Genomic DNA, 72,089 nt, shown 5'->3' on the forward strand with positions numbered 1-72,089 from the left:
TCTTTTAATTTGCTAGTTTATTTAGAAAAAGAATTGAAAATCGAGAAAAAAATTTAGGTAGAAATAATTTTCCTTGGTTTTCTTATGGTTATGGTTCTTTTCCAACAGATGACTTTTGAACCGAGTAGTAGTTTTTTCTTGTAGGTAGAATTTCCAAAAATTTTGGACTTTTTTCGATGATAGATTTCTTAGACTGTTTTCTTGAGGGAGTAAAGTCCAAAGAAAAAAATACAAAAAGATTTTCCTTTTATTTTTAGAAACAATAATGGAATGAGAAAAACTTGAGTATATGTACTTTTTGACATGTTTTATGCTAGGACTTAGAGATGTAGCATTTGAATTTATTATCTTTGTTAGTTTATATGAGTCCACCAAACTATAGAGTACTTGGTCTTCTATGAGTTTACACAGAGAATACTAATGAAACAGTAAGTAAATGAGACACGAGATTTTTACGTGGAAAAATCCCACTCAAGGTGACAAAAATCACGACCTACACTTGCAGGCTTTCAACTTCACTAACTTGTAAACACTCTATTACAAGCCACTTTGTAATGACTCTATTACAAAGACTTCAACTCAACTAACTTGTGATACACTTATCACAAGCCACTTTGTCACTCACTAGTTACAAAGACTTTAACTCAACTAACTTGTGATACATTTATCACAAGCCACTTTGTCACTCACTAGTTATAAAGACTTTAACTTATGACTAACTCTAGTCACAACACGAACTCAGAAAGTTTACGGTTTTACAAAGGGGTTCCTAAGCAATGCTTCTAGCTAAGAAATTTAGGAATTACAATAAGAACAATCACAAAGTTACAACTCAACTAAGGATAACAAAATACTAGATTTAGGAGCTGGTCCGTAGTAGCGTTTAACTTTGTTCTTCAAGCTCTTGAGAATTGAGTTCACTGTTTCCAGAAAGCTTGAATGCTTGAAGTGAATACTCAAGTGTTCAAGTGATGTTTTGATATAATCTCCTTATTAATACACCTTGATGACATCACTTGAATGATGTAAGCACTTTATTTGGTCAAAGGACAAGTGACCGCTGGAAACAGTACAGTGCAGGCAGAAATAGTGTAGGCAGTCACGTCGCTTCCAGCTGTGTCCAATTGACTTCGTACTGATGTGAGGGAACCACAAGGGTATCAGGTCCTTGTTTGGTTTTCTATCTCTTAAAGCTATAGCAGTTCACATTTAGCTGAAATCCGTTGATTTGCAATATAGCTCAAGTGTGTCAGGTTCCCTATCTGGATCTTGACAGTAAGTTTGTTAGATCATCAAACATAAGGCAAAGATATTGAAAAACCCATCAATCTTCTTCGTGTTCTATGTGCCACATGCCTTGAGAATATATGTGGCTTTATTTTGACACATAGGCTCATCTTTTGACTTCTGTGGTTACTTCCATGTGATGAGTTAATATGATGACTATGCTTAGTTGTTTAACTTGAGTGTCGGGCCTGAACCTTCCGGGTTGAATCATGTGCATTGTGTGATGTGAGGCTTGATTACATTCTGTGCTATCTTGTATTAGTCTAGAACTTGCCCCGTGTGTTAGTCGAAGCGAAATAAGTAAGGTTTGTTAGTCTAGGAGATGATGTAGGCGTTCTTTGATGGTCCATTGAGCTAGTATGCCACCATAAAATTATCATTAGATAGCCTATTTGAGCCTATAAACCTTTTCTTTGGCACCCACATTACAAGTGAATTCTCTTGTTATTCTTAATTAGATATTTTTGAACCTTTACCTCCAAAAGCACTTAAGTCACTAGAAGAGTAAGGTGAGAGTTGGGCCAGCTTTTAAGTGGAACCACAGAAAGGCCAAAAGGTACACGTATATTTTGAAAAATTATTAGTTGAGCAACCTAAGTCACAAAGAATGTGTATTCGAATGTTAAGTGTAGTATATTGAAGTGCTTAAGAGGGTTAGTCATTATACCCATACCCCTTAGCCTACATTACAACCCATAAAGACCTAATTGATCCTAGACTTCGCAAGCTTAGATTAGTAGACACATACACTACGGACAAGCCTATGGTATGACCTCGGGATGCACATGAATTTCTTTGTGAGTGTGAGTGAATTCTTTCGATTTGTAAGTCCTTAAATCATACTTGAATGCATATTCGAGTGCGTGGACTAATTTCTCTCTTTGATTTGTGGTGAGAGCACATGATTTACAAAGGATTAGTGAAGTCCGAGAATTTTGAGTTGACAAAAAGAAATGAGTCATAGTAGGGAATGTATTGGAGTCATCATTTGAGGTTATGATGTTAAAAGAAGTCGCACAAATATTTTAAATAGTCTTGGCATGGGTAGAATTTTGAAGAAAGATGTTAATAGTTCTTATATTGAGTTCTAAGTGTTGGTATAAACCATTGTCACTGGTGTGATATTTGAGTAATTTTTGTTGAAATGTGTTTCTTGCTAGTGTACTTAATTTTGAAAGATGCTCGAGGATGAGCAAGAGTTTAAGTGTAGGGTGTTGATAAACGGTGAAAAATACATATTTTTGGGTGTACTTTCATCTCATAACTTGTGTGAATGTGGAGGTTACATGAATTTTTGTAGTGAATTATGCTCATTACGTGCATTCTTATGTGTAGGAGAAAGTTGGATAAAAGGTAAGCAAAAGAAGTTGATTCGGTACCAAAAGGCAAAAGAAGAACTTTGATCGTTTACTCTCGCGAGCACACGAGAGAGTGAACGAGATAGCTGAGGAAAGCTTGAAAAAATAGCGGATTATGGCAAAAAGGCATGGAAGTGAACGTGTCACGACCCAATTTCTCCTCCGTTGGGTTTCATGATGGCACCTAGTCTTAGGTACTAGGTAAGCCTAATATTTACTGAATATTAACCACAATAAAGAAAGTCTAACAATTTCAACATAGAAATCTTTATGAAATTTACATTTTCCCAAAACTGGCGGTACAAGTCATAAGCTCTACAGAGTTTCGCTACAACTTCTAAACACAACTGTATGGAAATAAGTACAACAGTGTGAATACAAAATAGGAAAGTGACTCTGAAACCTGCGTATGCAGCAACAGGTTTATCTCGGTCTCCACAACAACGGCCCACACAACTACTAACGAACAAAACCTGGATCTGCACAAAACAAAATGTACAGAAGTGTAGTATGAGCACACCACATCGGTGCCCAGTAAGTATCAAGACTAACCTCGGTGGAATAGTGACGAGGAACAGTCAAGACACCTACTGGTCTAATAAACAGAACAAGTATAATTATAGGAACAACAGAACATGATATTTATATAGAGACTATGCGATACGGCTAACAATACAGTAATTGAAATAAGGAAAAAAAACAGCAAGAACTCAGCGGAACACCATAAGGAAAACACGAAAAGGTAAATGGGAGTATAACCCAAATCTGAAATCACAAATACAGTAAAGACAAGTCATAACTCAACAACTCCAATAGTTTTCATCTTAAGTCTTAACCAGAAAACGTCAATCAAATGGTCAAACCTTTCAAGTGATAAAAAAATGTTTCGAAATATACTTCCTTCAAATAAATGTTCTTTTCAAAAATAGTTCTTCCAAAATAGATACTTTTCGAATATAATCCTTTTCAAACAAATATTCATCGAATATAAGTCATCCTGTGACATTTTAAAATAATTAATTCAAAATAAGTACCTTCGAATATAATCTTTTCAAATAGATAACCTTCGAATATAAGTCACCCTGAGACACCTCGTCTCATATTCATACAATACGGGTCTCAGTACTGGAACCTTAAAACTTGGCATTCTGTGCCCTCATCACACCTCATAATTATACTAACAACTCATGTGCCAAATGGACCCACTCTCACATGGAAGGCCAATAAACAAAGGTGTTCGTCTATACTCAACAATACCAATAAGCCTCCTATCTGATTAGGGTGTTTAGCCACATGTATGCTTGTGCAAGTGTCCTAACATAGTTTATACTAGCTAGTAAGTATAAAGAATAAAGCAGACAGCACATATAATGTTTACACAAGGATAGGATCAATGAAAACAATAGCTCAAAATACAATGATTTTTAACAGGGGATCTCCCAGAATACCGCTCCGTAGTCCCAAACGTAAATATGTAGAGGATCTCCCGGGATATCGTCCCGTAGTCCAAATCATAAATATGTAGTGGAATCTCTCGGAATACCGATCCGTAGTCCCAAAGTAAATATCCAGTACAGAGGGATCTCCCGGGATATCGTCCCGTAGTCCCAATTATAAATGTGCAGGGGGATCTCCTAGAATATCGATCCGTAGTTCCAAAGTAAACATGCAGGGGGATCTCCCGAAATACTGTTCCGTAGTCCCAAAGTAAATATCCAGTACAGGGGGATCTCCCGAGATATCGTCCCGTAGTCCCAATTATAAATGCGCAGGGGGATCTCTCGGAATACCGATCCGTAGTCCCAAAGTAAACATGTAGGGGATCTCCCGGAATACCGTTCCGTAGTCCCAAAGTAAATACGCAACGCAACCAACAGAAATAATAGTTACAGCACAAGGGAAAGCTCGTATATCACCACAATACATATAACAACAACACTGACAATAATACAAGTTAAGACAAGTAAATCAACTCAAGGACTGTAAATCACAAGGAAACGGTAGAACCAGCTCACAAGGAATAACCACAGAAAAGAATGCTGACATAAAGGGAACGGTTCAACAACGGGAAAAACAAACATGTAGCAACGATCCCACAATATACAAGTCAACAACAAGGAAATCAACACGATTCAAGTAGTCCCAAATAAAAGCAAGTCAACAAGACGTGGGTTATCTAAACTCCTTTTTAAGGTTGAACAAACACGAGGATATCCGACAATTCAATTAAGGAAAGATGAGCTTAGCTTCACTTAAGACTAAACAATTATAGGAAGGATGTTAATAAATCTCAAATAACACATGCAGTTATGAAAAGATAACATGACAATAGGAGAGACGAAATTCTTCAGTTAAATCAAATAGGATGTCAATTAGGCAATAAGAGTGAATCATGAAGCAATTAATTCCAATTAAGCATGTAGAGGCGAAACTAATAAGCATGAACTCAGTCATATCAAGAATAACTTCATACATAGTGAATATAAGGAACTAAGAACCCTAAAAGGCTAATTTCCCACAAATAAGTCCAAGTACACACTCATCACTTCGCGTACACGAACTACAATCAATATAGAGGACTCAAATCCTAAGGGGAATTTCCCCACACAAGGTTAGGAAAGATACTTACCTCAAAGACGACAAACCGATACTCTAAAATACACTTCTCGGGTGAAAAGTCCTTCGGACGGCTCAAATCCAACCAAAATAACTTCAAAGCACAAATAAAACACATAAGAAACTATTCCGGATCATAAAGTCTCAATCTTTAACAAAAATTCAAAAATCGGTCCAAAAGTCGACCCCCGGGCCCACACCTCGGAACCCCGGCAAATTTTACAAAAATGGAATACCCATTCTGCTACGAGTTCAACCATACAAAATCTATCAAATTCCGATACCATTTGGTCGCTCAAATCATGATTTTTTATTTTAGAAACTTTCTTCAAAAACTCACAATTTCCTCAACCCAAAACACAATTTAAATGATAAAAACAAAGATAAAATCATGGAATATATTAAATTCTAGGTGAAGAACACTTACCCAATCGATTTGTGTGAAAACCCCTCAAAGAATCGCTCAAAACCGAGTTCCACTAGTCAAGATATGAATAAAATGGTCTAACCCTCGATTTTAAAATATATTCTGTCTGCCCAGGCATTTGTGCATCACGAACGCGGAGGAAGGATCGTGTTCGCGAAGAAAAAAAATGCAGGCAACCCAGGTTTCTCATCGCGAACGCGATAATGAGCTCGCGAACGCAGAGAAGAAGAGATAGGAACCTACGTGAACGCGTAGGGAAGGACGTGAACACGAAGAGGGAAAAATGCAGGGCTTCGCGAACACGAAGAAGGATTCGAGGTAGTCAGCAACAACACATCACGAACGTGAAAGGTTGTTCGCGATCGCGAAGGAGAACACCAGAAGCAGAAAACAGCAGTTCCAACAATGGAAAAATGACTCGTAGCCCCCACCCGGAACACACCCGAGGCCCCGTCTAAACACACAAACAAGTCATATAACCTAACACGGACTCACTTGAGGGCTCAAATCACATCAAACAATGCCAGAAATGCAAATCGCGCCATGAATCGGACTATGAACTTACAATTCTTCCAACTTCAAAAACTTGTGCCGAAACCAATCAAATCAACCCGGAATGATGCCAAATTTTGCAGACCAGTCCCAAATGACAAGACGGATTTGTTCCAACTCTCGGAATTGCATCCCATCTCCAATATCGCAAAAGTAAACTATGGGTCTTCTCCATTTTCCAAACTTCAACTTTTCCAACTTTCGCCGTTTTGCCTCAACTTACTCTATGGGCCTCCAAATCCAAATCCAGATGCGGCCTAATTCCAAAATCACCATACAAATCTTTTGAGATCACCCAAAACCCATTCCGGGGCCTTTTTCTCAAAAGTCAAATCCCGATCAAATTCTCACAACTTAAGCTTCCAAAATTAGATTCCTTCTCCCAATTCAACTATGAATCATTCGGTAATTGAATTCAACCATGCACGTAAATAGATAAACATAATACGAAGCTTCTCAAGACCTTATGCTACTAAATGAAGCTTAAATTCTCAAAACGACCGACCAGGTCATTACAGAACGAGAGACCTAGGAGGAAAAGAAAAAGAGAAGAACTTTGCTCATTCATCTCGCGTACGCTGAGGAAAGGTTGAAAAAATAGTGTATTATGGAAAAAAGACATGGAAGTGCACAAGAAACCTAAGAGGAAAAGAAAAAGAGAAGAACTTCGCTAATTCACTCTCGCTTGCGCACGAGAGAATGAACGAGCTAACCTAAGAAGGCTGTTCTAAAATGGGCTTGTATTATTTCGCCCTATGCAACCACTATCACATATAAATAGTCCTATAACTCATTTTAGGAGGGGAGAATCGACTGAAGTAGGAAAGAACACACAAGGAGCAAGACAGAGAATTCTTCTACGAGTTTTTCACTCTCTTCTTCCTATTTCCATGATTATTTATGAATTATAGTATTGTAGTTCTGCATACTATTATGAATAGATAATTTGTTATCTAGGGTTTTGATGAATTCTTTTGTAGGATGAACTTGATACATTTTGATATAATTGAGTCTTTGAATTTTTCTATTTGTTCAACTATGTACTTAGTTTAGTTAATTGAAGAGCTCTCAACTAACGGTACCTATTTATTATGTATTGCTTGAAAAAGAGTATATATTTAGGTGGTTGTTGAATAACGTCACTCCTAACAGATATGAGAGATTAGTACGGCGGGTTTAAAGGCGGGATAAGAGATAACGAAATCTTGGTGCAATCGTAGTGAGCAGTAAATTAGTGCTAGCTAGCGTAGCTCGCGAGAATATATCTAGTAAATTGTGGTAGTTGCTCGAGAGAGAACTACGACGCCCGAAGTAGTCACAATCTGTAGAGAATAATTACGTGAAATTATAGAAGACGTAGCGGGAAGAATTCCAACAATTGGGAAAATCATAACTCTAGACCTCCTTAAACTGTTTTCCAATCCTTAGTATCTTTAATTGTTAATTACTACTTTAATTTGTTAGTTAATTAGCTAGACATAAGAATCTTTATATTTACAACTTAGGAATTGTTCGAGCTTGTCTTCTTATTGATGGTGAATAGTTGTAGCTAAAGCTTAGTTCTTTGTGGGATTCGACTCCGGACTCTTAGACCAGATTATATTTGCAGAGACCGCTTGTCCTTTTTAGGACTAGAGTTGGGCGTGATCACTTCTCTCATACCAATCTTTGATTTTCAGATGTATTCAGTTTTAATGTGAACAAGATCACAAATTTCAGATTTTTAATCGCCCAACGAACTTACACCTAAAAGTTAGATTAGAAAACAAACCCCAAAGCTTCGTTTGTGCTAATTTTGCTAGTGACGATGAGTCGAAGAAGATAGGTGTCTTTGGGAGTTGACTATATGTTGTATATATTTGTATATGTTTGGGTCATTTTTTTCTTCTTCTTTTGTATGTATCTTCGCTGTATTTTTTGTATGCGAGAGAGAAAAACATAGATCTCGGTCATCTTTTTCTTCTTTAATGAATGTATATTTTATATATCTTCAATGGTGGTCGGCTATATGTTGTATGTATAGATATGATCCATCTTCTTCTTCATTTTCTTTATATGTATCTGTTTGACCAAAAAATATAGATCTTTGTTCAAATAATTAAATTTATACAAGTAAGGGTTAATCTTAGATGGAGTTCTTAAAGAATCAACAAATACTATGTAAATCTGGTCGGACAGTGACGTTGATATACAATAAATAATCTAGAAATCAGAGGCAATAATGTAGCATTCAATATCAATGAATAGCAATAAATGAAATTTAATTAAAAAGAATGAATGAGTCATCTAAGAAAAGATGGAATAAGTGGATGTTCTTTCTGAAAATGATTATAGACAACCCCTTGAATATTTGAGTTATTCTCGAATTTTGTGAAAAATTATAGACAAGAATCTCAGTGAAAAGGTGATGTTTGTATCTTAGCAAATGAGATCTGATCCTCTTTCTCTAGTCAAAGTGTGTTTCTTACCAATGAATATCACATGTCCCTTATCATAGTGTCTTTTTCTATTTATAGGGAACATGCTCCTAAAAATCCTAATAGTACAAGTGTAAATAATATCCACTAGAATATTCTTCGTAATATCCTATCTAGAAACTAGCCGTTATTACTCCGTCAAAGGTACTCGACCCCGGCCTCGACCCTTGTTGACTCCTCGACTCCGTCCCTTGTTGACTCTTCGACCACATACTTCGTTGCTTCTTGGGCCATCTCGACAAACGATGACTTAGAAACTCTTCCCCTAGTACTATCTTGGCTTAAATATTCTAAATATAGATTTTGACCCATATAGTTAGTCCCTCCGCTTATTGAGGCCGACTTCATTTAGATTTGTTGAGCGGATCTTGTTCTTTGTGGTCGATACAATCGAGCGAGCTATGCAGGTCGTAATGGTTACGGCGAATTGGAAGCATGGCTTTACGTGGGTCACACATTTCAAACGCTTCGATTTTCCCGAGAAATTTGCTGGAACTATGCTATCCACGAGTTAGGATGATGTCATGACATCATGTGTCATTATGGAGCATATTCCCGATTTATTACATTATTTTGCATATAACCTCTGATTGAACCCGCCGCTTCAGTTCCTGGGCCAGTAATGATGAGTCGTTTTCTGTTCTGGTGCCAAGACCTTTATAAATAGAGGTATTTGGATGTGATTTTGAGGTTTAAGTTTTTGTTGTTTCTAAATCCCTTATTTTTCTCTTGCTTTCTTCTTGCTTCGAACTTCTCTTCTCTGTTCCAGGGATTTATATTGTTCTCAGCTCTTCCTTGTTTGATACCTCTCTTTCCTATATCAAACTATGTCTAACATGCCTTCTGAGTCTGGCGAGTGAAATCATGTGGACCCTTGGCAGTGGTGTTTCCCTCCCATTAGGAGTGTTCCTGCCACTGTTGAGGATGGAACCTTTCCGCCAGTGGAGGAGATAATTCCACACAACCCTGATTCCAGATCCGATTTTACCATATCACCTGATGTTGATCCTGGATCCTTTCGGTCAGTGATGACGGTAAAGGAATTGGAAGAGCTTAAGGCTAAGTTCGGCCTTCCCAATCACATTAGTGGATGCAGTTCTACCACTTCCCTCGCACCTGTGAACCGTGCATATGTGCATCTTCATCGCATATGCGATCTACCTGTCATTTTCCTATTTTCGCTTATTCGGACAAAATCTTGCACATGCGGCTCCGCAGGTGCGACCCACATGGACAGAGGTGCGGTGCACCAGAAGTCAGCTAAAAACCAGAAATGTCATACCACACCATTCTATCCCGAAATCAATCCAAAAAACTCCCAAGGCCCCCAAGACCCCCTCCAAACATGCCAAGAAGTCCCAAACCTTATTCAAACTTGTCCAAATTCTCAAAACACTATGTATAACTTCAAAACCAAGAATCGACGATCAAATTAATCTCTTAAGTTCAACAACTTTCAATTTGAAACCAAATGTCTGATTCAAGCCTAACCAATCTTGATTCTAGCTAAACTTTGTGCACAAGTTTCAAATGATATAACAGTCCTATTACATGTTCCAAAATAAGAATCCAACTCTGATATCACTAAAGTCAACCCCGGTCGAACCTATGAACTTTCTAAACTTTTAAATTGCCAACTTCTGGCAGATAGTGCCAAAACATCCTTAGAACTTTGTAATTTAATTTCGAACATTCGCATAAGTCCAAAATCACCACACGAACCTAATGGAACCATCAAAACACAAATTTGAGGTCGTTTACTCAAAAGTCAAATCTAGATCAACTCTTTGATCAACAACCTACAAACCTCCCCAAGCTCAAACCAACCAATCTGAGAACGACATCGTCTCCTATATAAGGCCTCATATGGGGCCATATGGATACTCGACTGGTAGGTGTTATTGTAGGCGAATTGATAATGGTAGAAACTAGTCTTAGTGGCCTCCGAAATCAATGACGTAAGGTCTCAACATGTCCTCCAATATCTAAATAGTATGCTCAGACAGCCCATCCGTCTGAGGATGAAATATCGTACTCAACTCAACCTGCATGCCTAACTCACGTTGTACTGCTCTCCAAAAATATGATGTAAACTGAGTTCCTTGATTCTAGATGATAGATACGGTCATACCATGTAGTGAATAATCTCTCTAAGATAAATCTGAGCTAACTGCTCAAAAGTATAGGAAGTCATGACCGAGTTGAAATATGCAGACTTGGCCAATCTATCCATAATAACCCACACATCATGAAATCTTCTCAAGGTCCATGGCAACCCAACCACAAAATCCATAGTGATATGCTCTCACTTCCACTTTGGTATATCTAACCTGAAGAAAACCACTCGGTCTTTGATGCTCATACTTGGCCTGCTGACAGTTCAAACACCGTGCAACATGGTCAACTATGTCCTTCTTCATCCTTCTCCACCAATAACCTTATGTCAAATTGCGATACATCTTCGTAGCACCTGGGTGAATAAAATACTTTGAACTATGAGTCTCCTTAAGGAACAACTCCCTCAAACTATCCACTTTTGGAACACAGACGTGACACTGAAGCCTCAATACACACTCAAGACCAACCCTTAAAATATCATAATAGACCATGTATAATCTCGATCCTGAAGGAAAAACCAACACTAGAGCCATAGTTAATGTCGTCTTGAGCTTTTAAAAGCTCTCCTCACACTCATATGACCATTTGAATGGAGCGCCCTTCTGAATCAACTAAGTCAATGGGGTTGCAATAGATGAAAACCCCTCTACAAAGTAGCGATAATACCCAGCCAAGTCTAAGAAACTCCAGATCTGAGTAGCGGTAGAAGGATTGGGCCAACTCTAAACTGCTTCAATCTTCTTTGGATCCACCTTGATCCCATCATTAGATACCACGTGAGCCAAGAACGTCACCGAGACTAGCCAAAAATCTCACTTGTAGAGCATATCATATATCTTCTTCTCCATCAAAATCTGAAGCATAGTCTTTAAATGTTGCTCGTGTTCCTCAGCATTACGAGAATACACCAAGATATCACCAATGAACACAATTAAAAAAGAACCTAAATACCTTTGCAACACATTATTCATCAAATGCATGAAGGCTACTGGGGCATTAGTCAGCCCAAAAAACCTCACCAAAAACTCATAGTGACCATAGCGAGTCCTGAAAGACATCTTAGGAATGTATGAGGCCTTGATCTTCAACTGGTGATATCCTGATCTCAAATCAATCTTCGAGAACATCCTAGCACCTTGAGCTGGTCAAATAAATCATCAATGCGAGGTAATAGATACTTGTTCTTGATGGTAACCTTTTTCAATTGCATGTAGTCAATACACATTCTCATGGAACCATTATTTTTCTTCACGAACAATAATAGCGCACCCCACGGTGATACACTAGGACTGATGAACCCCTTATCTGACAACTCTTGCAACTATTCTTTCAAATCTTCTAGAGCCATGCAATACGGAGGAATAGATATGGGCTGAGTGATCGGCATCATATTAATACCAAAATCAATATCCCTATCGGGTAGCATTCCTGATAGGTATGCTGAAAACAATCTGTATTCTCCCTTACAACCGGAACTGACTCAACAGTAGGGGTATCAGCACTAACATCTCTCAGAAAGCCTAAGTACTCCAAATACATCTTCTCAATCATTCGTTGAGCCTTTAGAAATGTTACCACTCTGCTAGAAGTATACCCCGGTGAACCTTTTCGTCCAAACCATGGCAACCCCGGCATAGCCAATGTCATGCAATCAAGAATAGCATGATACAGAGATAACCAATCCATACCCAAAATCACATCAAAATCTACAATACTAAGCAACACCAGGTCAACAGTGGTCGCAAAGCCCCCAATAGTAATCAAATAAGATCGATATACATGATCCACCAAAATAGAGTCACCAACCAGTGTAGATACATGAACAAGAATATCAAGAGAAACATTTTTTTTGTCATTGTGGACAGTTACTGTAATTCATTTAGGAAATGGAACAAAATTCCAAACAAAGATATGGTAAAAACATTAAAATTATGTAATTAGTTAAAGCATTCATTTGCACAAATTAATTGTGAATAGTCTCTAAAAGGGTTTATAATTTCTGGATACTCCACTAGCCTTGAGATTTTGAATTAGACTCATATTCTTTCACGTGGTATCGTGCAACAAGCAAAAGTCCTAGACTCAGCTCTCACCGCTAATCATAAGCCCGGCTGGGTGGGATACAGTACTGGTCCACCGTCTTGGGTATTGCGCCTTTTGCGCCTACCCCTTCTAAGTCGGCTACTCTCTCCATCTCCTTCCGCTTGAGGAGGAATTCTATCGTTATTACGGCATTTTCCCAGCTCAGCTCACGTCGTACGTTTATAAACTTATAAAGATTCTTACCAAATTTGCCAAGCTAGCTTGGATCGAGTTGAAACTTTGGTACTTAATACATATGTTTGCCCCTAGCTTTTATAGCGGAACAATGTTGAATTTTCACCACCGAGGGGTCAAATGCTTGGTGGTGAAAATGGACGACAAAGTTAACCACCAATTCTTGTTCAACTTCTTTTTTGTCAGAACCGAGGACATGGTGGCCAATGTCGATGGTTTTCCTAAGACTTGGAATTATGCTCGTAAGTACCTAATTTCCTTGTTTGTAGGTATATGATTTTTCTCTTGTGCTTGGTCATGGACTTTGACCTCTTGTCGTCTTATCATGCAACCAAGACCTCGCCTCCTCCTTCGGTCGCTGACATTTATGACTGGGTCAATCGGCTCCTCCTTCACATCATAGGGATTCGTAAAGGGCTTCATGAAGTTTGGGCCCGCTCTCCCATTGACTGGTTTGTTCCTTTTATTACCGGTGTCTTAGTTCTTTTTGTTTTTACCTTTGTTGACCTTTCCCTTTCCTTGTGTTTTCTTAGCTTTGTCCAGAGGATCTTCGAGGAGGTTGAGAGCTCCCACGCCCTCGACTCCCGCCTCTTATTCAATTACGGCTGATTCTGCTTTTGTCCCGATCCTTCCTATTGCTGCATCTGAATATGTCCCTTCTTCAGTCGTGGAGACTTTGACCGTAGAGATCTCGGCTTCTCCCTTGTATGCTCTTATAGATGAGGATGATGAACCTTTTCCTGGTGATGGAGATTTGATGCCTCGTAAGAGGAGGGTCATGGAGGTCGAGGGAGAGTGGTCAGCAGTTGTCGATGTAAGAGACTACGGTTTTGTCCTTCAGGAGATGGCCATAGTACATATCGGGGAGAGCCCAGAGGCTAGTCTCGAGGCCATTTGTTTGGAGGATATGAATGTATGACCTGTGAGGGATACAGTTGAAAGCGTGGTGGGCAGTGGTGGTCCTGTTCTTCTAAGACGCGAAGAGGCATCATCTTCTGGGGTTGTGGCGGACGTACCTCATTCGAGTGATGATAGAAGTAAGGTTGTTGCTGAGGAGGATATTGGATCCGATTATGACATGGATGTAGATGAGCTGAGGATGATCGACGAGGGGCTTACTCAGCTTGAAGTGAGGTTAGAGCGGGGTTCGAGGACTATTACGATCCCGATGGACCGTAATCTTCTCGTGGAAATCGAGAAGATTATGCCCTCCCTTATCCCTATTAGTTCTAAAGATGGGGGTACAACCTTCAAGACTATGAACGACAGCGACCTGTCGAATAATATTGTCGGCATCTCCCTTCGGGTAAGTACATTCGTTGTTATTTGTTTTCCTTTGTTTTTTCTTTCACAGACTCTAACTTCTTTTGTTTGTTTTGTAGACAGTCATCTTAGAAATTGAGAGTGTTCGTAGGGAGCAGAGGCGTAAAGATATCTATGTGAAGTTGAAGGACAAGTACTTTATAGTCCTTGAGAAGTACCGGGAGCTTTGGTGTCAGCTTCGTGAGAGAGTCAATGTGCGCCAACTAAGTGAGGACTTGAAGGCAAGAGACAAGGATCTAGTGCGGATGGTGGGGAAGTACAGTGTCCTGGAGGGGACGTTTAAGAGCAAAGATGAAGAGTTCAAGCTCATCAAGGGGGTCGAACCCCAATGCAGCAATCTCCAAGATCAGGTGGTTTTGCTGCGAGCCCAGCTTGAGGAGTGTCAAATAAGGGCAGAGACACTTAGTAGCGAGGTCGCCGAGAAGACAGAGGATCTAGAAAAGGCGGAGTCCGCTTGGTCGGAGGCTTTGAGGAAGATGGAGTCTCTTGAGATGGTGATCTGGAATCTCCATTCCAAGCGAGAGGATGACTTAACAACAGTAAGGCTTAAAGAAGAGCGGCTTGATGAGAGGATTGGAGAGTTGGAGAAAGAGACTTCTGGCCTCTACGATTGAGTTGCTGCTCTGGAGGTCGAGAAGGCCCGATTACTAGAACAACCGCCCTCTTCCCGTTCTTCAGATTTTCCTAATGTTCCTCGGGAGTTATATGAGTAGTAGATTCACGCTGAGGCCCAGTTAGATTTCTTTCAAGATTTGCATGCGGCGAGATTCCTTTATGAGGCTGCCCTCGAAGATGTTTGTGTTAAGGCTCATGAAGCTCGATTTGCTTGTAGGTATGATCCCGCTACGCCTGAGGCCGGTGAGGACGAGGGCGATGAGGGTGTAGACTGGCTCGAGGAGAATGCCTGGTATGATGTCGCATATCCTGAGAGCAAATGTGGCGTGATGAGGGTATTGATGGTTAGGGTGGTGACGTTGTTGAGGGCCAAGTTGTCGAGAATGTTGAAGGACATAATTGTGGTAACCAGTAGTTTTCTCTTTCATTTTTTTGTGTATTTTTTGCCGGAGTCTTCACGAGCCTATTGTAAACAGTTTTAAGTATGTGAAAAATATCAAAGTTGTTCTTCGCATCTTCTTCTCTTTCTGTGGTTTGTTTTTTGTACCTGTGTATATTTTGTTTCTTTGTTGGGATGTGGCCGAGGGCCGATGGGTGTTTGTTTGAGCGAGGTCGAACATAACTGTTACACCCGGTAAGTTTAACAACCTTGGTACCGTTATATATATTGATATGGTATTTTGAGTGGAACTTATTTTTAGTAAAACAATTTTAAAAATGATTTTATATAGTTATTAATATTACTACTTTCAATTACACACATAATATGAGAAAATTTATGAGATTTTCTTTATTGTAAAGATAGAAATTATTTTCTCATAAGAAAAGAAGGTTATCTTTTTACCATTTTAAGAATTAAGCGTACAAAATTTTTACTCTTTATATGAGATTAGGAAAATTATAAGTTGAGAAAATATATGTATTTTTACATGCATATTTTAATGAAATAATAGTGTATGTATTTATTTATATGGTACCACATGACCATGATAGTAAGTTATATAAAGTGTGTTAAAAGTAAGCAGTATTCTAAGTGGTTTGAGATAATTCCTAATTATGTGGATAATTGGATAATTAATATACCCGTAGTGTTATCTCATATATGAAGGCTCGACGTATGGTCGAGAAGGGGTGTTTGTCCTATTTGGCATATGTTCGTGATTCTAGTGCCGAGGTACCTTTTATTGATTCTATGCCTGTTGTTCGTGAGTTTCTGAGGTATTTCCTTCAGACTTGCCGGGTATGAGACCGATAGGGATATTTTCACGCCCCAAAAACCATGGAATGCGACCGACGCTCAATCGAGTAAACCCGATTGAGCAAACCTATTAGATTTCATTCTACCCAAGCTAGTTCATGAATAAAGAGGGAATGTTCTCCCATTTATCAAAACAATAGGCAATCTTCCGTTAGCAACTTTCATTTCATTTCCGTTAATGACTTCATCATAGTTTACAAAATATTACAAGTTTATAAATTTAATGAAAAACGTGCTTATCAAGTACCAACTTTTCTAGTCTGGATTCCCAACATCAACCACCACTCACAAATAGTCCACGGAGCCTCTAAATACAATAGAAGAGTAATAGGAAAATGCCGGCAACAAGGCTCCGGCTATACCTCAAAACGTGATGAGAAAATGAACAAAAGATGCATGACATGACCCCGGGATAAAGTGGGGCTCACCAAGACTGCTGGGAAGAGAGTACCCCTATCGCTGGCCATTGTCGCCTGCTGTGGAACCACCTGTATCATTAAATGATACAATGCCCCCGGCAAAAGAGACGTTAGCGCGTCGAATAACACTAGTATGTAAAGCTAAAAGTTCTCTTTCAGAACAGAATAACCATAGAAGCAAAGAAACCACAAAACAGTAAGTCAAAATCAACAATGTACTAGCATCCAATTTGAAACATGTGAGTCTTCTAGTTTACGAAAATAATATATATATATAATTTTTGGTTGGGATATCATTATCACTGATATGAGTTATACCACCGTCTTTGTTAGCACAAAGTCCGATCACGACCCGATCGGCTAGGTCGTCCCTTTTGATACATGTACCACAATCACAATTTCCAGTTTTTGATTCCCAGCACAATACCTCCATGTGTGCGGCATGGTGTCCGATCACGGCCCGATCATCTAGGCTGCCTTCCCACATATGCCGTGTGGGTTGGCGTTACCAATTTACAAATGTTACCAAGTTCATCAATTAAGGGGAATAACCATGACCCATCCCTACACCAGCACGTGTAGTTTTAGGTGTGAGCCTTATGACCCACCCTTCCTCGGTTTTGCTAATGATACTCCCAAAAATATTTTTGATTTGATTTGATATTGCACATAATTGTACTATAAATACAAGTATACAAATATAGCATAAAAACAACCATGCCTACCTCAATACCTTTCACATTTTATAGTTTTTATTAAGGTTATCAATCTCTCTCGATAACAGTATTTCTTTGGCCCTTTAGGCCTTTCACAAGTTTCATTTTTTATGGCACGAAGGCCGCATTTGGTTTTTCACATTTTCCATCTCCTTTATTTCCAAGGATCACCAACCAATATCAATGTACCGAATATTCCGAGAATCATATATTTTCAAATCAATAGTAATAAAATCATCAAATACACAGGAGTCTTCCCAAAGGGAAACATGCCAACCAACAATTGAAATACACATTGAAGTTATAAGAAAGCAATCACCTCAATTATCCTTGAATTACTCCTTTTTCCATTATGACAAATGCACAATTCCAACATCGAAATGTGTAAGGACTAGCATTACATTGAATGTATTTATAAGGCAAAGCATTATCTAAAACAACCACTTATGGGCATAGTTCAGGTACAAGGCCTTTAGGCCATTCTATTTTTGAAGTTAGTTCGTAAGAGTTGAGTCGAGGCTTATTTCATAATTTGTTTCACATTTTCTCATTCGATTCATTTCCAAACATCTTTACAGTTTATCAACAAGTAGACATATTCAATCAAGGCATTTAGTACACATAAGATCAACTAGGAGCATTAAACAGATCGAATTCTTCTCACCTAATTAGTATACTAACCTTCATTTAAAATGTGACTCAGGCTATACCATTTTGGTAGACAAACCACACTTAAACTTACAAAAAAATATGGAATTCACTTCTGATAGAGAAAGTTTAGCCTACATACCTCGACTGAGCTTTCCTTAAGTCCTACTATACTTCGGGACTCTTAGCAACGTCAATCTCTTAGCAACATGACAAATCGAACCACAAATTATAGAGGTGATCATAGTCCTAGCTCATTTGAGCATATTTTCAAATACTAAGTGGGCGTTAGGCTTTTAAAACTATTTGTGAAAGATCCTACCATCCCTCATCCCATCCTTAGCTCAAAAACCTCACCAAATACTTTAAGAACTCATGCTGCAAGATATCCACTCCCATCCTCATGGATTACCCTTCTAATGGTCTATCCTAGTTATATCTAGTAATTAAGAGCTTGGGTTATAGAACCTTACCTTTCAGGAAGAAGACCTAGGTGCCTTTCTTGACAAATCTTCAAGGTTTAACCAAGATTTTAGGAAGAATGTTGATGAAGAACCCCCTTCTCCCTCTAGGACCCCCTCTCTCTCTCTCTAAATGTATCAGAAAATAGGCCTAAAATGAAGGGTAGCATATAGTATATCGACATGGAGTCGGGTCAGAAAATTAGAAATTAGGAGCCCCGACACAAATCTGTGATCGCATAATTGACATGCGGCCCGCAAAAGGGACCGCAAAAATGGCCCTCGAAACCTGAATAAACTGCCCAGGTATGCAACAAGAATGCGGTCCGCATACCTGTTTTGCGTTCGCTTAATGCACCGCAGAACTGCCACTCGCAAAATTCCAAGGAGATTATGCGATAACTATGCGGCCCGCATATTGATTATGTGATTGCATAATTGGTCGCATAGCTGACCTCAAAATTAACCAACATACTATCTCACTCTACGGCAGATATGCTTATGCGGTCACATAATGGGTCGCAGAAATGCGCCCTTCTGAAAAACACTTTCCTTAACTTTTAATGCACCGACCAGTCCAAAGGGTCCAAATTTTACGAATTTCTAACCCATATTCCTAACTTGTCACTACGAGATCTCGGGTTTTGAGCAAAAATTTTCACGGGGCCTTACAGATATTGACTTCTGCATTAATTTGGCTCTGGGCACTTAGCCCATTTCTATCCTGCCATATCGTATGGCCCCGCCTGAGTTGAAAGAGTTGAAGGAGCAGTTGCAAGACTTGCTTGAAAAAGGCTTCATTAGACCTAGCATTTCGCCTTGGGGTGCACCGGTGTTGTTTGTTAAGAAGAAGGATGGATCGATGAGAATGTGTATAGATTACCGACAATTGAACAAGGTTACAATCAAGAATAAGTATCCATTGCCAAGGATTGATGATTTGTTTGATCAACTTCAGGGTGCCAAGGTATTTTCGAAGATTGACTTGAGATTTGGCTACCATCAGTTAATGATTAGGGCATCTGATGTCCCTAAGACAGCTTTTCGCACTCGGTACGGGCATTATGAGTTCTTGGTGATGTCATTCGGGTTGACAAATGCCCCAACAACATTTATGGATTTGATGAACCGAGTGTTCAGGACTTACTTGGATTCGTTCATGATAGTTTCCATTGATGATATTTTGATCTATTCACGCAGCCAGGAGGAGCATGAGCAACATATGAGAGTGGTCCTCCAGACTTTCAGAGATAGTCAGTTGTATGTGAAGTTTTCGAAGTGTGAGTTCTGGTTGAGTTCAGTTGCATTCTTGGGTGATGTTGTATCAGCATAGGGTATTCAGGTAGATCCGAAGAAGATTGAGGCAGTCAAGAACTGGCCTAGACCAGTATCAGCTATAGAGATTCGGAGTTTCTTGGGATTGGCAGGCTATTATCGTCGGTTTATGGAGGGGTTTTCATCTATTTCAGCCCCGATGACCAGGTTGACCCAGAAGGGTGCCCAGTTCAGGTGGTCGGACGAGTGTGAGGCGAGCTTTCAGAAGCTCAAGACAGCTTTGACTACGGCGCCAATGTTGGTTTTGCCCACAGGTTCAGGGCCATATACAGTTTATTGTGATGCATCTCATATTGGACTTGGTACGGTGTTGATGCAGGATGACAAGGTCATTGCCTACGCTTTGCGGCAGTTGGAAATTCATGAGAAGAACTATCCAGTTCATGATTTGGAGTTAGTAGCCATTGTTCACGCATTGAAGATTTGGAGGCATTATCTATATGGCATGTCACATGAGGTGTTCACGGATCACAAGAGTCTGTAGTACTTGTCCAAGCAAAAGGAGCTAAATTTGAGGCAGATAAGGTGGTTGGAACTATTAAAGGACTATGATATCACCATCTTATATCATCCGGGGAAGGCGAATGTGGTGGCCGATGCTTTGAGTAGGAAATCAGCCAGTATGGGCAGCCTTGCGTATATTCCGGTCGGTGAGAGACCGCTTGCTTTGGATGTTCAGGCTTTGGCCAATCAGTCCGTGAGGTTGGATATTTCTGAGCCCAGCCGTGTGTTAGCTTGCACGGTCGCTCATTCTTCTTTATTGGAGCGTATCCGAGATTGACAGTATGATGATCCTCATTTGTGTGTCCTTAGGGACACAGTGCAGCACGCAGGTGCCAAGCAAGTTACCTTAGGAGATGATAGAGTTTTGAGGCTGCAGGGTCGAGTTTGTGTGCCTAATGTGGATGGGCTCCGAAAGTTGATTTTAGAAGAGGCCCATAGTTCCCGGTACTCTATTCATCCGGGCGCCACTAAGATGTATCAGGATTTGCGACGACATTATTGGTAGAGGAGAATGAAGAAGGACATCATTGCATATGTGGCTCGGTGTTTGAATTGTCAGTAGGTTAAGTACGAGCATCAGAGGCCTAGAGGTTTGTTCCAGAAGATTGAGATTCCTGAGTGGAAGTGGGAGCGTATCACCATGGACTTCGTTGTTGGACTCCCACGGACTTAGAGGAAGTTCTATGCAATGTAGGTAATTGTTGATAGGCTGACCAAGTCAGCACATTTCATTCTGGTAGCAGTCTCCTATTTTTCCGAGAGGTTAGCTGAGATCTATATCCGAGAGATTGTTTGTCTTCATGGTGTGCCCATGTCTATCATTTTGGACCGAGGTACGCAGTTTACCTCACATTTCTAGAGAGCAGTTCAGCGGGAGTTGGGCACACGGGTTGAGTTGAGCACAACGTTCCATCCTCAGATGGACGGGCAGTCCGAGTGGACTATTCAGATTTTGGAGGATATGCTCCGAGCTTGTGTCATTGACTTTGGAGACTCATGGGATTAGTTCTTGCCTCTAGCAGAGTTTACCTACAACAACAACTACCAGTTGAGTATCCAGATGGCTCCTTATTAGGCTTTATATGGTAGGCGGTGTCGGTTACCGGTTGGATGGTTTGAGCCTGGAGAGGCTCGGTTATTGGGTACAGATCTAGTACAGGATGTCTTGGACAAGGTCAGGATCATTCAGGATAGGCTTTGTACAGCTCAGTCCAGGCAAAAGAGTTATGCCGACCGTAAGGTTCGTGATTTGGCATTCATGGTCGGTGAGCGGGTGTTGCTTCGGGTGTCGCCTATGAAGGGCGTAATAAGATTTAGGAAGAAGGGCAAGCTTAACCCTAGGTTCATTGGCCCGTTTGAGATTCTTGATCGAGTGGGAGAGATGGCAGACTTGTGTTGCCATCGATAGGGGTGGGCATAAAATCCAAAAAATCGAATTTCGAACCGGACCGAATTAATTCGGTATTTTGGTTTCGGTTTTTTCGGTATTTCGGTCTAATTCGGTATTGCAATTCGGTATTTCGGTACGGTCATCGGTATTGGAATTTTTAAATTTCGATATACCAAAATACCGATTTTTTAAAGACATTTTCTTACTGCCCAGTCCACTGCCCAGCCCCAATGCCCAGCCCACTGCCCAGCCCAGTCCACTGCCCAGCCCCGAAATACCGATTTTTTAGAAGACTTTAGTTGGACAGTTCATCCATTTTCACCTAGCAAAATATTATAAAAAAATCACCAACATCCCCTTAATCACCACTAATAACACAAAAAGTAATTCCATTTCATGATATATCTATAATACTAAAGTATAGTACTTAATGACATCTTAATCATATCCCACAAATATATGAAACCTCATTTTTTCCCCTTTGACCATTCACGAAGAACACATGAAACACGAAATATAAAAGTCTTGTACTTATTTTTTTAAAATAATAATTATATACTTCAAAGAGAAGTATATAAAGCAGCCACATTCAAAAAGATGACTCTTCTTAGAAACATAGCCATTGTTTCTGAAAAACAAACATAGGCCATTGTTTTAACTAAGTATAGAATAGTGAAAATATGTCAATGTCGCGCCCCCTTTTTCCCTCTTCATATCGAAAAATCGGGTTTATGACATTTTTGGTATAGGACAACTCATTCCTTTTGGGAACTGGGTTTTGCCTTTGAAGAGTCGCCACCTAATGATTTAAGGTGCATTAGGACACTTATATGGTTCATTTCTACGTTTGCTTGATAACCAGAGATAGGGTAAGGACTTGAAATTATCCCAAGGAGAAGGTATTATGCACCCCTCAGGATCCACTAGTGTGATTCCCGGCCAGACAGTTTTGTGAATTTTGTACAATTAGAAGATAGTAAGTATAGGCTCAAGTGGTAGGGGATTTGAGTTTGAACACATAAGAGTTTGAAAACAATTAAAAGGCGAATTTTGGAAAAAATGAGTTATAGTTCTACAAATACTTGAGAATATAAAAGAAAAGGGGGGGGGGGGTCCTAGGTTTATTTATAATATGGATCACATCAGTGCAATATCCGGTATGACACTCCTCAGAAGAGGGGATACATGCCGTATTAGCACACCAGTCATCATATCCATATCTACCCTTCCTATCCCGTTAAGGTATTAAAGCGCGAATTGGTCTCAACCTCTATTGTATGCTATTACCCGTCCCATTCCTATCAGTCCTCGAGGGATTTAGGACTACTATTCATATAAAAGGGAGGATTTTAGGCTGACTCTTGAGTTTTTAAAGGTAAAAAGACTAAGGCGACATTCAAAACACATAGGACTGCATATTAGGGTAAACATATAAACAACTAAGAGGCTCATATATGCCTCCTCAAGTAAAGCATATAAATAGCATGACTTAAACACATTTAGGGTCTGAATTTAAAGTACTAAGGCAGGGGCATTTTAATTGTTGAAGTAGACCAATTTATACATAACTCAGATAAGAAGTCCGAATTAGGCCTGCCTGCTGGTTGTAGCAGTTGCTAATTAAACAAAGGCGGATTCAGTTTTATCATTATTACCTAAGGCTTGCCTGAGTGTGTATTGGTGATGTCCTATAAGCATGATGTCTATTACTGATTAGGAATGCAGTAAAGCAGTTAATTTTAAACAGGCGATTTTGATCCTATAGGCATGATATCTAAACCGTATTAACAAAAGGAGTAGGTTGTTTAAACTGATTCAAAATAGTACGAGTCAAACTGATTTTAATTAAACTAAAATGGTCTCAGATTCTATAGACATGCTCTCTATTATTGTTGATTTTAATTCCTATAGACATGGTATCTACGTATTAAAAGCTGACTTTGGTCCTATAGGCATGGTATCTAATTGAGCATGCAGTGAACTATGGCAGGATTTATTTAATTAAAGCGAAATTCCTATAGGCATGATTTCTATTAAAAATACCGATTTTAATTTTATAGACATGATGTCTGATTATAGCCATTTAGATCCTATAGGCATGGTATCTAAGTGTGGAAGTGAAATATGAAGAATTTATTAAACAGATCCTATAGGCATGATATCTGAGTGTTCAAAGCCTTTCTCATAGTCAAATTCCACTTGTTCAAAGCCTTTCTCATACCTGAGTGTGTCAAAGTTCCCTAAGGGTGCCAAGAGACCTCGGGCAGTGCTTACACCCGGGTTGCATAACCAGACAGAGATGAGTGCAGTGTGGAAGGGCCAGCCCTTATGTGTTCAAGTTCAGAGGGAGCTCAAGGGTCTCAACGCAAGGCTCACACAAGAGGGGTAGAACCTAGGTTCTAAGAATATAGTGGAAGTGCAGAATACAGAGATTTATTTAAAACTGAGTTAAGAATAGTAAGGGGTAAGGGTGATTTGAAAATAGTAGTAGTAAAACTTAAGCTACATAGAATCAGTAATTGCACAAAAAAGGTCAGGGGTTTTAGGAATACATTGCATAAAACATATGACCCCAGCAAGGGTCAGGTTTGGACATACACAACAATAGATGATGTTGGCATGCCCACAAACCAGCTAGAAAACACAAACACATAGGGGGATATGGGGGTTTGGGATTCATAATTCAGCATATCACATAACAAATGACTGACAGAGTAATAACATAAGGGAAAACATTAATTTAGAAGGGGAAGGAGCAGATTACAGCATGCTTAGTAATGTAACTTGATTGCATAAACATAAGCAGAAACAGGCAAGAGTGAAGGAAACTGAAACAGCTAAAGAAACATGTTGTTGCTGATGCTTGAAGATTAACTAGGACATACCAGTAGAGAAGCAAAGTGCAGAAAGAAAGAAATAAGCAAGATTCCACAGTCTAGCTTTAGCTTTCAGCCGGCTAGACAAAGCAGTAGCACAAGTAGTAATAGAAAAGAGAGAGTTTTGAGTGAAGTGTATGTTCTGAACTCAGATGGTTCGTGTCTTTGAAAGAAAAGAGGGTGGGTATTTATAGTTTTGAAAACAGGTGAAGAATACGGTAATAGGTAAAGTCTTAACACAAACATGGAAATAATCACAAGTCATAATCAATTACCACAAGTGATTCACTTTAATTAAGGAATCACTGTTTAACGGGTAGTAGCAGGTCTAATTAAGGAAAGAAAATCAGTTTGGGGACAGATTGACTATTTCCATAAAAGGGGTAGTAAAGCATGAAGCAAACAATCAAGTCTAAGTACGAAATATATGCTTATTTTGGAAAAGATTCAGCAAGGTAAAACATCACAGTAAAGGGAAAGGAATCAATTAATTTAAACAAACGATTGAATTTTGGGCTCATAAAAGAGAAGCTTTTGCAATCAGTCACAAGATCAAAATCAATCAAGGAAGAAACATGATTCTGCATTTCAGTATATAAATAGAGTGTAGAGAAGCATCATACATGCGAGGCCAAACATTTTGGCAAAAGAGATAACACAATCATACAATTGTGGTAGAAACAAGCTAGGATTCAGTAGTAAGAAAGAGATTCGAAGCACAATAGTCAAGTATGTCAAGTAGTCACATAGAATCAACAGTGAAGAAAACATAGCAACAGGTAAAGAGAACCAGAAACAAGTAAAGGTCTCACAGTATCAAGTGAGGAAAACCTTTTAAGAAATTAGGGCTTTGACAGTAGTCGAGTTTTTAGAGATGATAAGAACTCAAAATCAAACAAGTCAAACAAAGAAAAGAGAGTCAGAAACAAAGAACAAGTATACATTTAGGCAAACAATTTCAGAACTTGGATAGGACCAAAAGGGGACTAGGGTTTTAACATGCTGAAATAGATAGAAGAACGACATGAGCAAAACATAGCAAAATCACAAACACATTAAAATCAGAGAAGAGATATTTTGAAATAACTTAAAGAAAAACCCTAATCGTCGAAAAAAATGAAGAGTCGTTTTAAAAGAAAAGTTGAAGAACCTTCGAGAAAACACTTAAGAAATTCATAGTAAGCACAGATCTATGGCATATCTGAAAGAAAACCAAAAGATCTTAAAGATTAGGGTTTTGAAAGACCCAGAAAAGGTGAGAAAGACCTTGAAAGTTACCGATCTAACCAGGAGAGTCAAGGATCTGACTCGAACGGCCATGGCTAGTCGGAGAAAGGTCATGGATGACCGAAGAAAGGCCATGAACAGAAGTCGAGCAAGGACTGGACCAGATTCCCTCGAGGTCTGGCCATGAAACCACAGAAACAAACACCCAGGATCCATATGAGGCCACTACACATCTCCAATGGCCATGGGAGGCCATGGATTAGGCAGGGTTTAGGGTGGGATTAGATGGCGGCGGCTAGGGTTCATGAGGGTTTCAGAGAGAATTGAGAGGGAAAGGGAATTCAAGGGCGGCGTTTGGTGAAGGATGATGTAGGGTAAGGGGCCGTTTAAGGTTAAAAAATGTAAGGAGGAACGGTGGCCGTTGATCTAAATGATCAACGACCTAGATTTAAAAGGGTAGGTGGGGAATCCGGGTTTGGGTCGGTTTAATTGGGTTGGGGTCAGGTTTAAAAGGGATTGGGGTAGGAAATTGGGGTCAGATTTAGGCTATAATTGAAATGTAATTGGGTTGTTATTTAAATAGTCAATTTTTCCTTTTAAATTTATAAAAATAGTAAATTAATTTCTGGAAATAAATTGAAAGTATTAAAATGATTTATAATATATAGTTAACAATTTAAAAATACAGGACTCAATTTTATGAGTATAAAATACAATTGAGTCTTAAAAGGGCTAATATTGCAACTATATGCAATTTAGCTTAAAAAATACTAAATAAATTTGTAAAAATATGCAAAAATTAAATTAGTTATATTTTAGCATAAATATAAAAGTCCAACAAATTAATTACCAAAATAATGATTTGAAAATAATTATTGGTGTTTTTTATGGATAAAAGGGGGAAATAAATTGATTTAAAAATCTTTAATAATTATGAAAAAATAATAAAACATTTGGACATGATTATATATGCATATATATGCCATTTTGAATATATTTTGCATATTGAAAAATACATAGGGAAAAATTGGGTATCAACAGTCAAGAGGATCGGACTGGAGATAGGCCATTGGTTCTGATAACTCCTTGTGTTTTTGAATTCATTGTGAATTCTTTAGTACTACAGTTTCCTCTGTTTTTGAATGCCAAATATCCAATGTTGTGAATTCATTGAATTAGTGAATTGTGAATTCATTGAAGAATTGTGCACGAAGAGAGGCAGAGAGATGTCAAGCACATAAGTTTATTTAGCGATTATTAAACTGAAACCGTACCGAACCAAAATAAAAAATACCGAAATAATTTGGTACGGTATTTCGTATAAACAATTGATAAACCAAATACCGAAATACCAAACCGAAATTCTTAAATACCGAACCAAAATACCGAATGCCCACCCCTAGCCGCCGAGCTTATCAGTCGTGCATCCAGTGTTTCATGTGTCCATGCTTCAGCAGTATCATGGCGATCCATCACACGTGTTAGATTTCAGCACTGTCCAGTTGGACAAGGACTTGTCCTATGAGGAGGAGCCAGTAACTATTCTAGACCGGCAGGTTCATCAGTTGAGATCGAAGAGTTTCCCTTTTGTTCGTGTTCAGTGGAGAGGTCAGCCTGCTGAGGCATCGACTTGGGAGTCCGAGTCTGATATGCGGAGCCATTATCCCCATCTTTTCCCCGGTCTGTTAAACGTCTAGTCAATCAGTGACGAAGCTAGTAATTTATCCAAGGGTATTTAAATTTGAAAGTGAAAAAATAATTCCGACAAAAAGCGTTCAATATATGTTATATTTTTTTTGCTAATAATATATGTTATATTTTATCTATATATACAGTGTAATTTTTCGGCGCCTTATAATCATGTGGCTTCGACAGTGCATTCTAAGTCTGAATAAAATTGGAAAGTTTTGTTTCCCTTTATTTTTTTTTGTCTACGGAGTAATTACCAGACAGCAGTAACGGAAGGAAAATTGTCAGTGTGGCCATGACGCATAGAGCAACAACAGCAAATACGAACTACGAGAAACGCAATAAAAGGCCACCGATCATGCCAGGCATGCCTTGTACATCCTTCATCCTCACTCTCGGCACGTTGTTAGCCTGCGCCTCCGTTCGTAGGGGCGGCGGCGCTACGACGCTAAACGGATGCACTGAGGCGTGACTAACATTCATCTCTATTTATCAGTCCGACTGTCCTACCACCACCAGCAACTTCACAATTATCTTTAGAGCATCGCAATTACTATGTCCCCAAGCGTTAATCACGTCAAACGATCTATATAGTCAATCTGATGATGCTGAATTGCTAAGTTACAGAATTCTCCGGTTAGTGTTTCCGGCGGGAAAATGGAACACTAAGTCCGGCACGGATAGGCCCAATGGGAAGTCGGACCGCAGGGAAGTATGGGAGAGGGATGGTTGTCACTTGAGAAGTGAAGAAGAATTAATTGGTTAGAATACTTTCTTCCTCAATTTTTCGGCAGGTGAATAACTATTATACACCTATAACCGTAGTTGACATGTAAATATATTTTAACTGTTATAGACAAAAATTATTCAAAAACTAATTATTTTTCTTTTTTAATATTATATATAAAACATTAATAAAATATTTAGATTCAAAATCTCAAAAGGCATAAATATTTCACAAATTAAATGCTAAAGAAATTTAATACATTATTAAAAATTTCGTAACTAAACGCACAAATATTTGAACTCTAAGGCACACAATTAAAAAATAAGAATAGATTACGTTTATATATTAGTGGTAATTGTCCAATATAAGATATATCATGTGTACATTTTCAAATAAAAAAGAATGATATACATATCTTCAAAAAGTATAAATAGATCTTTTAAGTATCTTTTGGCATTTTTCTAATGCAAAATATATCATTTGTAGATCTTTAGTTATAAAATATTTGATGTGCATATGTTCATGGAACATACTGCTATCCTTAAGATAATATATATAGCTATTATAAGTTGTACATTAAAGTTATAAAATATTTGCTTAAATATTTAGAATTATTATAGTAATAATCTGAGAAAATCTGCATGGCTGTTATAGAGGGGTAATTTTACAAAGAGCATACTGTCATAAAAATAGTTGTTGATGTTATAGGAAGAATGCTGTTATAAAGAGGTAAAATATAATATAAAAAATCAGTTCTGAGAAAAACTAGGCTTTTATAGTGAATGACTATTATATAAGGATGTTGTTATAGAAAGGTCTGACTGTATTGGGAGGTGGGAGTCTGATTTTCCACGGAGTCGTCAACTGTATCTCATTTTCATTTGAACATAAATTTTTTAAACTTTTTTATATAAAATTTACATATCTAAAAATTACATAAAAGAATACTATAAATTACAATAATTACAACAACTTACTTAATATAATTTCAGGGAATTAATTAATATTTAAAATATTAATAAAAAATATGATTCATAAAAATCTTAATAATAGTGTCACATAAATAAAAAGGAAGTACTTATTTTGCTTCTCTTTCTGTTTTATGAAAGAGGGCTTACATAAAGAACGCATAACAGTTTACAGAATAAGAGCGCCCATGGCCTAATGGATAAGGCGCTTGACTTCTAATCAAGCGATTGTGGGTTCGAGTCCCACTGGGCGTGTATTGTTCTTTTTATGTTTTATAAATTTTTAGCAAGTACATGGGAGTTATAATTATAATATTAGAAATTGCGAAAGGAAGACTCATATATTTGTTTTAAAAAGCTTATTTAGCTTATGATTCTGTAGGTATTGGTAATAAAAATTAAAAAGGACGAGAATGAAATTTTAATATAGGTTAATGTCTTAGATTTAAAGGAGTTATATTAGAATACAAAAGGACACAATTTGTGAACAACACCTAATTAGGTGTGCGGGGCATTAAAAAGTGCTAATCACTTTGACTATCATAGATTTGTTTTAAAAGCTTATTTAGCTTATGATTTAGTAGGTTATGGTAATAAAAATTACAAAAGGAAGACAATCAAATTTTAATATAGGTTGATGTCTTAAATTTAAAAGAGTTCGAATAAAAAAGGACACAATTTGTGAGTGCCGGGCATTAAAAAGTACTAATGACTTTGCATTTAAAAAAAAAAGGAATATTTATGGGAGAAAAGATCTTGGAACCTCACATTAGAAAAAGTAGCAGCTGAAGTATTATCTTATGCCTAACACTTGTTGAAAATTGTCTTTAATATATTTTACAAGGTTTAAATGCAAAGGAGTTAGAATAAGAAAGGAGACATGTGTGGCTCAACAGATCTCGTGGTCTAAGGCGGAGCCATATTAAGAAGCTCTTAAATTTATTTTATAAAATATTTACACTAACAATAAAACAACAAAATAGGAAGAAGAGCACACAAAATAAATCGGTGGATTATCGGATGTTGAGGTCCACAAATTTTGATTTGGCTATCATCACAAACAAGAAAAAGAAATAAACGTACATAACGTAATAGCTTAAATTCTGAGCATTAACGGTGTCAAAAATATTTACTTCTTCTGATCAATTTATGCGATAATTATAGTTCATTCTATTAAGTAGCACCTATTGGCGCATATCTATATTACGCCCTGCAATATTATGTCGATATTACGTCCCGCGGTATTATATTGCGATGATGTTACGCCTTGTAGTACTACATGACAATGATGTTATGTTTCGCAGTATTAAATTACGACGATGTTGCACCCTGTAGTATGGTACGTTGAATTTGTCGTAAGGCAATTGACATCAATCCAAGGAAAAGATTATTTGGAGATTATAAGGATTATACTATTTCAAACAAGTGATGAGTAAATTCGTGAAGGTGAGAGGGAAAGCAAGTCAAAGAAAATGAATTTTCGTCCAAGTTTGGCATGTTGGGAGTGCAATTCGGGCCGAGCGTTAATACCAGAGGTGTAAGTATTATAATATAGCTTCAAGTTATGGATGTGAATTATACGTATGTGGAAGGGAAGTCATGAGAGAGATAGAAGGCGTGATGCAAGATTATAAGATAATTAAAGTAAAGGTGAACACCGTACGAGATACTCAAATGCAGAAGGTTGTGAATAGTCCATACTGCAGATAAAAGGCTAAAAGCGCGGGGATTTAGTATCCAAGAATGATAGCAGCGCCAGTGGCATACCTTCCAGCCTATGGGATCTGAGTACCGAAAGGTCTAATTAGAGAGTGAAAGAAGAGTTAGAGACGATGTGATGTCTCACTTGTTGTTCCATAAAAGCATAAAGAAATCAGTCGCAAGCTAAAGTATGATAGAACGACAAGGTTTTAGAAAGACCAGTAAGGACAAGAAAAGGGCAAGGGATAAGGTGACGAAAATGGACAAGTCCTTGGGATTAAGCCCGTGAAAACAAAGGAGCTGATGGTTCCTCTAAGTTATAGAAAGCTCAATATAGCCTGAATGAACTCAAAGGAAAATTTTAATTTGTGTCTCATACAACTGACATTAGTTGTATGAGGCAACTTTTTTGTCTCATAGTTTTGTGGACCAAGATTTCTGTGGACCCAGAAGTGTAAGATTGGGGTCCACAAATTTGTGAGACAAAAAAGAGTCTCATACAACTAGTGTAAGTTGTATGAGACACAAAATAAAACTTCTCGAACTCAAAGAAGTCTAAGACTAGTAGCATTTAGAAAAGATGGGATGCTGCCCTAGTAGTAGAAAGACGGTGTGATTGTAATAGATAAAGGATGATGTTTGGGCCTTCGAGTGAGTAATGACTTGAAGAGGATTTCATGAATTGTAAGTGTTGACATGTGATTTTTGTCCCTCCCCAAATCTTTCACATTTTTAGCACGTAAATATTTAATTTAGCCTTAATGTAGCTATTTCAGCTTATTTTGACTCTTTTTACTTTATTTTCGTCAAAAAAATGAAAAATTACAAAAAAAAAGATATATAAATTTTAGTTTATTTATTTCTCATAAATTTTGAAAAAATACAAAAATAGTACTTTATTTTTATTTTTATATAAATTTAAAAATACAAAAAAAAAAATATATTTTTGTTTTAATTGTCAGTTTGTTTTAATAATTATTCTGCTTACGTAGGATTAATTAAATAAGGTCGTGTTTTTATTCTCGGTTGCGAGGAAAGAATAATATTTGGGTTCAAACGACTCATTTTAGGCCTAATTTTCGGACCTAGCCCAAAATATTGTCAGCCAAGACGCACATGACAACACATAACTCACACATGCTAGCACATGAACACAACACATAACTCACACATGCTAGCACATGAACACAACACACAACTCACACATGCTAGCGCATGAACACAACACACAACTTACACATGCTAGCACATGCACACAACCCACACATGGTCTTCAATATTCTCCATTAAAACCCAAACAAAAACACACACGGGCAGAACACCTTAGACACCAGCCCCCTCTCCTCTCTTCATCTTCTTCAAACCACCCAACCACTACCCATTTTTCTGGCAAAAGAACACCCCTCCTCCCAAAAACGCGGACAGGGTATACCTTCGATATACACTCGATATACCGCGGATATACACGGGCAGAACACCCCCTCCCCAACGTATCTCCTTCTTTCTTTCTTCTCAAACCAGAAAACAACGAACTTTTCACCATCAAAACCAGCCTTGAAGCTCCAGTATTTCAGCCATCAAAATCAGTTCAAAACACATCAAAACAAGCTTGAAAATAGCTCCGTTTCTTCAGTCAAAACGACCTCTAAAATAGCAGCAAAAACCTGTTGCAAACAACCATAAAATCCACCCCTAACACCACCAAAAATGAGCCAAAAGATCTGCTGAAATCGACTAAAAGAAATCGGAACAGATGCGTTTGGATTTTCGTCGCCGGTCAAAGTCGCTAGTCCGGGTTTCCGTTTGAGTCTCCTTCTAGTCCGTATGGTTTTTCTTGGCTTTATTTCGTTTTGGAGTAACGATTGTTGAGCTGTATCCATTTCATGAAGAAGGTTGTCTTCTCAGTCTATTAATAGAATATTCATATCAAAGGTTCATTTCCTCTAATTTCTTGTTTGCATTAGATGAATGTTTCAGTTTTGATTTAGATCTGTTTAAATGTTTTTCTATTGTTTCTTTTGTTTCTGTTTTGATTTATGTGTGTTTGATTAGAATTATTTTCTCAAGTCACTAAATGAAAGCTAGATTTGTTTGAATTGGTAGATGTTATTAATCAAGTTTCGTTGATTAGGTGCAATTAATAAATCATTGTGATTATGGGTACGGTTCCCGTGACGTAGTTGTGATGCTTAATTTCTAAATTTCGGGGGTGCATCTCATGTAAACCGATTATAATGGCTCTAGATAATCTTAGTGAATAAATTAGGATTTTTTTTGATAGAGACAAAACAAAAAATAAAAATCATAGTTGTTTTTAGGCTTGCCCTTTTAAAAATAAAATGAGTCGAGCCTCGCCCAATAAAATGCACAAACTGCGGGGCCCTCATAAATGTATATACTAAAAATACTCAGAATTTGGGATGGGTTGTTCAGCGAATTTCGCAGCCTTTCTCAAAGATAATAACGCGTTAGACTCTTTAGGCGCGATTTTAATTAAATTACATTCTTAAATTCGGGTGCACATTTATGTGACCTAAATCCAAATCTCAATGGAGTCAGAATGTATTAACAACCACGGGTGCATTGATTGCAACGTGGTTCGAGATGCATTTTCACGACGTTGCAATTCTATTAAAAAATAATAATAAAAGCGGTTTAAACTTAATAAAAGCACACAAGTTATAACATGTATTAAAATCAAATATTTAGCCATTATAACAATTTAAGCGACCGTGCTAGAACCACGGGATCTGTGGGTGACTAACACCTTCCCTCGGGTCAACAGAATTCCTTACTTAGAATTTCTGGTTCGCAGACTTCATTTGGAAAGTCAAAAATTTCCTCGATTTGGGATTCAAGATAAACCGGTGACTTGGGACACCAAAAGCCAAACATTTCCCAAGTGGCGACTCTGAATTAAATAAATAATCCCATTTCGAATATTGTCACTTAAATTGAAAAAACTCCCTCGCGCATTTATCCTTCGGGGCGGGCGCGCAAAAAGGAGGTGTGACAGCTCTGGCGACTCTGCTGGGGATTTCGAACCCAGAACCTTTGGTTCAGGGTTCAAGAATTCGAGCTTAGAATAATTGTTATATTTGGCTTTATCACCTGATTTTTACATGTTTGAGCCTAATGTGCTAAATGGTGTTTTTACCGCTTTGATATTATTTGACTGTATATATAAACTGTGCCGAACCCTTCTCTCTTCACCTCCGGGGATGTGCTTATTGGTTGAGACTCCCTATTCTGTTAGTATCATACCCTGAAATAAAAAAGAGGCTCGGACAAGTTACGAAGCCGGATGGCCTTTTGGTTCCCGGTAAGTTGCCCCCTCCTCGACTCGAGTTGTCCGCTCGGGTACACAATCTAGAACACCGACTCAGGATTTGAACATAAAATAACATGACCTCATGCCGGATCCCTAGTAGGAACGCTTATCTGCATCATGTTGCATTGGACATAGGGGACTCAACGCAGGGGTTGGGTTCGTCTAGGACAGGCAACCTGAATTGAAAAGACCATCCTGCTGCATCCCGTTTGTTTTGCGCATTTATTTGCTTCAGTTCTGCATGCCGACCGGTTTCTAAAAAAAAAAGAAATAGCTGCGTAGGGAGATAATTACTTATTTTTGGAAAATAAAACCAATGTCCAAGTAGTGTCAAAACCTCGCCGGAATTTTCAAAAAAATGAAAACAAAATTTGTCTTTTAGTTTGATTTATTAAAAAAAAAACATATATATATATATAAAAAATTCCTTTTAATCACATCAATTTAAAAAAAGATATATATATATATATATATATATATATATATATATATATATATATATATATATAAGTAAAAAAAAGGAAAAATTCAAAATTCAAAAAAAAATGTTGTTTCTTTTGTAGTATCTCTTTTATAAATTCAGACTAACAGTCCAAATACTTCCTTAAAAGATTTTTCGAAATTTCAAAAAAAGGTAAAAAAAAAAAGTTCAAAGAAAAAATATTTCTTTAGTCTTCATCTCTTTTCAAAAAAAAAAAATATAAAAATCCAGAAAAAATATTTTCTCCTTTTCTTTAAGAGATTGTATTCAGAAGGGGTTTAGTTTATTTCCTCTACACCTGATCGGACCGAACTACGCGGGTCTGATTCTCACCGGATGTGAGATACGTAGGCAAACCTCATCGGTTCCGACCCCAATTTTCAAAAAATCCAAAAAAATATTTTTCATTAGTTCCTTCTTTAGAAATCTTTCCTTAGAAAATTAAAAAAAAAGGGGTAGTTTCCTTCTTTCTGAAGTATTTCATACGGAAAAAGAGATAAAAGAAAAAAATAAATAATAAAAGAAATAAAAAAATCAAAATCCAAAATACGGGTTTCCTTTATTTTGAAGTATTTTTCCAAAAAAATAAAATAAAAATCAGAAAAAAGAGAATCAATATATATATATTCGTTCTTTTAAAGACTTTCCTTCTTTAAAAGTTTTTCTTTCATAAATGTCATAGATTTAAAAATAAAAAGTCTAAAAATATTTTCATTTTTTCTTTAGAAATACTTTTGTAAATTTTTTTAAAAAAAACTCGAAAATTCAAAATATTTTCTTAAAAGTGCCTCTTTCGAAAATTCAGAGGCGCCAGCCAAAATCCAAAGAAAATATTTTCTTTTTTATTTAGAAAAAGAGAGAACAAATGAAAATTCAAACAAAAATATTTTCTTTTTTTTCTTCTAAAATTCTCGAAGTTCCAATCAAAAGAAAAGGAATTTTTAGAAGTCTATCTTTCAAAAATAAAAATAGAGTCAAATTCAAAAATCCAAAAAAATAAATATCCTTTTCTTCTTTTAAAGCATTTTTTTAGAAAAATCCAAAAGAAACAAAAATCCAAAAAAAAAAACCTTTTAAAGCATTTTTAAGCATTTTAAAAAAAAAAAATTATTCCAAAAAAGTTAGTTTACTTACTCTATTCACGATCGACCGAATTACGTCGGTTTGATTCTCACAGGGTATGAGATACGTAGGCAACCCTCATCGGGTCCAACCTCCCCTTTTTCAGAAATAGCCAAAATGTCAGAATTTTAATTTATGAGTCAGGTGATGCCGTTTTGTCAAGAATAGCCGAATGTTCCCGAAAGGGACGCCGGAAGGCTGATTTTGCATAAACAGCCATTTTTTGTCTTTTTTTTACCAAATTGCCCAATGGCCTTAGGATCCTCGTCCCCGAGGCTCTGTGAGGCCATGTTCCCAATGCCGGGTCACCATTCTGAAAAAAAGAGTCATAAATAAATCAAGTGATGCTGTTTTTGTCAAAAACAGCCAAATGTTCCCGAAAGGGACGGCGTAAGGCTGATTTTGCATAAACAGCCACTTTCAAATCATCTTTTAAAGTTTTGATCGATTGACCCTCACAGCCTTAAAATCTTCATCCCCGAAGTGCTGAAAGGCCGTGTTCGAAAATCGGATCTTTCTTTCTAAAATATAGTCAAATCATTTTTGAGTCAAATCATTTTTGCTTAAATCACCTTAATAAATGTGCAGGATAAGCACAATGCAAAATGAACACTTGTTTCTTTATTTTTGCACTTGTTAATCCCGAACTACGCAAGGTCTGATTCATGCGGGGTCATGATATGTAGGCAATCTCCATCGGATTCGATCATAGCTATAAAATAAATTGAATAAAAAATAAACTGAATGAAAAGGAGAAAGAAAATTGAGTGAAAAGAAAAAAAAATAGTGAAAAAAGGGAAAAAAGAGTGACAAAATAAATAAATAAATAAAAAGTGCAAAAAAAAAGAGCGACGAAAACAAGATCAAGAGTGGTTAAAGAGAGGTAGGAATAAAAGAAAAGAGGTACATAGTGAAGAGGGTTAGTTTAAGGCCGGGATGAAACATGCAACCCGTTCAAACACATGGTAAAAGCGTTTAACTGTTTAGGTGCATTGCATCCCATCGTGCGATTTCCTATATGTTAAATGCCTCAAAACTTACAAAGTTGTGTGTGTGAGTAAATTAGCCAGGTTCTGTTCAGGTGATTGGTTTTGTTGGTATGCGGTGATAAACATGCAGCCTTGCACGCGGCCACAACATTATACACAAAACTGAGCTCCACCTCCCAGAAATGTCCATCCTTACCAAGCTCCATATAGTCCCCAATCAAATGTTCCTCAATACAATCCTCACCCAAGAGAGTCTTTCAAAAGGAATCAGTTCACCCCTATTGGTGAATCATACTAAAGCTTGTTCCAAAAGCTAGTCAGGCGAAGTCTACTGCAGCCAGTGGCCCCAAATTGGCAAACACCGAGTCCCCCCTCCCCGCATCGAGCTGATACTAGATGTGAATACCACTCCGGAGCAGAGGGACACGGTACAAAGGACTGTTGGTCATTGGACCCTCAAAATAGCAGTTGAAGACTTGATTGAAGCTGAAAGAATCGTTCTCCGGGACGAAAAGGTTCCTAATATGATGAACATTCCCATGCCTACTCTCACAAACGGGCCAATAGACAGAATGATCTGTGAAGCTGAGGAATTTGATCCGGCACTGAAGGCTATTGCAGCCATTGCCGAGACAGAAGAAAAGCAAAAGAAAAAAACGATTGCCAAGCCTGAAAGTTCCCCATCAGATGGGAGTCTCGATAACCAGTCTTGCTATCCTATTTGCATCTGGATTGTCTTAGGGTGTGATCCAGATGTTTTACTTTATTGTCTTACTTTCCGATGTAAACCCTTCTATCTTCAAAGATTAAAAAAAAAAATCAAAAATCAATTTCCCGGAATGTCTCTTTTCTTAAATCTTGTCAATTTTCTCATTCTTTTTTAGTTCTGTTAAATGCAGATTTCAATAATATGACATGCTTGCGGACTTCATGCCCGGATCTTAAAACTCTGTCAGACCTCGACATAATGAATCAAGAATTGGGTCGCAATGAAGATACGTTTAAGAAAATAAAATAAAGAGTTGGAAAAGCTGAAAGAAAATTGGGTCCAGATTGGAAAGGTACATACATTGCAACAAGAGTACTGCCAAGAGAGTGCGTTGTACTTGGGACACATCGAAGGAAATGCCCTTGAAATAACTGTCAATGCAAATACAGTCAAAAGGTACTATGTTGGATCCTACATATAGTTCTAATATTTTCCGGTTGAGATGACGAAGGCTTTCATTCTCGCTACCCAAACACTATCAACCCTTTCAAACCCATTTGAGCTGGTTACTCTTCTTTGATTACCCTCTTTGGAACCTGAAAGTATTATTGAAAATAAAATGAAAGAAAAAGAGAATTTGAAATGAAAAAAAAGACAAATAATAAAAAAGGGGAAGAAGAAGAAAGAATTAGAAAAAATAAGAAAATATATATACAAAAAAAAAGAAAAGAAAAAAGAGACAATGAAAATGAGAAAAAAAGGGAAAGGAAGTGAAAAACAAAGCAAATCAGAAAAACAAAAGAAAATAAAAAAAACTAAACAAAAATTATTGCCTGAACTACGTTTGACTTGATTCCGAAAGGATACGTAGGCAACCTCTCCTTGGGGTTCAGTCACACCAAAACAAAAATCCAAGAAGTCTCCCAAAAGTGAAACTGGGGCAGAAGTTATAATGGTTCGGCAATGATCCAGCCCAAAAGATTCCAAAGTTGTAGTTCAATCCAAATTCTTTTTACCCCAAACCTTGTTCAAGTCATTCTGATCAATCGGCAAAGCGGTTCAAAATGGGAGGATGGAGTTATTTGGACCTGATACAACAAAATGAGAAGAATAAAATTAGAGAGTCTTATTGGTGAAAACCCACACGGGCACCGTAAGGAGACGGTAAGCTGAGAAAATCAAAATGAGAAGTTTTGTTAGTGAACGCCCATACGGGCACTATAAGGAGATGGCAAGAAATAAAATGAAAAATGCCAGCTCGTGAAAACCCACAAAGGGCGCCCATGATCAAAAATAAGATCCTCACAGCCATCGGCATCAACAGAGTCCTGGCAAGGTTCCTCGGTATTCAAGGCAAAGTTGCGATGAATTTTTGAGAGTCAGACAGTTTACACAGATCAGGCATCCAGTCCAAAAGGCATGTCATGTTCATTGAAGTCCGCATGTACTCCAGATAAGTCCTTCTCTCCTTTGCCCGAAAGGGATACTTCTAGTTTTAAACTCATTCTCCATTCAATTATTTGTTTCTCTTTGAATCACTTTTGGTCTAACACTGTTCCAAAACCAAGACAAAGAAAGGATGGAAAGACTGATTTACAGGGCTTTTGTTTGATACACGCTATTATGCAAAAGGCACCCAGCCTCAGCAGGGGCATCAAGACGACCTCAACTGGCCATGGCAGCCTATTAAGGCAATTGAAGTTGAAAGGGTTAAGTTTCACATGGTTAATCGCCTCAGCGAAGTTGAAGAAACCAAGGTACCCCCAAATGCTCTAAAATTGAAGTTGGAAGAAAGAAGACAGAAAAGAAAGGCACAAAGGAAAAATAAAGTTGGAAAGGTTAAGTCCCACGCGATTAGCCACTGCAGTTTAGGTTTGAGGATCAAAATATCCCTGATGCACCCAAAAAAAAAAAGAAAAAAAAAGAGAAACCGACAAATCCCCACAGGGTCTCCCTTTGTACAAATCCCCATAGGGTCTCCCTTTGTAAAAATCCCCACAGAGTCTCCCCTTGTACAATCCCCCAAAGAGTCTGCCCCAGCAAATCCCCAACGAGTCTGCCTTGTACAAATCCCCACAGAGTCTCCCCAATAAAAATCCCCACTGAGTTGGCCTCGTAAAGAATCCCCAAGCAGAATGGGATGAAAGAACCAAAGCCTTACACGGGCAAATCATCACAAAATCCGGAAATGCGAGTCTGATCAGTTTAAAAGGGGTCGCCTGTGAATCCAATCAATGGCAGAGTTTCTCAACAGGAATTAGGCCGAGACAAAGCAATTGGAACGATCAAGGCTACCGAACCAACCACCGTTTTCAAACTGACAATTTTTCTTTGTTTAGAAAAATTGAGACAGGTGCGATCCAAAGCAACCGTGCAAGAAGCAGGTATAGCCCGAAAAAAGTGAAATGCGCGAGCATTGAACCAGCTTTGCAGTGGGAGAACAACCAAAAGTAAGTTTCCCCAGAATTCTTTCATGCATTTTGATAAATAAAAAGAAGTAAAAAAAGAGATAAGAAAGAAAAATGAAAATCCCCAAAAGAAAAAAAACAAATCATGGTAGCATAGGACCTCATTCCTCAACTATCCCGGTATAAACCACGGATCTCCTTGGCATAACCCAAGGAGCCTTTTCTATCAAAATCCCGGCATAACCCGATGATTTCCCCGGCATAACCCGATGAATCTTCCCGGCATAACCCGTGGACCTTTTCCGGCATAACCCGATGAATCTTCCCGGCATAACCCGTGGACCTTTTCCGGCATAACCCGATGAATCTCCCCGGCATAACCCGATGACTCTTACCTTTTCCGGCATAACCCGATGAATCTTCCCGGCATAACCCGTAGACCTTTTCCGGCATAACTCGATGAATCTTCCCGGCATAACCCGATGAACCTTCCCGGCATAACCCGTGGACCTTTTCCGGCATAACCCGTAGACCTTTTCCGGCATAACCCGATGAATTTTCCCGACATAACCCGGACAGTTTCCAGCATAACCTGGCAATCCTCCCAATTTAGGGCTCCAATCCCTAAGTTGAGCAAGTTTTTCTGTTAGCCAGCATTAGGGCTCCAATCCCTGAACTAAGCATTTTTTCCATTTAGCCAGCATTAGGGCTCCAATCCCTGAACTGAGCATTTTTTCTGTTAGCCAGCATTAGGGATCCAACCCCTGAACTGAGCATTTTTTCTGTTAGCCAGCATTAGGGCTCCAATCCCTGAACTGAATATTTTTTCTGTTAGCCAGCATTAGGGCTCCAATCCCTGAACTGAGCATTTTTTCCATTTAGCCAGCATTAGGGCTCCAATCCCTGAACTGAGCGTTTTTCTGTTAGCCAGCATTAGGGTTCCAATCCCTGAACTGAGCATTTTTTCTGTTAGCCAGCATTAGGGCTCCAATCCCTGAACTGAACATTTTTCTATTAGCCAGCATTAGGGCTCCAATCCCTGAACTGAGCGTTTTTCTGTTAACCAGCATTAGGGCTCCAATCCCTGAACTGAGCATTTTTCTGTTAGCCAGTATTAGGGATCCAACCCCTGAACTGAACATTTTTTCTGTTAGCCAGCATTAGGGCTCCAATCCTTGAACTGAGCACTTTTTCCATTTAGCCAGCATTAGGGCTCCAATCCCTGAACTGAGCGTTTTTTCCTTTTAGCCAGCATTAGGGCTCCAATCCCTGAGTTGAGCAATTTTCCATTTAGCCAGCATTAGGGCTCCAACCCCTGAACTGAGCACTTTTCCATTTAGCTAGCATTAGGGCTTCACTCTCTGAACTGAGCACTTTTTTATTGCATTAGGGCTCCAATCCCTGAACTGAGCGCTTTTTCCATTTAGCTAGCATTAGGGCTCCAATCCCTGAACTGAGCGCTTTTTCCTTTTAGCCAGTATTAGGGCTCCAATCCCTGAACTGAGTGTTTTTTCCTTTTAGCCAGCATTAGGGCTCCAATCCCTGAGTTGAGCAATTTTCCATTTAGCCAGCATTAGGGCTCCAATCCTTGAACTGAGCGTTTTGTTTTTCCTTTTAGCCAGCATTAGGGCTCCAATCCCTGAGTTGCGCATTTTTACCTTTTGCGACATTAGGGCTCCATTCCCTGAGTTGCGTTTTAGACTAGAGTTTTCCAATCCCCTCATCAATTTTGTAAATTTTCATGACAATTAACTCACGAAATTTTCCTAGTGAAACTGGGGCAGAAAATTTCGTTCGTTTGTTTTGTTGTCTTAGCAGGTCTGACCCTGAGGTGCATGGATCGAGATGACCTACGGAGTGAGTCTCAATCCAGAATAAAGAAAGGAAGAAAAGAACAAAAAGAAGATAAGCCCAAATACTGGAGCAAACAAAGTGCGGATCGCTCAAAATCTGATCGAAGCGCCGCCAATCCCGCTTCACTCAATGCCGCAGAAATAAACAAGCTCCTACAACTTGAGAGCATCAAGATTCAGATCGAAGTCTACAAGCAGAATCAGCTAAGACTCAAGATCAAGTTGCAAAAGAATTATAGATAGGAATCTTGTAACTCGTAGCTGATAGGCTTAGTTAGTCTTTTTTATTTTGATTTTTATGTAATAAATAGGACATCAGACCGGAACTTCGACGGAACCTCGCGCGGCTCTCAACCTCGGCACTCCATCGCCCCATTCACTTCTGAACTACACATGGCCTGATTCCTTTATAGCCAAGGATATGTAGGCAGCTCAGATACCAGAGCTCGGTCACATTCTCTTTTCTTCTTTCTTTTGGTCTCCTTAAATAAGGGTCGGGTCAAAAACCTGTCTAGTCATTCTTTGTCTGAAAACTCTTCGCATTTCCAGTCAAAGAGGGGCAGCTGTTGACATGTGATTTTTGTCCCTCCCCAAATCTTTCACATTTTTAGCACGCAACTATTTAATTTAGCCTTAATGTAGCTATTTCAGCTTATTTTAACTCTTTTTACTTTATTTTCGTCACAAAAATAAAAATTACAAAAAAAAGATATATAAATTTTAGTTTATTTATTTCTCATAAATTTTGAAAAAATACAAAAATAGTACTTTATTTTTATTTTTATATAAATTTAAAAATACAAAAAATATATATATATGTTTGTTTTAATTGTCAGTTTGTTTTAATAATTATTCTGCTTACGTAGGATTAATTAAATAAGGTCGTGTTTTTATTATCGGTTGCGAGGAAAGAATAATATTTGGGTTCAAACGACTCATTTTAGGCCTAATTTTCGGACCTAGCCCAAAACATTTTCAGCCAAGACGCACATGACAACACATAACTCACACATGCTAGCACATGAACACAACACACAACTCACACATGCTAGCACATGAACACAACACACAACTCACACATGCTAGCACATGAACACAACACACAACTCACACATGCTAGCACATGCACACAACACACAACCCACACATGGTCTTCAATATTCTCCATTAAAACCCAAACAAAAACACACACGGGCAGAACACCTTAGACACCAGCCCCCTCTCCTCTCTTCATCTTCTTCAAACCACCCAACCATTACCCATTTTTCTGGCAAAAGAACACCCCCCTCCCAAAAACGCGGACAGGGTATACCTTCGATATACACTCGATATACCGCGGATATACACGGGCAGAACACCCCCTCCCCAACGTATCTCCTTCTTTCTTTCTTCTCAAACCAGAAAACAATGAACTTTTCACCATCAAAACCAGCCTTGAAGCTCTAGTATTTCAGTCATCAAAATCAGTTCAAAACACATCAAAACAAGCTTGAAAATAGCTCCGTTTCTTCAGTCAAAACGACCTCTAAAATAGCAGCAAAAACCTGTTGCAAACAGCCATAAAATCCACCCCTAACACCACCAAAAATGAGCCAAAAGATCTGCTGAAATCAGCTAAAAAAATCGGAACAGATGCGTTTGGATTTTCGTTGCCGGTCAAAGTCGCTAGTCCGGGTTTCCGTTTGAGTCTCCTTCTAGTCCGTATGGTTTTGCTTGGCTTTATTTCGTTTTGGAGTAACGATTGTTGAGCTGTATCCATTTCATGAAGAAGGTTGTCTTCTCAGTCTATTGATAGAATATTCATATCAAAGGTTCATTTCCTCTAATTTCTTGTTTGCATTAGATGAATGTTTCAGTTTTGATTTAGATCTGTTTAAATGTTTTACTATTGTTTCTTTTGTTTCTGTTTTGATTTATGTGTGTTTGATTAGAATTATTTTCTCAAGTCACTAAATGAAAGCTAGATTTGTTTGAATTGGTAGATGTTATTAATCAAGTTTCGTTGATTAGGTGCAATTAATAAATCATTGTGATTACGGGTACGGTTCCCGTGACGTAGTTGTGATGCTTAATTTCTAAATTTCGGGGGTGCATCTCATGTAACCCGATTATAATGGCTCTAGATAATCTTAGTGAATAAATTAGGATTTTTTTGATAGAGACAAAACAAAAAATAAAAATCATAGTTGCTTTTAGGCTTGCCCTTTTAAAAATAAAATGAGTCGAGCCTCGCCCAATAAAATGCACAAACTGCGGGGCCCTCATAAATGTATATACTAAAAATACTCAGAATTTGGGATGGGCTGTTCAGCGAATTTCGCAGCCTTCCTCAAAGATAATAACGCGTTAGACTCTTTAGGCGCGATTTTAATTAAATTACATTCTTAAATTCGGGTGCGCATTTATGTGACCCAAATCCAAATCTCAATGGAGTCAGAATGTATTAACAACCACGGGTGCATTGATTGCGACGTGGTTCGAGATGCATATTCACGACGTTGCAATTCTATTAAAAAATAATAATAAAAGCGGTTTAAACTTAATAAAAGCACACAAGTTATAACATGTATTAAAATCAAATATTTAGCCATTATAACAATTTAAGCGACCGTGCTAGAACCACGGGATCCGTGGGTGCCTAACACCTTCCCTCGGGTCAACAGAATTCCTTACTTAGAATTTCTGGTTCGCAGACTTCATTTGGAAAGTCGAAAATTTCCTCGATTTGGGATTCAAGATAAACCGGTGACTTGGGACACCAAAAGCCAAACCTTTCCCAAGTGGCGACTCTGAATTAAATAAATAATCTCATTTCGAATATTGTCACTTAAATTGGAAAAACTCCCTCGCGCATTTATCCTTCGGGGCGGGCGCGCAAAAAGGAGGTGTGACAGTAAGGGACTAAAATACCCATATAAGGTGAGTCACATTGTGATATTATAATGTACGATTATGGAAGTATTATATCACCCCTAGGTGTATCAATCTAATTACTCCAGACGTTCCATATGAGAAGCGAGCCCTAGCGGCGGTGTTACATAAGAGATCAAGTTATTAGTGGTAGATGATGGATCAACATTAAGGTGAATCAACAGTAAATGAATAAAAGTTCAATAGTATGAGATGAGATTAGACCATCAATCTTAAGGATAAGCAACGAGATAACCTGGAGTTGGTTGCAGACCTCAGTAACGATAAATTAAAGTAAGAGTTATGGCATAATATGACCTATGTAGATGCAGTAAAGTTATACGAAGGATAACCAGGTCTATGAAATAAGATATAGCAATATTCGTAAGTTCTACAAAGTATCAAGCGAAGAACTTTAGTACACCTATAGATGCCCAGAGAGGCATCCTATTGAGCCTTGTATATATTTAGAAAGTAAGGCCTAGAGATTGTCTAAAAGCTAGAGGAAAAAGGAGAGGAGAGTCGCATAGGCATACTTACAAGATCAACATCGTAGAGGATGCATGGTAGAAGGTAGCAACAATTACGAGATTGGAAGGAATTCGATCGCAAGTCATGGCATGGGAGAGAGGCCTAAAGGAAGCAATGCCATGGCCTTTGGATTTATTCACAGAAAAACTGCCTAAATGGCAAGGAGAGTATTAAGGTATTCACAAGAGCTATAAGTTATGAAAATGAAAAGAACATCAGTCAACATTCGAGGACGAATGTTCCAAAGGTGGGAATGATGTTACGCCCCGTAATATTATGTCAATATTACGTCCCGCAGTATTATATTGTGATGATGTTACGCCTTGCAGTACTACATTACGAAAATTCTACACTTTGCAGTATTAAATTACGACGATGTTGCACCCTATAGTATGGTACGTTGAATTTGTCGTAAGGTAATTGACATAAGTTCAAGGAAAAGATTATTTGGAGATTATAAGAATTATACTATTTCAAACAAGTGATGAGTAAATTCGAGAAGGTGAGAGGGGAAGCAAGTCAAAGAAAATAAATTTTCGTCCAAGTTTGGCATGTTGAGGATGCAATTCGGGACGAGCATTAACACCCGATATTTATGGACTAGTACCATACAAGGTACCATATGACCATGATAGTAAGATATATAAAGTGTATTAAAAATAAGTAATATTTTAAGTAATTTGAGAGAATTCTTAATTATATGGATAATTGGGTAATTATTAATTTTAGTGGGAGATTAGCAATTAATTAAGATGTTGGTATCTAATTGGTTGGGAAGGGCTAAGAACTAACGTGGCAGCTACCTAATTAACTTAGGTGACTCTTCAAACTAATTGATAATGTGTCATTCCTAAGGTCTTAGTCATCACTTTAGTGGGTTTATAAGACTACTTCATTAAGAGATGGATTCTCTTAATGAATCCAAGGTATATAAATTTCAGCAAGGTAACTCCTCTATGGAGAACATTTCATACAAAATTATACTACGTAATAGCGACGAGATTTTGCGATTCTGAGGAAGTACGGTGTAATCTTTTCCAAGAATATCATACGGAATTTTTCCTACTCTGATCCGTCGTTACGTGTTGTCACAAAGACATGGGTTAGAGGAATTGTTAAGAGAATCGACTCAGGTATGTTAAGACTATCCCTTCTTTCTTTTTGGCATGATCCAAATAATACAAATGAGACGAGCAATATACACAACTTTCATAAATGATTCTATTCATAGAAATACTAGGGGTGTCTATATTTTTGATTCCCCATGTGGATTATTATTATATTTTTTGTTCATGGATCTCAAAAAAATACGTATTTGATAAAGTTTATCCGAAAGGCATATGGGTTTTTATGGCATTCCAAGAAAATCTTATTAACATATTTCTTATTTATACATGTACATTGACCCATGACCAGATGGCGTTATATACGCGTATATATGTATATTATATTTATATGGGATATGGGAAAAGGTTACGGTGTTATATATGCACCACCACCTGATCAGCTGATATATGTTGATGATTTTGCCCATAGTGGCCGAGATGATATGATGGGATGCCCTCAGAGGCCTGATGATGTTATGAAACACGTACCTATGCACGACATGACATTCATACGCATATGCATGACACTATAATTATTCATGATTTACGGAATTATCAAGACTTACAGGTTGAGTCATTTACTCTATATCCCTTCCATGTCTGTTATGTACTTATTTATGTGTCTTACATACTCGGTACATTATTTGTACTGACGTCCCTTTTACCTGGGGACACTGCATTTCATGCCCGCAGGTCTCGATAGACAGGTCGAGAGTCCTCCAAGTAGGCAATCAGCTCAGTGGAAGATGTTGGTGCACTCCATTTGCTCCGTAGTTGCTTATTTGGTCATTATGATTTAGATGTGTATTATTTGGTATGGCGGGGCTATGTCCCAACCTTATGACAATTATGTATCCGCAGAGGCTTGTAGACAGATGTCATGTACGTAAAATATTGTATGGCCTAGTCGGTCTATGTTCAATATACGAGCGGTTATTTTGGCTTTATAGGCCCGTACGTCATATGTATAAGTTTGGATTACATGTTGGATCGTCCAATGTCGAGTATTTCTCCATGTTTTATTGTACTTATCTCATGATAGCCTCTCTAGCTCATTTACCTATGATAATATGATACGAAAGATACATTACGTAGGTATTCGGTTGAGTAAGGTACCGGGTGCCCGTTGCAGCCCATCAGTTTGGGTCGTGACAATCTAAAATAAATTATAAATAACCTAATATAATATGTTGAATTACACTAAAAAAAATCAGTCCATGGATACTTTGTGTGCATACAATTTTAGAGAATATTGTAAAAAGAATATCGATATATATAACTTAATTCCCATATAAAAAGGATAAAATTGAAGAGTGAAGCGAATAACTAATTAATCGGTGAAGAAAATTATCATAATTTTATAAACTTATTGGTATAAAATAACCTCAATTAATTAAGAAAAAATATACTATAATACTTTTCTTTATAGTAATTATTTATATAAATTATATAATATAGATAATAATAATAATAATTTAAAATAAATTTGGGGCCTTCAGATTTTTGTGGCTTAAGGCAACGACCTCACTGCCCGCCTTTAAAATCGCCACTGTAAAATTTATGGGAGAAGGGATCTTGAAACATCATATTAAAACAGTAATAACATAAGCATTATCTCATATCAATATTTATTGAAAATTGTCTTTAATATGCTTCACATGGTTTTAACGTGAAGGAGTTAGAATTAAAATAAGAAAGGAAAAGTAGTTAACATCAAAGCTTCGACAAAAACAAAGTGCAATAGGTTGATTTTGTGTACATGGTCAATTAGATGGCCTGAGCTCTGAAGGCGCACGTTAAGTAGGGAAAGCTAAGGTACGCACAAAGACGATGGCCCGATGGAAATCACCGATAATTTCGCCGCCTACAATACCGGAGACGGAAGAAGAAGGTAGAATGGTAACACCGGAATCAAGAGTATCACAAATGATAGGTCAGATGCAACCGATCCACTGGATGATTGGGATTAGGGGTGTTCAAAACCGAACCGAAACTGAAAACTGAACCGAAACCGAAGCTTAATGGCTTATTGGTATCGGATTAATAGTTTAAGGGACGGGAACCGAATTGAATTTTTTTTATTAACGACTTATCAGTTTGGGGGAGGATTATTCAATTTTCTTAATGGATAATCCGTTAACCCGTTAAGAGTATATATATATATATATATATATATATATATATATATATATTAAATATCAAAAATCCTTCCACTTCCAATGCTCTATCTCTAACGCCTAATTCCTAAATAATCAGAAACCCTAATGCCTAAATTTCAACTAGCAGCCACCAGTAGTACTCTATCTTGTCGACTTCTAGGCTTCTAGCACTCTATCTTGTCGACTCGTCGTCTCCGTCTCGCCGACTCGCCTCTCCATCTCGTCGTCTTGCCTCTCCATCTCGCCATAGCCGGAGCAACAATCAGCAGATGGTAAGTTTCTTTTCTTGTTGATGTCTTTAAAATCAAAGAGCATGTCAATTCTCATTAGAATTCTTAGTGCCCTAGTATGAAGATTTAGCTCATATTTTTGCTTTTTAAAATTGTAAATATGGCTCCAACACAGCCTTTGTGTTGATTATTAATATATTGTTACCTTTCTAAGAGAAATGAACAAGAAACAAAGAGAAGGACCACACATTTATTGTAATTTTGCTTCGTTTGTGCTATGAATAAATTAATAAAAGCTTAGATACCATTATATTTAATGAGCTAAACTACTGAAATTGTTCCTTTGCATCTAAACTCAGGCAATCACATAGTTATCTCAATGAAATTTGATATCCTTGTATGATCCATGTTATAGCTAGTAAGAGTTACAGTGGCATATCCATTAGGACTACTTTTTCCTTAATTACATCATATTATAATTACAAATGACTAATTTGTTAAACGACTCATACATGGCTTGTATAAATATATGTTAAGCAACTTGTTATTCTCATTCCTTTTCTTTTCTTGTTGCAGTGATTCATACATGGCTGAAGATATATAAAGTGATAAGGTGATGATGGGTGAAAGTGAGGCTTCTAATTCAAATGTAATAAGTCAAGCTCAAACAACGGAGTCAAATATAACCAAAAAAAAGGAAAAAAAGGTATGTTGTGTAGGATCATTTTATAGAAATTATTACTTCTGAAGGGAGTACAAAAGCAAAATGTGACTATTGCTTTATTGAGTATGTATTTAAGACCAAAGACGGTACGTCGAAACTTCTTTCTCATATGCTTAAGTGTCCTAAATGCCCTGCTATTATTGATAAAAAATAATCAAATTTAGGCTTTCAATCTGTTCCGGGGATAGTTAGGGTGACGTAGCTGTTGTTACTTGGAAATTTGATTAAGAAGAATGTAGGAAGGCATTATGTCGTATGGTAATAATTAATGAGCTTCCTTTTAGCTTTGTTGAGAAAGAAGGTTTTAGAGACTTTATGAAAGTGGCGCAACCTTATTTTCGGATCCCTTCCCATAGTACTGTAACTAGGGATTGTTTTGATCTTTTTAATGAAGAAAAGCAAAAGTTGAAGAGGTCTTTTATAAAAACAAAACAAAGAGCACCCACTGATACCTGGACTTCTATACAAAGAATCAATTACATATGTAACACTGCCCATTGGATTGATAATGAATGGAATATGCATAAGAGAATAATTAATTTTTGTTCTATTGTTAGTCACAAAGGCGAAGATATGGTAAATGGTATCAATATTACGTGAGTGGGGGATAAATAAGATCTTCACTGTCACAGTTGATAATGCAAGCTCAAATGATGTGACAGTAAAAGAATTGTCTAATCAATTAACAAAAATGGGAACTAATTTGATGAATGGTACTCACCTTCATGTGAGATGTGTGGCTCACATCATGAATCTTGTGGTCCAGGATGGTTTAAAAGAATCTTCATGTCTATTGAACATGTTAGGCATGCAATGAGATATGTTAGGCAGTCTCCTGCGAGGTTGAAGAGGTTTCAAGAATTTTGATGATGAACAACTCAATTGTAAAAAAACTTTATGCTTAGATGTTCCAACTAGGTGGAATTCCACCTACTTGATGTTGCGCAGGGCTGTTGAATTTGAAAGTGCATTTCACATTATTCTTCTAGTAAACTTGGCTTGAGACATTATCTTGAGCATTCTTATATTGATGTTGGAATTTCTACAGGTGAACTTTTGAGTAGTAATTGGGAGAATATAAAAAAATTACAAAGTTTCTTGAAATCTTCTATCTTCTTACTTTGAAGATATCTGGATCGCATTATGTTACATCGAATATTCATTTTCTTGAAATTTGCACAGTTGCTGTTTATTTGAAGCAATTGATAGAAAATGAAGATACAGTTTTAAGTGAAATGGCAAAGAATATGAAAGAAAAGTTTGATAAGTATTGGGGTGATCCAGGGAAAATGAACAAGATAATTTTTATCTCATGTATTTTGGTATGACGACCCGGCCAGTCGTCTCATGAGTTACCGCTCTGTTTTCCTCATTTCTGCTTCTTTATGCTTAGTGTATAGTATCACGTTGGTCAGATCGAGTTCGGAAAGGATTTGGTAAGGTTTGAGACACTTAGTCTCTTTAGAGTGAGTTTAAGTTGGAAAAATCAATCAGATGTTGACTTGTGTGTTAGAGGGCTCGGATGTGAGTTCCGATGGTTCGGTTAGCTTCGAGAGGTATTTGGGACTTAGGAGTGCGATCAGAATGAGTTTTGGAGGTTCAGAGTAGATTTAGTCTTGAATTGGTCAAAGTTAATTTGTGCTTCGCGAACGCGAGGCTTTGACCGCATTCACGAAGAAGGAATTTAGGCCTGGGCAGAAGGTTTAAAAGGTCATCTTGTCCGCGAATGTGGGGTTTATTTCTTCCATTTTTGGTCGTTTTTGGAGCTTTTTTGAAGGGGATTGAAGAGGGATTCAAGGGAAATCACTTGGAGGTAAGACTCTTGGACTTAAAACTCGATTCTAATATGAATTCCACCTAAATAATCATGGAAAATAAGCTAAAAATTGAAGAACTAGGGCTTGGAAATTTAGACCTTTGATTGAGTATTTGAAGAACCATTTGAGGTCGGATTTTAGAAATTTTGATATGTATGAACTAGTGGGGAGATAAGGAATCTATTGATATAAAAATTATCGAATTCCGAGACGTGGGCCCGGGGGTCAGGTTTTGGTAATTTCAGGATTTGTGTCGTATTTTAATTGTTTTCACTTGGGCTTCGTTCCCTTAGCATATTTTGATGTCCTTGTTCTGATTTTGGATAGATTTGACGCGTGTGGAGGCCAATTCGAGGGGCAAAGGCATCGCGAGCTAGAGATTTGACCGATTCGAGGTGAGTAATGATTGTAAATGATGTTCTGAGGGTATAAACCCCGGACTTGCACATCGTTATGCTATATTGAGGTAACACACACGCTTGATGACGAGCATGGGGTCGTGCACTGTTGGGGATTGTGACTTAGTCCGTACCGAATGACTATTTTACAACGTAATTGATTGAAATTAATTTGCTATCATCATGATTTAGGCTGAATGCCATATTTGGGCCTTGTGCCAACTATTTGAATTCTTCGGGAATTTTTACTGGTATTCCTCATTGTTTTAACTTTTTACTTGAACTCAGTCATGTTATATTTTACTGTTGTCGTACTCAGTCATGTTCACTCTGTTTTAACACTTACATGATCTTTTAAATGATATTTTGGGCTAAGAAACATGTTTTACTACTGCTCGAGTGACTTGTGAGGATTTTTGACTGAGTAAGGCCGAGGGCCTATGTTGTGAGGAAACATTTGATACTGATTATGAGGTCGGGGGCCTGAGATTGTACGCCACGAGGTGGCTTGATTGATATGAAGCCGAGGGCCTAGTGATGATGCCACGAGGTGGCTTGATATTGCGCTTGGCCCGTAAGGGGTCCTTCTAGGGGTCTATACACCTCCAGTGAGCGCGGGTACCCATTTTGATGTGAGATTGAGCCCGAGGGGCTGGTATTGTCCTATGTGATTGCCGGAGGGGCTGGTACTGTTCTGAGATGTTGTTCGAGGGGAGGATTTGTTGATATTGTGCCCGAGAGGTGAGCCTTTATGTGTTTACTTTTTATAATTTGACTATCAATTACCTGCTAAACATTTAAAAAGGTTTTTCATGAAACTATATTTGAGTTAAAGAATTCTACCTATCTTTCACTGATTTACTGTTTTTAATTGGCTTTACTATTTCATTATAGAATGCTTTGTGCCTTACGTGTTTTCTTACTTTCAGTTATTATTTACTTTTGTTACTCACTGAGTTGGAGTACTCATTTTACTCCCTTCACCCTTGTGTGCAGATTCAGGTGTAGCTAATCCCGCTCCCGAGTGTTGATCATTCCAGCTTCCGGCAGATTCGAGGAAAAACTTCACATTCTTGAAATTCTTATCGTGTATCCTTGATTCAGCTAGAAATGTAACTCTTTGAATTTCTTCCACGCGTTTGTGTGCTTACATGAGCTCTCGGTATCGGATATGCATCGATGTCTTGTGATTCCCTGATCGAGGGCGAGATGTGACCTCTGTGCGTTGATGTTGGGCTAGTCTGGAGGACTTGAGGCCGGATGTTCGCCTATACCTTGAGCTGTTGATTTCGTGAGCGCGTGTTTCTGGATCCATATGTTCTGTTATGTTCCTATTAAGGGGGTGATTTCTGGATAGTTACATGAGGAGTGTGATGTGACTGCGAGATGTATTCATGTGATTTGGAAGCGACGAGAAGGGGTTGCTGGAGGATAGAAGGACTATTAGGTGCTCAATTTTCATTTTGATTTGATGTATTCCATGTTTCCAAGTTAGGAGTGGAGTAAATTTAATGTTGCGGTATGAGCTCAGACTCAGGAAGATTAAGTGACTACATAACGTTTATGACAGTGGGAGGTATAAAGAAATGCTAGTCTGAGGCAAAACAGGTGGGTTATCTCCTGTGGAGTGTTCTGAGGTTGTGTGATCCCTATGTTATCTGTTAGAAGATCTCATTTATAAGTGAAATATATGTGTTGCAATTTAAGAGAGTGGGTTTAACTGTTACGTGAGTGAATGAGAGATATGCATAAGAGTTAAAGTACCAGATGGTCTGTGTTTCACGAACTTACGAAGGATCGAGTTTAATCTCACTATGGTATTATGGCAACAATAAAGTATATGTGTAATGAGTTATTGTGAATGTTTTGGTCTATGGCTTCGAGCCAAGTGGGGGAGTCCACTATTAATTAGTCGATTGCACGATTATGTGCTAAGTTTGTTCCAGTTTTAGGCGTGCGGGTGAATCAGTCATCGGCTTCAGCGCCAGTTACTTCATCACCACCAGCCCAGTCAGCTAGGGGTCGCCCTAGAGAGGGGAGGTCAATCAGGTGGCGGTCAGGCCCGTTTCTATGCACTTTCGGGTAGACTCGATGCTATTGCTTCAGATGTTGTTATTACAGGTATTGTTTCAGTCTGCCACTTAGATGCTTCTGTATTATTTGATCCCGGTTCCACTTTTTCTTATGTTTCATCATACTTTGCTTATTATTTGGGTACGCCCCGTGAGTTTCTTGCTTCACATGTTCATGTATCTACCCCAGTGGGCGATACTGTTGTTATAGACCATGCGTACTGGTCGAGTGTGGTGACTATTGGGGGTCTGGTGACCCGTGTGGATTTTTTATTATCGTGCATGGTGGATTTCAATGTCATTTTGGGCATGGATTGGCTATTTCTGTGTCGTGCTATTTTGGACTGTCATGCTAAGACAGTCACATTGGCTATACCGGGTGTGCCACGGATTGAGTGGCGAGGTGTGACTGATTATGTTCCCAGTAGAGTGATCTCGTTCTTGAAAGCCCAGCGTATAGTTGGGAAGGGTTTTCTTTTGTATCTAGTCTTTGTAAGGGATGTCGGTGCTGAGACTCCCAGTATTGATTTTGTTCTAGTTGTGAGGGATTTTCCCGATGTGTTTCCTGTAGACCTGTCGGGCATGCCACCGGACATGGATATTGATTTTGGTATTGACCTGGTGCCGGACACTCAACCCATTTCTATTCTACCATATCGTATGGCACCAGCAGAGTTGAAGGAATTAAATGGGCAGCTTCAAGAACTCCTTGATAAAGGGTTCATTTGTCACCTTGGGATGCGCCAGTTCTATTTGTGAAGAAGAAGGATCGCACTATAAGGATGTGCATTGAATATAGGCAATTGAACAAGGTAACGATTAAGAACAAGTATCCTTTGCCTCGCATTGATGATTTATTCGACCAGCTTCAAGGAGCAAGAGTGTTCTCCAAGATTGATCTCCATTCAGGTTATCACCAATTGAAGATCAGGGACTCGGATATTCTTAAGATAGCTTTCAGGACCCGATATGGTCATTATGAGTTCTTGGTGATGTCTTTTGGGTTGACCAATGCCCCATCACCGTTCATGCATTTGACTAACAGTGTGTTTCGGCCTTATCTTTACTCATTTGTCATAGTCTTCATTGATGATATTCTAGTGTATTTGCATAGTCAGGAGTAGCACACGGAGTATTTGAGAGTTGTGTTGCAGAGATTGAGAGAGGAGAAGCTTTATGCAAAATTCTCCAAGTGTGAGTTTTGTCTTAGTTCAGTGGCTTTCTTGGGGCATGTCGTATCCAGTGAGGGTATTCAGGTTAATCCAAAGAAGATAGAGGCTGTATAGAATTGGCCCAGACCGTCCTTAACCATAGAGATTCGCAGCTTTCTTGGTTTGGCAGGCCATTAACGTCAGTTTGTTCAGGGATTCTCATCTATCGTATCGCCCTTGACCAAGTTGACTCAGAAGGGTGCTTCATTTGTATGGTTAGACGAGTGTGAGGAGAGCTTTTAGAAGCTCAAGATAGCTTTGACCTTAGCTCCAGTGTTGGTTTTGCCATCAGCTTCAGGTTCATATACCATGTATTGTGATGCTTTGAGAGTTGGGATTTGATGTATGTTGATGCAGGAGGGTAGAGTTATTGCTTGTACTTCTCGTCACTTGAAACCTCATGAAAAGAACTACCCCGTTCATGATTTGGAGTTGGCTACCATAGTTCACGCGTTGAAGATTTGGAGGCATTACTTGTATGGTGTGTCTTGTGAGGTGTTTACTGATCATCGTAGCCTCCAGCACTTGTTCAAACAGAAGGATCTCAATTTGAGGTAGCAGAGGTGGTTGGAGTTGCTTGAGGATTATGATATCACAATATTGTACCATCCGGAAAAGGCCAATGTGGTGGCCAATGCCTTGAGCCGAAAGGCGGTGAGTATGGGGAGTTTGGCATATATTCCAGTTGGGGAGAGACCTCTTACAGTTGATGTTCAGGCCTTGGCCAATCGGTTCATGAGGTTAGATATTTCAGAGCCTAGTCAGGTATTGGCTTGTGTGGTTTCTCGGTCTTCCTTATATGATCACATCAGAGAGCGCCAGTATGATGATCCGCATTTTCTTGTCCTTAAGGACAGAGTTCAACATGATGATGCCAGAAATGTGACCATTGATGATGATGGGGTGTTGAGGATGTAGGGCTGGATTTGTGTGCCCAATGTGGATGGGCTTTGGGAGTTGATTCTGGAGGAGGCCCATAGCTCATGGTATTCTATTCATCCGGGTGCCGTGAAGATGTATCAAGATTTGAGGCAGCACTATTGGTGGAAAAGAATGAATAAAGACATTGTGGGATTTGTAGCTCGGTGTCTCAATTGTCAGCATGTAAAATTTGAGCATCAGAGACCGGGTGGTTTGCTACAGTAGATAGATATTCCTGAGTAGAAGTGGGAGAGTCGGCTGACCAAGTCCGCACACTTCATTCCTGTATGTATTATCTATTCTTCAGAATGGTTGGCAGAGATCTATATCCGTGAGATTGTTCGTTTGCATGATGTCCTAGTTTCCATCATTTCAGATAGGGGCACTCAATTTACATCGCTGTTTTGAGGTCTGTACAACGAGAGTTGGGTACTCAGGTTGAGTTGAGCACAGCTTTTCACCCTCAAACGGACGGGCAGTCCGAGCGCACTATTCAGATAGTAGAGGACATGTTGTGTGCTTGTGTTATTGACTTCGGAGAGTCATGGTATCAGTTTCTACCGCTTGCAGAGTTTACTTATAACAACAACTACCAGTTGAGTATTCAGATGGCTCTGTATAAGGCTTTGTATGGGAGACGGTGGAGATCTCCAGTTGGTTGGTTCGAGCCCGGTGAGGCTAGGCTATTGGGGAGAAACTTGGTGCATGATGCTTTAGAAAAAGGTGAAGGTGATTCAAAAGAGGCTTCATACAGCGCAATCGATACAGAAGAGCTATTCTGATAGGAAGGTTCGGGATGTGTCCAACATGGTTGGCGAGAAGGTTCTGTTGAAGGTTTCACCCATGAAGGGTGTTATGAGATTTGGGAAGAAAGGGAAATTGAGTCCTCGGTTCATTGGGCCTTTTGAGGTGCTTCGGAGGATTGGGGAGGTGGCTTATGAGCTTGCTTTTCCACCCAGATTTTCGAGTGTACATCCAGTATTTTATGTTTCTATGCTCCGGAAGTATATTGGGGATCCGTCACATGTTCTGGATTTCAGCACGGTTCAGTTGGATGATGATTTGACCTATGATGTGGAGCCAGTAGCTATTTTGGGTCGTCAGGTTCGAAAGTTGAGGTCGAAGGATATAGCTTCAGTGAAAGTGCAGTGGAGAGGTCGGCCTATGGAGGAGGCTACCTGGGAGACCGAGCGGGAGATGCGGAGCAGATACCCTCACATGTTTGAGGCTTCAGGTATGTTTCTTAACTCATTCGAGGATGAACGTTTGTTTAAGTTTGGGAGGATGTGACGACCCGGCCAATCGTCTCATGAGTTACCGCTCCATTTTCCCCATTTCTGCTTCTTTATGCTTTGTGTATCCGTGTGATGTGGTATCGATTGGTTGGATCGAGTTCGGAAAGGATTTGGTAAGGTTTGAGACACTTAGTCTCTTTAGAGTGAGTTTAAGTTGGAAAAGTCAACCGGATGTTGACTTGTGTGTTAGAGGGCTCGGATGTGAGTTCCAATAGTTCGGTTAGCTTCGGGAGGTGATTTGGGACTTAAGAGCGCTATCGGAATGAGTTTTGGAGGTTCAGAGTAGATTTAGGCTTGAATTGGTCAAAGTCAATTTGTGCTTCGCGAACGCGAGGCTTTGACCGCGTTCACGAAGAAGGAATTTAGGCCTGGGCAGAAGGTTTAAAAGGTCGTCTTGTCCACAAATGTGAGGTTTATTTCTTCCATTGTTGGTCGTTTTTGGAGCTTTTTTGAAGGGGATTGAAGAGGTATTCAAGGGAAATCACTTGGAGGTAAGATTCTTGGACTTAAAACTCAATTCTAATGTGAATTCCACCTAAATAATCATGGAAAATAAGCCAAAAATTGAAGAACTAGGGCTTGGAAATTTAGACTTTTGATTGAGGATTTGAAGGACCATTTGAGATCGGATTTCAGAACCTTTGATATGTATGAACTCGTAGGGAGATAAGGAATCTATAGATGTAAAAATTATCGAATTCCGAAACGTGGGCCCGGGGCTCGGGTTTTGGTAATTTCGGGATTTGTGTCGTATTTTGATTGTTTTCGCTTGGGCTTCGTTCCCTTAGCATATTTTGACGTCCTCGTTCTGATTTTGGATAGATTTGACAGGAGTGGAGGCCGATTCGAGGGGCAAAGGCGTCGCGAGCTAGAGATTTGACCGGTTCGAGGTGAGTAATGATTATAAATGATGTTCTGAGGGTATGAAACCCCGTACTTGCACATCGTTGTGCTATATTAAGGTGACGCACACGCTTGATGACGAGCGTGGGGTCTTGCACTACTGGGTAGTTTTTGACTGAATGACTATTTTACCGCGTATTTGACTGAAATCTATTTGCTATCATCATGATTTGGGCTGAATGCCATATTTGGGCCTTGTGCCAACTATTTGAACCCTTCAGGAATTTTTACTGGTATTTCCTCACTGTTTTGACTTTTTACTTGAACTCGGTCATGTTATATTTCACTATTTTCGTACTCAGCCATATTTACTCTGTTTTAACACTTACATTATATTTTAAATGATATTTTGGGCTGAGAAACATGTTTTACTACTCCCCGAGTGGCTTGTGAGGATGTTTGACTAAGTAAGGCCGAGGGCCTATGTTATGAGGAAACATTTGATACTGATTATGAGGCCGAGCCTGAAATATGTACGCCACGAGATGGCTTGATTGATATGAGTCTGAGGACCTAGTGATGATGCCACGAGGTGGCTTGATATTGCGCTTAGGCCGTAAGGGGCCCCTCCAGGAGTCTATACACCCCCAGTGAGCGCGGGTACCCATTGTAATGTGAGATTGAGCTCGAGGGGCTGGTATTGTTCTATGTGATTGCCCGAGAGGTTGGTACTGTTCTGAGATATTGTCCAAAGAGCGGATTTGTTGATACTGTGCCCGAGGGGCGAGCCTTTATGTGTTTACTTTTCATAATTTGACTGTCAATTACCTACTTAAACATTTAAAAATGCTTTTCATGAAACTATATTTGAGTTAAAGAATTCTACCTATCTTTCACTGATTTACTGTTTTTAATTGGCTTTACTGTTTCATTATAGAATGTTTTGTGCTTTAGGTGTTTTCTTACTTTCAGTCATTATTTACATTTGTTACTCACAGAGTTGGAGTACTCACTTTACTCCCTGCACCCCTGTGTGCAGATTCAGGCGTAGCTTGTCCCGCTCCCGAGTGCTGATCATTCCAACTTCCAGCGGATTCGAGGAGTCTTTAGGTAGCTGTTGGCGTTCGCAGCCCGGAGCTCCTCCCTATCTCTTTTCCTTTATGTCCTTAGCTCAGTACTAAACTCTGTAGTTACTTTTGGGTATTCAGTGTTGTTAGATGCTCGTCAATAGTGACACATGGTTAGGGCTGTGTTGGGTTGTACTTCCGCATTTTTATGATATTATCCGCTACTTAGTGTCACACCTCCTTTTTCCGCCCCCGCGAGGGTGCAAGGGAGTTTTTCCAATTAAAGGACAATCGAAACGGGATTTGTTTATTTATTTCAGAGTCGCCACTTAGGAGATTTAGGATGTCCCAAGTCACCAATTTTAATCCCGAATCGAGGAAAAGAATGACTCCATATTACAGTCTGTGCGCCAGAAATTCGGATAAGGAATTCTGTTAACCCGGGAGAAGGTGTTAGGCATTTCTGAATTCCGTGGTTCTAGCACAGTCGCTCAACTGTTATATTCGGCTTGATTATCTGATTTTATACATATATGAACTTATGTGCAAATTTTAACTTTTGACCGCTTTCATAATTATTATTATTATTTTTTACAAGGAATTGCAATGTTGTGAAAATGTATCTCGAACCGCGTTACAATCAATGTACCCGTGGTCGTCGACACACTTTGACTCCGTTGAGATTTGGATTTGGGTCACATCAATGTGCACCCGAGTTTAAGGAAATTAAATTATTAAAGGCGCGCCTAAAGCGACTAGCGTATCATTTACTTTGGGTAGGGCCGTGGAATTTTACTAAACGGTCCATCCCGAAGTCTAAGCAATTTTAAGGTAAATATTTATTGAGGGCCCCACAATTTTGTATTTTTATTTGGAGAGGCTCATCTCATTCTTATTTTTTTTTAAAAAGGAATTGGCAACGTTGTGGACACGCATCTCGAACCATGTCACAATCAATGTGCCCGTGATTAGAGACACATTTCAACTCCGCTGAGATTTGGATTTGGGTCACATAAATGTGCACCCGAGTTTAAGGACATAACGTTATTAAATACGCGCCTAAAATGACTAGCGTATCATTATTTCTGGGAGGCCGTGGAATTTTGCTAAACGGTCCATCCCGAAGTCTAAGCGATTTTAAAACAAATATTTACTGAGGGCCCCGCAAATTTTTTATTATTTTTTTTTATTTGACGAAGCTCGTCTCACTTATTTATTTATTTATTTTTAAGAGGAAAGTAACTACATTTCTATTTTTATTTGTCTCTAAATAAAGAAAAATCCTAGTTAATTACATGCTAAAAAAAACCGTACCTTATTTAATTAATAGATTACAACAGATGCTAACGAAAATTATACTTGAACTTGTAAAAATGAAAAAATTGTTTCGCGCCTTATTCCATAAGCTAATATTACTAAAAATGGAATTATGTATATAAAAAACGTACAAGATTGACTAACGTTACTACAATTAGCCATTTTTAACTGTGGTGAGGTTAACTAAATGATCAAAGCTATAGACTAATTCATTAACCCTAATGGATTCGCAATTTAACTATACTTTATTGAAACTACTCTACATTAGTGTAAGTATACTTAATTATTAATACATAAAATTATCGACTACGACCTTTATTTATTTATTTATTTACTTTTATTATTATTATTGGAGCTATAATGTTGACACTACCCAACCACCTTATTTTTACATTTTTATCAAGTCCACAATCTATCTATGTGAGATTATTTGTAACATGAATTAATGCCAATACTGATGAGAGTATAATCACTTAAGAGGACTAATGGAAATTAGTTTTAACCATCTAAACGAAATACTAATTGGGTTTTGACTAAGTACTCTATCTCATTTATGAACTACTTGAATATATGCATACAAATAACTAACTAGAGATATGCTACTTATCATGATTTACCCCATTAATCTAATAAAATTGAAAGGTTCATGTTATATCAGCGCATGACCATTTATATGATTCCTTCTCTTTTCCATCCAATTATACAAAAAAAAACAGTTCATAAAAAAACTAAATAGACCAGATTGTCTACTATCTGCTTTATTGAAACGGTTCGATTTTATTGCTGCATTTCAACTTCAAAGCTTTATCACTACAAGATTCGAATGTGTACCTGGAATTCGAACTACAAATAGAGAAAAGAGGTCAGGAGCAAGAATGTACAACAGTAGCACAGCAACAGAATCCCACAGCAAATAACAGCAACAAAACAGCAATAACCAATGTAACAATGGTCAGAACCAAACTGAAAACCCCAGAAAGCTTGACTGAAAATCAGTAGTACTAAATGCAATCCAACAGATGACAGTAACAAAGTTCTGATTTCAGCAGTAAAGAAAAGAACCTCACTTTCAATTTTTAGCTCTCAAAAACTGACTTTTAATTCTGAAAAATTAGCTTATTTCTCACTTTGAAGTTCTGAAAATTTTTCTTCTCTCAAAATTCCAGTCTCAATCCTTTTTTTCCCAGCCCCTTCTCTATATCAACTCCCCTTATTTATAGGCTAGAACTAAACATTATTTATTCAAAGCTTTTCACTTTCAGCCTGTATATTCCCTCTCATGTGCATCTATACACTTTTATCATTAATCTCATGCTTATTTTCTGATTTTCCACCCTTAAAGATACCAGACAGGGTGTATTCTGCATTACTAATTCCCTTTTCATTAAATAATTCATTAATTATACACTGAATATTAACTGGCAAGCTACTAACACTAATCATTTTAAATCTTTTAACACCCAAAAATACCCCTGAAAAATCCCCTATTATTATTGCCTTGCCCTCACTCTTAGCAATATGTATTTAAACCTCTCTGATTTACAACTACACCAAATCACTACACAGCTACAACCAATCCTTAAGTCAAATTCACACAAAATGATTCAAGCATCAAAACATACCAACGAAGTGATTCATGTTGTATTCGTCCAAACAAAGCAGTCATAAACTAACTATTCGACGAAGTTGTTCAAATCGAATGTAGCTTATAACGCACACTCAAACAAACAGAAGAAAAATCTTGACCAAATAAAAAGGTCTTGAAGAAGAAGGAGAACTAATGAACAAAACAAGATTACAAAATAACACTTTAAACAAAGAATCAATAATCCGAAAAATAGAATAATAAAAAAACAAGATTAGGAACAACATTTAAAACCAAAGCCATAACAGAAAATAAATAAAAATGAACTAAATAATCTTGAAAGAAAATCCTAAAACTTGAACGAACCCAAGTCGAGCTCGGAGTTGAACTATTGGAGGTTGAACGGACTGTTTTGTGGACGTTGAAAAAGGACGAAGCAGCAGCTGGACGTTTGGACTATGGCGGATTAGCATGGAGGGACGAGGGTGTCGTGGCGTCGAGGAGTAGCAGCGGCAACAAAACTCGGCAAGGTATAATCGCAACTAACAACAGATGCTCGCGAAATATGAAACAACGACGACAGCAGTAAGGTCGACGAGAAGGGGGATGCTGACGGGCCTGTTTGGTGGTGGCGTTACTGGTTCACTTCCGGGTATGCGAGGGGTCGTTTGGGCAGTGGACGATGGGCAGTGATGGGTGGTGGAAGGGTCTGTTTGGTGGTGTTGTCTGGACGTGAGGGATTAGGGTCGGGGGAGAGTGACGGACTGGTTTTGGAAGGGTGACGAGGGTTTAGGGTATGGTTGGTTTGGAGGAGAAGAACGTGACGCAGCAGCAGCAGTGTTCGTCGGATTTAATGGAGGATCGCCGGAAAATGGTTTGATGGAGCTAGGAGGAGGAGTGGTCATGGGGTAGGGCTGCTAGGGTTTTTTGTTCTTCTTCTCTTGAGGAAGAAGACGATGAACAGTGCCCCCAAAATTTTTCAACTCCTCCAGTCCAACCCCTTTGCCCGTGCATTTGTACCCTTTTGCAAAGAAAAATGGACCCCCATGCGTGGTGGGGTTCAAGACTTATGTCCCCCACGCGTGGTGGGGTTCCCCGTGTGTCGTGTTCCGTCCGTGTTCCCCACGCGTGATGGACTCGGATTATTATGGGCTAGGCCCGAAAATTAGGCCTAAAAACAGGTAGTTTGAACCCGAATATTATTCTTTTGTTCGGATCCGAGAAATAAGAACACGACGTTGCTCAACTAATTATGTAAGCAAAATAACTACCAAAAGACTAATATTTAAGACAAAACTATATCTTTTTAAATATTTTTTCAAGATTAAAATAGCTACAAAATATTAATAAAACTATTTTTGTAATTTTCGTTTTTATATAAAGATAAAATATAAAATAATATTTTTGTATTTTTTCAAAATTAAAATGACTACAAAACATTAATAGAACTATATATATATATATATATTTTTTTTGGTAATTTTCGAAATTATATAAAGTACAAAAGTAAGGTACAATTTTTGTATTTTTTCAAGTTTATGAGAAATACACAAACTAAAATTTATATATATATTTTTGTAGTCTTCTTTTGCGGCGAAATTAGATAAAATAGTCAAAATAGCTATATTAGACTCAATTCAAATATTAACGTCTTGTAGCCCTCTTTTCTTTCTTTTTATTTTTTATTTTTTTTTATTTTTGATAAAACTAAAATTCTAAATTGAGCTACAAACTAAATTGACTCCAAAAATACTAATTAAACTCCTAACAAAAATTATCATACACAATTAAACACCAATTAAAACAAAATTGCATAATTTGACATTAAATGCTAACAATGCAAAAATATTCCTATTTTTGTGACTTTCATTTTTTTGTAAAACAAACTTAATTAAATACTAAATGAAAATGTGATATATTTTATATTTTTATTAATTAAAACAAATAAATATGCACTCATAAAAATACAAATAATTATACAAAAATACCACAAAAATAACAAAAATTGCACACAAAGGAAAATTGTTTTATTTTGAATTTTTTGGGAGTAATTCTTTCATAGGGAAAAAATCACGTGCTTACACTTAGTATTATTAAATCATGTTTTAGATTGTTTTCTTGCTATTTAATTGTTTAACGTCGAATTGGAAATAGTTGTTTGGCCTTGTCTTCACGAGAGGCGTCATTACGACCAGGTCCGGGTTTAGGGTCATGACATTTGGATCCACGTTACAAGCTCGAATCAGTTGGCTATGCACTTGTAAAGATGTTTGGTGTAGATCCGGGAACAACTACACAAGCAGAAGTGATGAAGTACATGGCTTCATTATTTAGTGAGTATTTAAAGTCCATCTCAAAAGGTGTTGTGCTTACTTCATCTTCAGATTGTTCTTCATTGGACACTTCGACTTCCGGGCCTTCTGGCAGTCAAGCAAGCACACAAAATATAGGACTTTTAGAATCACTCATGCAAGATATAAAAAAATATAAAAGTGGGAGTGGAGTTGTTGATACTAGAACAGAGTTAGATAAATATTTAGGTGAAGAAACTGAGGATGACACTAAAGAATTTGATGTTCTTTTTTGGTGGAAATTGAACTCAGCTAGATTTCCTATTCTTGTGGAGATGGCTCGTGATGCATTAGCTGCTCTGGTTTCAAGTGTGGCATCCGAATGTGCGTTTATTATGGGAGGACATCTTCTTGATTCATTTAGGAGTTCATTAACTCCTAAATTGGTGCAAGCTCTAGTGTTTCTTCAAGATTGGCTTCGAAATGAAAAATTAAAACAACCTATTAGTGTTGAGGAAGATCTTGATAAAATTGAGCAGATTGAATAAGGTAATAATATTGTTACTTTATTTGTTGTATATAAGTGTTGTTGATATGCTTATATTTATCGCACGACTCATTATTTTAATTTTTTTCTTCAGATTTAACTACCAATGGAAAGACCCTTCCGTAATTGACGTGTAGTGTTAATATATCTGGTAAGAATTCGAATTTAACCCGTCAAGGCTTCAAGTATTTGTTGTATATAAGTGTGTATTTACTCTCTTACGTACTATGCATCAGAAGATCCCAGGCTTGGCTTAGCTTAGCTTATTCTCCCACCCTACGTTTACTATTAATTGAACTAATAGTGGGAAGCACACGTTTGTTAGGAGATCCTATCAACAAGATTGTTTAAGCTGATGTCTATGGTTCACCTCTACTTTTGTTTTTTAAACTAATGCCTACTGTCTATATTTAATAGAAGAACAGCAGTGTTGTGCCACAACTTTTATCCCACAATATTGACGATAGTACTGTCTTAAATTATGTTATGGGGAAAGAGCGCATCTGCGTTTCTTGTAAATTGTTTACTGCTTATAATCCATCCTTATTTCTATACATAACTACCTTTTGCTTGGTGTTGTTTGTATGGTTAATGATATAGCGTGAAATGCCTGGTTGAGAGTTTAAGTTAGAAATTGTTGGCATAACTGGAGTTGGTGCAAAGTGGAACCTTCTTTTGTTTGGTTTTGGTTCGTGGCTTGTGCTTCGACTTCCGTTCAGATACTAACGTATGTTGATGATAATGTGAAAAAGGGTTTCATTTACGTTCACCTTGCTCTATTCTGAAATGGTTTGTCTGGTCTTTAACTCTTTTTATTGCCTCAAGACCGTAGTATTTATCAGTCTCTACTTCGTTGCCTAATGCTGAAATTTGGTGTATGCATATTTTTTACAGGGATCTGCTCAATTATGGATTAAGCTGTTGTTTGAACTTTGAAGTTGCAGAAATTCAAGCACTGTTAGGCGTTATTTGCAGGCCAAACATTTCTGTGTAGTCTAATCACTTATGGATTAATCATTTTGAAATATGTATTTTGGACTCACTTTGAATATAGACTGGAATTTCCTATTTTGAATTTGTATGTTAGGTGTTAACAGACATATGTATGTTTGGACTCATGTAATGTAGTCTGCTTTGGGATTTAATGGTAGGCGTTAACAGACATGTATATCTGGACTCATATGTAGTCTTTTTTGGGATGTAATGTAGCCTACAATGTGTTCTGCTTTTTTCACTCTACAACACATGACACACTACATCATTCTTATGTAGGCATTAACAGACATGTATGTCTAGACTCAATGTGTAATTTCCTATTCTAAATTTGTATACTAGGCTGTCAGCAAACAATTAATGCACGCAATATAAATTGAATTAAGCCTATAAACCGCCCGATAAGAGCTAAACCGATATCAATCCGCCCGATATCTGATAGGGTGGCTAGCTGATTAATATATTTAAAAGCCGATAACCATTAAGCAAAATCGTTAAGAGTAAATAACCGCCCAATTCGCCTGATAAGCAGTCCTAATTGGGATGGGAAGCGCACCAACAATCATGCAAGCTTCAAAATATGTTGAATAAGAGATTTCCAAACCAGCAGAGGTAGATGTCAATACTGCAATAAGGAAGCTGACTTTCTCAGTGAAACAAGCAAACCCTAGCTAACCAGAACCGACTCGAGCTGATGTGGTCAAAGGAAATTGAGCTCAGCAACAGGGGCTAAAATTGGAATACTATCCACCAACAATGAAGGAAGGAGTGAAGATTGTGCGATTGAATCAAGCTGAAGTAGCAGAGCAAACTCAGAAATGGAAAGAAACGCTAACTGAGTATGTACTAGGTGGAACTTCCTTTTTCAAAGAAATGTTAAAATTTGTGTATGGGGTGTGGAATTTATTACTGCACCACAGGTGTTCTTACATGATGATGGGTACTTTATATTTAAATTTAGCTCTGAAGAAGATAAAAACAAACTTATACAACAAGGCCCATATACATATGTCACGATCCCAAACCACCTCGACCGCGATGACGCCTATCGCAGTACTAGGTAGATGATTCGACATTCATAACATAAAAGTTCTTTTCTTAATTCATTTACTAGTCAGATATTATCACAAATCTTCCGTTTAAACATTTCAAAACAAGCGGAAAAATATGCAAAACATCAACCACTGCCCGATTCCGGAGTCACTAGTCATGAGCCACTAAAATACAATATGATACTGTCTGCTCAATACAAGATGAGTCTGATAAAACAGATACTAATAGATAGGAAGGAGAAAGGTAAGGCTGCGGACACCGTGCAACTACCTTGCTAACTCCAGAAATGCTTTGAAGGAAAGGAACAGCTCTCACTCTGATGCCCTGACACCTGGATCTACACACAAGGTGCAGGGAGTAATGTGAGTACGCCAACTCAGTAAGTAACAATTATAAATAAAGGCTTAGTGCAGTGACGAGCATTTAAAAAATCATATATATCTCATAACATAAGAACCTCAGTGGGAATAACAAGATCAAATCAGTATATAAATTCCGAACATCTCGTAAAAACTCCAGTTTCAATGAAAGTTATTTAAAATATTTGTTCAACATTTTCATTAGAGGCTCAGTGTAAAAGAAGAGTGAAAACAGTAATTTCATAAAACAAGCCCCTCGGGCAAAGTATCACTCATATATATATATATATATATATATATATCCCCTCGGACAAGCCTCTTAGCCACTCGTGACTCAACTCTCATCAATCAGCACTCACGCTCAATAGGTATCTTATAATAACCGTTGCGGCGTGCATCCCAATCCATAAATATATAGTCGATTGCGCTCACTGGGGGTGTGCAGACTCCGGAGGGGCTCCTACAGCCCAAGCGTTATATCGTTGCGGCGTGTTTTATATATATATATATAATATTGTGGCGTGCAGCCCGATCCCTAACTACCCTCACAATCTGGCCCTCGGCCTCACTCACTCATCAACCTCACAAGCAACTCGGGCATTCCAGCACAGACTCAGGGAACTCAGCCCAAAACATTTTCATATATTAAAATATAGTGATGAACAAGATTAAACAATAAACAGGTATAAACCATGACTGAGGATAATGCTTTCTATCAAAAACAATGTGAGGATAATAGTAAAATATCCCTAAGGGTCTAAATAGTACGACACAAAGCCCCAAACATGGCATTCATCATAAGTTAGCAGAATCATCTCGAAAACACATAGATATCATATAGAGTTTATCAAAATATGCAACTTTACAGTTGCCACGGGACCGACCAAGTCACAATCTCTACTGATGCACGCCCACACGCCCATCACCTAGCATGTGTGTCACCTCATTTATAAAAATAATACGAAATTCCAGGGTTTCATACCCTCAGGTATAGATTTATAATTGTTACTTACCTCAAACCGGACGAAAATCTACTCTGCAATGTCCTTGCCGCTCGACTCGGTGTCAAATCACCCTGAATCTATCCAAAATCAGAATCATATCATCAATACATGCTAAAGGAACAAAGCACACGCGAAAACTATCAAATTAAATCAAAATTCCAGAAATTGGCCATGTGAGCACGTGATTTTTGCCCTATATGAATTATTCCAACAAATTCAAAATAAAATAAATTCTTTTAGTGTTTGCAATTTTGTTGGATTTCGTGGCATTTTCTATTAATTATTTGCATTTGTCTGTGCACGTTTATTTTATTTAATTCATGAAAAATACAAAAAATATGTTGCATCTGCATTTAGGATTTAATTTTATATTTTTAGATTAATTAGCAAATTAGTTTGTTTTATAAAAAATAAAAATCACAAAAATAATTCATTTTGCATTTTTTAATTATTAATTTTGAATTGTATAATTTTTCTTTAAATTTAGGAATTAATTAGTTATTGTAAATACCATGATGAGTAATTAATCTAATTGGGTAGGTTAATTTAGTTTAAAAATTATTATTAGTTAATTTAGGGTTTATTTTAATTTTGAAAAGAAAAGAATTTTGGAAATTGAAAAGGAAAGAAAGAAATGAAAGGAAATCTAAATCTAGGCCAAAACCAATCCAAATCTCCCCAGCCCAAACGAAAACTACCCAATACCCGGCCCAAACCACCCTAACCCGGTCCGACTTCCCCCCCCAAACGAAATGACGTCGTTTCAATAAGTATTGATCTGAGCCGTTGATCTCCCCTTGATCGAACGGCTCAGAACTGAAGCCCAGGGTGTATTTAAGTGTCTGAAACCTTCCCCCCCCCCCTCAGAACCCCTTCTGCTCACCACCCCCACCAGAAACACCCCAAAACCCTAGTTAAGCCGTCCGCAAATCCCCGACCTCCGGTGGCGGTGCCACCTCCAAACGCCACCAAAATCAAACCACCGAACCACCCTGACCCCTTCGTTCCAAAACTCCGTTTCCCTCAAATGTAGCCCGATATGCTCGAATATTAGATCAGAGGATGAACCATAGAATCCCTAGGTCTCAAATCAAGGTTTCGTTGAAGTTTTTAAGGCTCAGTTTGACTTTAATCGCATGTTTTTGACAAATAACATACGATTAATCTCGGTTTGGGCCGGAAATTGGAGATGTCGAATCGTAAATGTTATTTTCGTGTTTGTCCGAGATCTCTAGGTATTCTTCTTTCCCCTTTGGTATTTTGTTTCCTCACCCTCACCTTCTTCTACTCTTTCTCTTATTTTCTGATTTTTATTCTGTTTCTTTTTATTTATCATTCTTCTTTATCTTCCGTACCTGCATGTTAGATTTATGATGTGTGTGATTGTAAGTTGGGTCTTGTGTTCAAGTACGGATAGTCTGAATTTGCATGGTCTTTTTGGGCTTAGCTTTGTTCCGAGTCTTCAGGGTCTTAATTTGAACGTTTGGATTTCAGGGTTTTTCTTAGTATTGATTGGATTCACAAGATTAAAAAAGCCCAATGGAGAATTGAACTAGGTTTTCAGTAGACCCATCGAGTTAGGTCAACTTGACCCAATTAGCTTGACCAGTTGACCCGGGTGGTTCTGGGGTTGTTTCAAAGTCTTTAAAGGGTAGTCTAGGGAATTGGCCTAAGGGAATCTTGCTATAACAGACTAGGAAGCTTCTAGGAAACTGGGGAAGGCGTTGGTTTTGATTTTCTGTTTTTTAATAAGGGTAGCTGAGCTATAATGAAAATTAAAATGGGGGCAAAGTGCAAAACTAAGTCTTCCCTAATAGCTTGCCTATAAAGGCAGCTTTTCTTTCCTTTCAAGGCAGACCCAAGGGTTAAAAAAATGAAAAGCTCAGAAAAATACAAAAATGCCAGAAATTTTACTGTTTCATTGAGTTTTCTGTTAATTTCTGCAATTTTCCCGGTGGTGCAACAAGTTCTGACTAGCTGACTTTAGAAATGAACTAAAATCAGCTTGGCTGAAGTTCTGCCTGGTCCATTGTTTGGGTTGAATTAGTTTCTGGACGTTCACTTCAAATTCTGGGTTTGAAATTTAATTTTAGAGCAGCTGGTTGGTTCTGCTGATTGGGTTTTGCTGTTGACCCTTGCTCTTGCTACTGCTCTTTGCTGATCTTATTACCTCTCTCTTATTTGTGCTCTCAGGTATTTCCTTATCCCTTTGCTAACAAATGAAGTGCCACAAGTTGGAGCCAGACTGAATTTGTATGCAGATTTGGATGTTCAAATTGGAATTCGAATAGAAATCTTGTTTAGATGTTAGATTCTATTAGCTTCTGTTGTTTATACCTTTGTGTTCTTGTTATAATTCATGTGCTAAGCTATGTATGAATAGTTTCCTTGATTTTAACTATAGCCGATTGATGTTTCCGTACAGTTTACGCCTCAGTTTAAAAGGGATTATTTTTGATTGCTGTATAAGGTTCTTATCCAAACCCCCAACTCGTTTTCTCCCTTCCTCAATGGTTGAAAAGGGTATGAGCAAGGTCACTGTTGGATTTTGGCTTCAGGGATTCGATCCTGAAGTCATTGCCTGCAGCCAGCGTTGCCAAAATATTTGGGCCTGAATATTATTGGGGTCTCTTAATTCCAAAAGAGTTCCCCCACGTTGAGGCAGGTTTGTTTCTCAGAAGTTTGGGCCTGTTTAATTCAGGCCCTTCCGCTAATAAAATGGTTCAATGAAGCCTTGTTAATTGGAAGGGATTTGTCAAGTACTTTAGTGTTAAATAATTAGGGTCTTGAAAAGGAAATTTGAGGCAAGCCATAATTAGACACTTAGTAACAAATGACTCTTGTGTTAATTTCATAATGTAATTGTAAAGTAACAAAAGTTCGTAGAGGAACCTTTAGGGCCGTTTAAAATACTATCGTGATTGTGGACACGTTCGCGTGACACGAATAAAATTTCTTTAAAAATAAATCGGAGTATACATTCACGTAACTTCGGCTAAACTTTCTTAATAATACAAAGCGTTATTAATTATGGACACGTTCGCATGACATGATTTTTGACGCGCCAAAGGAAAAGAGTATACGTACGCATAACTCAATTCTTTAACTACGAATAATCAAGTGATTTAAAAGCGGTAAAGGGTAAATGCACATAGGATCTAAAATCAGTAATTAAATAATTTTAATAAGCCAAGTATGATCAAAGCGACCGTGCTAGAACCACGGAACTCGAGAATGCCTAATACCTTCTCCCGGGTTAACAGAATTCCTTACCCGAATTTCTGTGTTCGTGAACCGATAATAGAGTCAAACTTCCTCGATTCAGGATTTTAAACCAGTGAATTGGGACACCCTAAATTATCCCAAGTGGCGACTCTGATTTTTAATAAATAAACGATCCCGTTTCGATTGTCCTTTAATTGGAAAAACTCTCTTATATCTATGCCCTTACGGGGTGTAGGTAAAAAAGAGGTATGACAGACCTGGAGACTCTGCTGGGGATCGAACCCAGAATCTCTGGTTCAGGTTTCAAGAATTCAAGCTTGTTAACATGATTTTTACTTGGCTTTATTTATTGTTAATATTACTGTATTTTGTCAATCTTTTATGCTAAATGCTATCTGTTTACCGCTTTAATATTATCTGGATTGTATATAACTGTCTTCTTACGCCACCCATCTGAGTCTTCTGGAAATGGTGCATACGTTCGTGTAGCCCGCTTTTTCTGTAGAAATTATACAAAATAGAACGAGGCTGGGCAAGCGACAAGGCCGGGTAGACTTCAGTGCTCCCGG

The 72,089-nt window shown here is 38.1% G+C and overlaps 1 protein-coding gene, 1 long non-coding RNA gene and 1 other non-coding gene across 3 annotated transcripts; all 3 read left to right on the plus strand.

Annotated features, from left to right (window-relative positions):
• Nucleotides 1-29,450: 29,450 nt before the first annotated feature.
• TRNAR-UCU (transfer RNA arginine (anticodon UCU)) lies at nucleotides 29,451-29,523 on the plus strand. The gene has a single exon. It is a non-coding gene; the product is annotated as a tRNA-Arg (tRNA).
• Nucleotides 29,524-42,869: 13,346 nt separating this feature from the next.
• Nucleotides 42,870-47,424, plus strand: LOC138886553 (uncharacterized). Its single transcript, XR_011405572.1, has 2 exons — nucleotides 42,870-46,436; nucleotides 47,103-47,424. It is a non-coding gene; the product is annotated as an uncharacterized lncRNA (long non-coding RNA).
• A 16,890-nt stretch (nucleotides 47,425-64,314) lies between these two features.
• Nucleotides 64,315-64,887, plus strand: LOC138886142 (zinc finger BED domain-containing protein RICESLEEPER 2-like). The gene has a single exon (XM_070167177.1). It carries the CDS (start codon nucleotides 64,315-64,317, stop codon nucleotides 64,885-64,887), a length of 573 nt encoding a protein of 190 aa, XP_070023278.1.
• The last annotated feature ends 7,202 nt before the right edge of the window (nucleotides 64,888-72,089 follow it).

Source organism: Nicotiana sylvestris, chromosome 2 (assembly GCF_000393655.2).
Source record: "Nicotiana sylvestris chromosome 2, ASM39365v2, whole genome shotgun sequence".
NCBI lineage: Eukaryota > Viridiplantae > Streptophyta > Magnoliopsida > Solanales > Solanaceae > Nicotiana > Nicotiana sylvestris.

What these genes read in the sequence shown, in the direction of transcription:
- LOC138886142 (XM_070167177.1), top strand. Translation starts at nt 64,315, where the DNA reads ATGTTTGGTGTAGATCCGGGAACAACTACACAAGCAGAAGTGATGAAG.